General features: G+C 33.9%; 8 protein-coding genes across 8 annotated transcripts; all 8 read right to left on the bottom strand.

Moving 5' to 3' along the window:
* Nucleotides 1–18,349: 18,349 nt before the first annotated feature.
* Nucleotides 18,350–19,527, bottom strand: LOC145017765 (carboxylesterase 1-like). The gene has a single exon (XM_078975725.1). It carries the CDS (start codon nt 19,448–19,450, stop codon nt 18,488–18,490), a length of 963 nt encoding a protein of 320 aa, XP_078831851.1. The 5' UTR covers nt 19,451–19,527; the 3' UTR covers nt 18,350–18,487.
* Nucleotides 19,528–36,991: 17,464 nt separating this feature from the next.
* On the bottom strand, nt 36,992–41,045 carry LOC145014323 (Protein kinase superfamily protein). The gene is made up of 4 exons (XM_078972704.1): nt 39,652–41,045; nt 39,119–39,553; nt 38,993–39,034; nt 36,992–38,818 (listed from the first exon to the last, which is right to left on the bottom strand). Exons 1-4 carry the CDS (start codon nt 40,730–40,732, stop codon nt 37,359–37,361), a joined length of 3,018 nt encoding a protein of 1,005 aa, XP_078828830.1. The 5' UTR covers nt 40,733–41,045; the 3' UTR covers nt 36,992–37,358.
* A 3,660-nt stretch (nt 41,046–44,705) lies between these two features.
* Nucleotides 44,706–45,386, bottom strand: LOC145016353 (uncharacterized). The gene has a single exon (XM_078974698.1). The coding sequence runs from the start codon at nt 45,384–45,386 to the stop codon at nt 44,706–44,708; it is 681 nt and encodes a 226-aa protein (XP_078830824.1).
* Nucleotides 45,387–45,461: 75 nt separating this feature from the next.
* On the bottom strand, nt 45,462–46,067 carry LOC145016352 (uncharacterized). The gene has a single exon (XM_078974697.1). The coding sequence runs from the start codon at nt 46,065–46,067 to the stop codon at nt 45,462–45,464; it is 606 nt and encodes a 201-aa protein (XP_078830823.1).
* A 75-nt stretch (nt 46,068–46,142) lies between these two features.
* LOC145016351 (uncharacterized) lies at nt 46,143–48,023 on the bottom strand. Its single transcript, XM_078974696.1, has 6 exons — nt 47,630–48,023; nt 46,938–47,513; nt 46,581–46,894; nt 46,433–46,529; nt 46,294–46,386; nt 46,143–46,165 (listed from the first exon to the last, which is right to left on the bottom strand). The coding sequence occupies exons 1-6, from the start codon at nt 48,021–48,023 to the stop codon at nt 46,143–46,145; spliced, it is 1,497 nt and encodes a 498-aa protein (XP_078830822.1).
* A 54-nt stretch (nt 48,024–48,077) lies between these two features.
* LOC145016349 (uncharacterized) lies at nt 48,078–48,825 on the bottom strand. The gene is made up of 2 exons (XM_078974695.1): nt 48,644–48,825; nt 48,078–48,555 (listed from the first exon to the last, which is right to left on the bottom strand). The coding sequence occupies exons 1-2, from the start codon at nt 48,823–48,825 to the stop codon at nt 48,078–48,080; spliced, it is 660 nt and encodes a 219-aa protein (XP_078830821.1).
* Nucleotides 48,826–52,615: 3,790 nt separating this feature from the next.
* Nucleotides 52,616–53,539, bottom strand: LOC145016348 (uncharacterized). Its single transcript, XM_078974694.1, has one exon. It carries the CDS (start codon nt 53,537–53,539, stop codon nt 52,616–52,618), a length of 924 nt encoding a protein of 307 aa, XP_078830820.1.
* A 2,195-nt stretch (nt 53,540–55,734) lies between these two features.
* LOC145016347 (uncharacterized) lies at nt 55,735–58,181 on the bottom strand. Its single transcript, XM_078974693.1, has 10 exons — nt 58,161–58,181; nt 57,808–58,064; nt 57,398–57,525; nt 57,233–57,325; nt 57,036–57,151; nt 56,665–56,873; nt 56,463–56,583; nt 56,190–56,372; nt 56,033–56,101; nt 55,735–55,944 (listed from the first exon to the last, which is right to left on the bottom strand). Exons 1-10 carry the CDS (start codon nt 58,179–58,181, stop codon nt 55,735–55,737), a joined length of 1,407 nt encoding a protein of 468 aa, XP_078830819.1.
* Nucleotides 58,182–72,089: the final 13,908 nt, after the last annotated feature.

The raw sequence follows: 72,089 nt of genomic DNA, 5'->3' as shown, positions 1-72,089 counted from the left end.
TGGAGGAACATTCGTGTGAATCCAGTCTCAAATCAAGGAGAGTTTTCAAAAGAGAATTTAAAATGGTTTTCAAAATGAGTAAAAGAGGACGCGGAGGTACGATCAACCGGAGCCAGTAAGTAGCCCCAAAATACCATGCAAGTTATTTATTTATGTGTTATGATAGAACAGCATGCTAGTACTAGGCTAGGGATCTTCAGGAATTGCATGATAGTGTTGCCTGATTTGTGATGCCTGCTAGCCTAGGGTTTCTTTCTGTATGAGATTTCCAGTGTTCCTCTAGGAGTGAGGGTTGAGTGCTTGGTATGCATGTTCTTCTCTAGGGTGTTGTGGTGATACTTGGTATAAATGGGTAGGTGTGGAAGGTAGTATGGGCCCGTACTACTGAAAGCACAGGACCCATATGCATATCAAGGAAGTCACGGCCCCTAGGGCGGTGTTGAGAGTCGGTTCCCGGGGTAGTGGTATGTATCTGATGTCTGCGGTATTTTCTTTCAGTATGGTGGTTACAAGGCATGCTGGGAGCAGATCCTGATCAGGATCGGGAGCAAGAGAGGGCGGTCAGGGTAGGTCAGCACCACCCGAGGTTATCGGACAGATGAGCACAGACAAGTTGGATGCTAGGATTCGTGAGATCCTGCATGATGAGGTTGCTACAATGTTGCGGGCTGAGTTGCCGGAACTGTTTGGGTAGATCAAGAACGTTATGGTTGAGTATTTTGATGAGCGTTATGCAGCTCTTACAGAGACGGTTGCCGCGGCAACTACAACGGCTGTAGCAGCGGCAGGGGAAGGATCCGTTAGAGGTTTTCAGTATCGGGACTTTGATAATACAAAGCCCCCTACCTTCGATGGATTTTAGGACCCGATTGTCGCTATGAGATGGTTGTCAGACGTGGAAGGGTGTTTCTTCACGTGTTTATACCTTGCTGATCAGAGAGTGAGGTGTGCTCTGAACCTGTTGAGGCTCGAGGTGAAGGATTGGTGGAGATTGACCACGAGGTGATATTAGGATGCGCATCGAGCTGCGGTTTCGTGGGATCAGTTCCGGGAAATGTTCAGTACCCGTTATGTTCCACGGGTTGAGAGGGAGAGGTTGGCTCAAGAGTTCGTGGAGCTGAAGCAGGATACAGAATCAGTGACAGAGATCACCAGGATGTTTACTAAGAGGGTGATGTTTTGCCCTAAGTTTGCTTCTGAGCAGGCCTAGATGTCCCGATATCTGAGTATGCTGAAGAGGGATATTAGGCAGTTTGTGTCTACGCAGAGGTGCGAGATATTGATGGAGTTGCAGGAAGCTGCTAGGCGGCGGGAGTTTGAGATCGAGTTACAGTTGAGAGAGCAGAGGCAGGCTCCGGCACAGTCGCACTCGGTGCCGAAACGGTCTAAGACCGTTGATTTCAGTTTAAGCAATCAGAGCAGTCGCACTTGTGAGAAGTGCGAGAAGGGTCATGCCAGAGCTTGTAGATCCAGTGGTGTGTGCCGCAAGTGCGGGTACGCAAGGGATTGTCGTCAGTCAGTTCCAGTCCGGGATATGAGGATTTGCTATCAGTGTCATCAGGTTGGTCACATGAGGGCCAACTATCCATAACTGGTTGGGAGGTCGGTGCAGGCTCCAGCACCGGCCACATTGAGGATTATGGGTGGAGGTCAGGGTGGATCAGAGCCCCTGAGGGCTCAGGGTCGTGCTTTTCAGCTTACATCAGAGGAGGTTAGGGCAGGGCCGGATGCATCTGCGAGTATGTTTCCCTTTTGATATTTTGTTATCTTGTGATTATTATGGAGTATTGTATATCTGCTAGTCTCGCTGTGTGATTTTTGGTATTTTATTTGTTGTTCCTTGAGGGTTATGGCATGGTTAAGGTTTTTGGTATTGGGAGTTTCATTGGTTATTATCATGGGGATTATTAGCTGGAAATCAGGCTTTTGGTCTGAATGTTGGGTAGCATCTACAGTCTGAAGAGTGGTTAGCTGAAGGTCGGACTTCTTTCAAGTCCGAGATGATCAGTATTGATATGGGATTTTGTGAAGGTTGTTCATTATAGTGGGAATCGGTTCGCGTGTAAGGGAATGTGCTGTGTAGGGATGTCAAGGGAGGTCGGTTATGGCAACTGGTGGTTGATAGTCAGAGCTTTAAGTGGGGAGAATTGGAAAATTCTCCGGAAGATCGACAAGCATGAGAGGTTGATTAGCTGTCTGGGATTCAGCAGCAGTTCTGTCAGCCAAGAGCGTAGGCTGGTTTGAGCAAGTGACAGGCAAGCAGGGCGGGATATAGACCAAGGGTTTTGTAAAGGGTGACTGATTGTGGAAGGACTAGGATCAGGCCGGGATTGAGTATGTAGGATGGAGATAGAGTTTGGAATCCCTATAGGGCTAGAACAGTATGCATGGGAGTGTTTTCCAAAGGGATGATTTGGGATGATAAATGGATGATAAATGCTAGTCGAGCGGTCCGGACAAACTGAAGGCCGGTGGGCGTACCAGTCAGGCTGAAGGCTCGGGGACGATCCAGACAGGCTGAAGACCCTGGAGGACGGTCCAGACAGGCTGAAGACCCTGAGAATGGTCCAGATTGGCTGAAGGCCTGGTAAGGCGGTCCAGTCATGCTGAAGACTCTGCATGTGTTGATAGATCTGTATGAGGAGATGGAATAAGTATGTTGCGATGTGATAGCATCAGAAGGTTTGGCCCCGGGTATTGATCATGATTAGTGGAACGTAGTGCATGGACTCGAGAGTCCTTGCGAGCAGATTTAAAGCATGTGTGGTGCATAGAATAGCGGTTTTGCAAAAAAGGAATGGTGTAGCGTTGGCCGAGCACCGTAGCACTTGTTGTAGTGACAAAGCGGCCAAGTAGATTTCCTTGAATAAGGACAGGGAAAGGTATGTAGCTCCGAGAGGGAGTGTAAGTTCACGGAAGCGAAAGCAGTAGCACGGAGGTATGATTGAGGTGTTCCAAGCATGGTTATTGAACAGTGTGTTTGCGCCGGTGGTATGGAATCACATCCGGGTTGGATGTCTGCGGAGGACACAGAAGTAATTCCGAGGGTGTAGAGCCAAAGAGGCTCGGAAAGGATGCAAGGATGGAGCCTTGGATTCCCAGTTTGGTGTGAACAAGAAATTATGCATGTAGCGGTAATTCATCCTGGGGGATGTTTGGAGGTGTCGTCAGTACGTCGGGTTTTCCCAACCCCAGAATACTAGAGCTAGTTCAGCATGTGTATGTGATGGTGGAGAAGAACTCATGGGACTTGCTCTAAAGCTGAAGGATGTGTTATCCTATCAGCTCGGGAAGGAACGAATTGGATTCGAAAAGGGAAGTGGGATGACTCCCAGCAACTGGTACCGGGTTGGATTTTGGTGGTTCAGTGTTATATATAACTCGTAAGAGTCAATTGATTGTTGTGATCTGGAACGAGTGAAGTATCATGGGGTGGTACTTGGTTGATAAGTGTGGTTATAAGGTGATGAAGCTGGTGGTCGGCTTGAGGCGGTGGTCACGACACAGCAGGGGAAGAGTTGGGTTTCGGGTTTCGATGGGAGTGTTTGGGGAACCTGGTTTGGATTAATGCCTAGTGGTGCATTGCGAAAGTAGTTTCTGGAGTTTGTATTACCGCAGGCTTCGAGGGTGAAGCCTAATTTAAGTGGGGGAGAATTGTAACATCCCGGAAATTCAAAAATAAAGTTGAAGGGCTAAAAGTGTAAATAAGAGGGTCAACTCGGCGATTCGATGGATAGACTCGGCGAGTTGAGTCTCATTTCAGGTCGCGTGTTAAGTGATCAACTCGGTGAGTCGCATGGGTGGACTCGGTGAGTTGGTGTTGTAAGGAGAAAACCCTAATCCCGGGGGTTGAGTCCTATATAAAGAACATAATACCCTTTCCCCAGCCTCTTTACCTTCCCTTTGAGTTCCAGAAGCCCTAGATTCGTGTGAGCTTTCCTTTGTGAGTAATTAGAGCCTTGGAGGAGGAAATCTTGGAGGGGAATTGAAGAGCAAGAAGATTTGGAGCAAGGGGCTTGCAGAGATTTGGTTCATTCTCCAGTAGGAGCTTGCATTGGAGGTAAGAGATATGTTCTTGAGCTTTTGTGCATCTAGATTTATCAATTGTGGGGGGTTTTGGAGCATAAATGAGGCCCATCTCGAGTTTGGTGTAAGATCTGAGGTTGCTACCTCAGATCTGGGATTGTAATGGTCTAGGAAGCCATAAAGTTCATGCCCAAGAGTTGTTAGTGAAGCCTTCTTGTCCTAAACCCTAGCCCAAGAGTGTTTTATGCTTGGATCTCTTTGGATTCACGTAAAGTTTGCAACTTTACGTGAGGAATAGCTTGTGGAAGGGTAGATCTATGGATTGGATCCCCTACATGGCTTGGAAAGCCACTGTATGGATTAAGAACTAGAGGTACTCGGCGAGTCACATGGGTGTACTCGGCGAGTCACATGGGTGTACTCGGCAAGTTGGATGAAGATAGACAGGGAATCGACGAGTTAAAAGAAAAACTCGGCGAGTCTGTTGAAGGTGGCCTTAGACTTGACGAGTCTGTTCTTGGACTCAGCGAGTCTGGTCGCGAAGTCCTAACCGTTTTGGTTGAGCTGTGAATCAGTGAGTCGAAGGACGACTTGGTGAGCTGAGCTGGAGGTGACTCAGAGTTCGTGGGACTCGGCGAGTCTTGGGGCGACTCGGCGAGTTGGGTCGCGATATGGGAGTTTTCAGAGCATGAGGACTCGACGAGTCAGCGGGATGACTCGGCGAGTAGAGTTAGTCACGAAGTTTGACCTTGACTGAGGACTTTGACTTTGACCAAGAGTTGACCAGTTGAATTCCAAGGGTATTTTGGTGATTATTGGTATTTATTGAGTTCAGTCTTTTGGTATTATCAGTGGTGGAGTTCATGTCGGAGGTTGGAGCAGCGTGATCTTTTCTTTTCAGTCAGCAGTTGCAAGGTGAGTTATCCTCACTATATCAATAGGGTCTAAGGCACCAAGGCCGGCCCTTTATCGGATTGTAATCCGGGTATCGTTGTTATGTTGTTGCTTTGATATGTTTGCGTCCTGGTAGTTAGGATGGTATATGTTAGAGACCTTGTTAAGGTCAGTATCCTGGTATATAGGATGATGTTATGCTAGTGATCGGTTAGGTCGGTATCCTGTTTAGAGTATGTTATGTTATGTGATCTGCTAGATCGGTTTGATTGGATGTGAATTGTTATATGATTGTATAGTTATGTGCACATGGTTGTTTGACTAGGGTTGGGTTGAGGCGGGTCCTGCTTTGTGCTGTAGGCCAACATACCCAGGGCGGACCGGTTATCCCGAAGGCCCTTTAAGCGGTCCGGATAGGCTGTAGGCTCCACAAGGGCGGACCAGGCGTGCCGAGGCTCGTAGAGTGCACCAGGCCAACTGAAGGCCCGATGCGGGCGGACCAATCATACTTTAGACTCTGAGAGTGGACCAGGTGGGTTGAAGGCCCAGTGCGGGCGGACCAACCACACTGCAGATTCGAAGGATATGTCTAGACTCGGAGGGTGGACCAGGTGGACTGAAGGCCCGGTGCGGCAGACCAGTCACACAGTAGACCCGAAGTGTATGGTTGTTCTATTCGGTTATGGTATGTTATGCGTGGTATATGTGGTTGGTAATTTGGGGGTATCTCACTAAGCTTTCGGGCTTACAGTTGTGGTTTAATGTTTTTCAGGTACTTCAGGAGACCGTGGCAAGGAGAAGGCGTGATCGTACCACTCCTCATGTTTATGTTATATGATACGGTTCTGGGAAGACTCTGATAATAATTGTATTGAAAACATTTTTGTAATAATTTAACGAAACTGGGTTGTTTTTGAAAAGTTTCAATTGGTTTGAATTTTTAGAGTGTTACACCGGAGGTGTTGTAGCCTTGTGCATATTCTTCACCCATGATCTCCGGTTCAATATTTTGTGGTAGTGGGCCTTCTAGTGATGTTTTAGGCGGAGTATAGAATGACAATTTGTGTGCGAGATTTATTTGTTGTGCTACGGGAGGTGAGTCTTCTCACTATACTTACATGTGTGGTGATTTATGTGTAACCGGAGGGTCTTATACCTATTATTGATCGGATATTCTTATTAGTATTCTTGACTGTAGGGTCTTCTTTTCTTATACTTAGATATTTGTTATTATGCATTCTATCTTTGTGACTTATGATGTGATATTATTTTGTGTATATATTGAGTTATGACCGGAGGGTCCATACCGAGACGTGAGACAAGAGGGTCTTCCCTGAGACACATGACCGGAGGGTCCTTATTGTGATACAACCATAAGAGGCTAATTATTTGTGTATGTGGTATTTTGGAGAACTCACTTATCGTCGTGGTTACAGTGTTGAAGTAAATGTGTTTCAGGTACATCTCAAGATCACAGGAAGGCGCCGACATGATTGTAGACACTCATCTACTAACGGGGATATTTGTTGTGATAACCCGAAATTTTTTTCCTTGTAAATCCCATCCAGTCAACTGAACTGAGTTTCTGACTCGTTTCTACTATCATTTAGCTTTGTTTAGATCCCTTCAAAGGTTCAAAGCTCAGTACATCCAGGCATTGAGTATAGGATTGAGTCGCTTACACTTCTAACACCAAAATCGAGCACTACACTCCATTTGAGGGAGTGTACGGCCGTACACCCATGTTGGGTTGTACACCTCCCTCCATAAGAGTGTTATCCTTCATTTTTCCTTCATTCTTGCACTTTCACCTCAAGAACACTTGATTTCTCTCCAAACTACCATCCATTTTTTCATCTTGATCTTCAAAAGTTTTAAGTGTTCTTCCCTTAATTGTTGTTAATCCTTTTAAACTAGTAACACCCTCTGATTTCATCCATTGGAAATCATATTTTGGCTAGATCTGTATATATTGAATAGGTAAGGGTGTCTAACTTAAAGGGAATCGAAGTGTAGCAAATAAAACAAAATAAAATAACTAAGTTGTCATGCAAAGTGCAACGAAGTTCTGATAAAAATTCGTTGATTCTTAGATTGATTAGATCATGGTCAAGTCGTTAATCCAAAGATTCTAATTTGTCTACCAAAAAAGATACGACCGACCTATAGTCCTACTTCCTACCTCGTTAAAGGATTTTTGGGCCACTAATGTTAGAAAAAACATCATGGTACAAGATACATAATCTGAACCTAATCTTAGATCATGCCGTCAACTATATAAACATAACAAAATCAACATTAATATGCATGGGTCTTTATTTGAGCATAAAAATAATCAATTAAACTTCAATCAAAATCCTTTAAACGAATTAAACCATAATCATAATAGTCATCTATATCTAAACAAAATTACGTGGGTCTTTTCCCATAAATGAAATAAAATTTATATTAACTAAAGTAAAACAAACTAATGCTTGAAGGAATTCTTTAACTAGTCTTCAATCTTTAAAGGAGTAGAAACTAGGGGTTTAGGCATCCATCTTCTTCCTTTTGTTTAAAACTTCTACAAATCTGAATAATTTTCCTTCTCTTCTACCACATCTCTCTCTCTCTCTCTCTCTGATGGAAGTAATTTGAGTTTAATTTATAAGGTTTTGTAACCGATCTACATATTTCATAAAATATCTTCAAAATGCTTTACTTCATTAGAATTATCTTCGAGTAAATTAACAGCAGCCTTTCTTAATCTTCAAGCTATAAAAATATGTTCAAGATATATCATTTTTGCCTTAATTTCACCGCTTGGTCCTTTTTATCTGCAAAATACAAATTTATAACAACTAAGTATCATTTTAACAAAATTATGTAGATAAGTATTAAATATATCCTTTAGAATATGTATCATTTCATACATATCAAAATTCCCCACACTTACCTTTTGCTTGTCCTCGAGCAAATAACGTTTAATTAATAAGAAAATATTTATGATAACCTTTAATTTAAAATTTTCCAGTTATACATAGCTTGTATGCGTATATATGTGTCTAAACTCAAGGTTGTAGAAGTCATTATTTGGTACATGTTCAACCAACATGGGAGTATATATGTCAAAAAATATATTTTAAAGTCATCATTTTTTATTGAAATTATAACAAAATTAGGTGAACTGCCAACAAATGTCACATTTTCAAATGTTAAATTGTTTCTAACGTTGTTTAATTATTAGTTTAAAGTTATAATAAGTAAATATAAGACTTGTGTATTCTAATATTGTTTAAGTGTTAGTTTAAGATTCTTAAATATACAGTTGAATAGTGATAAAAACATTAATATTTCTTATACGTTCTAAAGGTGAAAAGGCAGTTATTTTTTATATAGAGATTTTACAACATGTGCTTTATGGGGACACATAAGAAGTATTAATTATAGGGAATATTACAATAATTAAATATGAAATATATCTTATTGAAAAATTTAAAATGCATTAATTGCAAAGAATATTATTTATAATTTGTGCATTTCACTTTTTGTTATGGTAATGTTTCTCATATTTATTGCTTTTTATATGTGCCCTTAGGTCACATATTTGAAAATTCATTTTATATATACAAAATATAATTATCTAAATAGATTATTTTATCCAACATTTTAAAGTTTTTTCTCAAGATATAGACTTTAAATTAAGGAATAAAACATATGCATATGTGTTTTTAGTTATTTCGTATCAACAAGGGTTTGTGGCATTTCTTTAGTAGGAATACGCTTCGACATCGATGCATGCAAGAAGAAAAGTAGAGTGTTTGCCTTATAAATAGTTGATCTCACTTTCCTTAACACCTCATTTCGGTTCAAGCTAATTTGTTGAAACCATTTCATGTATGGTTTAACCTGGTTTAGATGGTTTTCCATACCACAACTCTTTTATTGGTTTAGTTAAATTTTAGCTTTGGTTTAACCTATATCATGCAAGTTTACAGGTTGATCTAGATTAAGTTGGACCAGTTTTGACTAGTATCCAAGCTTTTTTGTTGAGTTGGTGGAACTCACCTTGGAAGAAGGTTGAGTTTAAATAACTCACTGAGTAGTTGACCAGGTTTACAACATTGTCTACACTTAATAACTTTCCTAACTTTATATACTCATAATCTTCATAGATCACCACTTAATATGAGCAATACACACTTTTGCATCCCTTCGAATATACTCTAAAGAACTCCCGGACCTCATGATGATTTTATCAAGTTCCCATAGTTTAGATAGTATCCCAGAATAATGTTTCTATTTGAGATACCACTTACCACATTTCCTTGGTACATATATTTCTCCTTGGTAAAACTGTATTACATATGGTACATAAATTTGTCCATCAATTTCAATATATTTCATGTAACAAAAATTCTAACCAATGATCCATTACGAAATGGATCATGGAAAACATTTATTAATTTTATTTAAGGGTTTACTATCTCAAACTGTAAAGACCACATACTGACTTCTAATCTTGAGCACATGCATAAATTTCTTTAGTTTTTCCATATTTCATATTTAGAAATTTCTTTCCTTTCTTTCAATCCTAAATGGAAACTTGACATCAACATTTATTACTTAGAATATATATTTAGGTAGGAGTACATTTCATCAAACAATGCCAAATATATAACATCCTACATACCAAACAAGTTTATATTTTTGTTTCATGATGTCAGTAAAGCTAGAAAGCCACAAATATACTATAACATATTTACTAAGTATAACCTACGAAATTATTTCACATTATCCTTCAAAATTCACATGCTTAATTAAGATTTTTTTTGTTTAAGAAATTTTATTATTTAAGAAGTTTGATAAATACTATAATCTATTGTCAATGGCAATCAGTTTGGTCCCCAACAATTAAACTATGGAACGCCTTCAATGTATATCGAAAATTTAACAAGTAAAAATTTTAATAAAATCCCCTAGAAAGAGTGCCGAGATTAGTTTCTCAATTGTCTCCATCTTTACTTCTGCATGAGAGAGTCAATAAAATGTTCTTGAAAATTCAAATTTTTTAATCACAGAAAATAATCTCGACGAGATCTGGAACTCGTGGCACACAAATTGCTCATAAACATAATAGATGTGCATCGATAGTTTTTGTTCTCGATGTGATTATCGTAGAGACTTTTTTGTTCATTAAACTCTCAACTTCTTAGTCTTCTAAGCATACTTTTCTTCTTTTTGTAATGGTTTGACCCTTCATTTGGATTCTGAGCTTCTTTTAATATGTTTGACCAATGATGAGTAAAATATAGACATATAAACTTATGAATCCTATTTATTAAAGAAAAACATGAATATACAAAAAGAAGATTGGTTTGCATTAATTATTCGAAAACATAAATAAACTGAAACATATTTAAAAATAAAATTCAAAACTTAATAACTAAAGCCCATTTCTAGTTTTTGCTCTTAGTCTTCATTATGGGTGAATTTGTAATGATGACTAAATCCCATTTCAAATGTTCTCTATCCGATAATTCTTCATTGAATTTGTAATTACTCTAGTCTGTTATATGTTACTTGAGCATTTGGAAAATTCGCATGGAGCATTTGATTTCAATGGAGCACATGAAACCAAATGAAGCACTTGGGGTTAATGGATCATGTAACAAACAAACTAATCATCTGATAAGGAAGCGGATCATCAGAAAAAGGAATGGATCAAGTGACAAAGCAACAAATCTTCTAAAAGAGGGCATGGAACACCTGTTAGTGGAATAGAGGACCTTTGGTGCATGGATGTATCATCCTAACTATACCAATATAGGCATAGATGTTCCACTTAGTATGCATGGTGAACCATTAGGAAATATGGTGCTCCATTTGGAAGCATGGTACACCACATGAGAAGGATATGATCCTCTTTGGAAGGAAAATGCATCATTTAAATATTACGCGCCATATCGGAACTCTAATGTGACAATTATGAGGATCTTGTTCCATCCTTGTAAGAGGATGCACCATTCCTTTCACAAGATGCACCATCATCATGCTTGATGCATCATCTTGGTTCAAGGTGGACCATTTGGTTCCTTGATGAACCACTCATGCAATACACCATGATGGTCCAACATGTTGGTGGATACGCAACTAGTATTTATGATGTGCCACTTATGCATCAGGATACTCCACTATGGCTCATGGTGCTCCATCATGTGGGTTGCTAATGCTCATGAAATGGTTTGGAATATATATATATATATATATATATATATATATATATATATATATATATATTTCAAACAATTTTAATGCTATGGTCCCTTATAGTCTTACAATCACTTTCATTGCTACATTCCCAATGTAGTCTTTCCTATTATGGTCCTACAATAATCATTCATACTATTGTTATGCCCCCCCTATAATATTTCATGCAAAAGTCACAATGACAATCTAACATACCATCATACCCAGTGTGTGACCTAGTATAGTGAGAAAAGTCACATGATCTAATAAATAGAAGCTCAACAGCAATCTCAGCAACAAAATAGCTAACCCAAGTTACCTAATGCCAAACTGAGACTTACCGCATCCAAACACTCAATTCCAACATAGTTTAACCAAAAGTCAAACTGGTCAAAAAGTCAATGGTCAACCAGCATACGACCAACATGCCGCTTCCAAACCCCTTAATCGCGTCGTGGTCAAAACGGTCAAAAGAAATGTGGTACTCGCACTCCATCGTGACATGGCCAATACCTCACCGTGTTGTCGTAAATTTCCACAACAACTTATTCCATTAATCTTTTAACCCTAAAGTCCAGAGCTCTTAAGCGTAGATTTGGATCGATTAGTGCTATACATGCATAAAGTTTCCAACCTTCTCCATTCCATAACCCCAAAACAATTAGATATGAAACCTTAACTTCTTAAGGGACCAAATGGCCAATACTACATGTACAAATTGAAATGATTGCAAATATTCAACTTTATTGGACCAAATGGTCCAAAAATAGTCCAAAACATAAGCAGTAATTCTAGAGTTTCTTAAACTCCAAGAACTCTCCTCAAAAGACCCACAAATGACTCCATAACAAACATAAACCAACATTAAGGCGAAATGGCATGAACTTTATGCCCAATAAAGATCTAGGAGGAGCTTGGACGCAAAAAAATCCGTTAGAGAAAAACCTACAAACTCCAAAACCACCTTGTTCTTCTTCTTCAAGATCGAACGTGTGATAGAGCATTTTCGAAAAATGAGTAATCGTAGAGGACAACTTTAAAAAATGTAATTTATATAAGACTTTGCGCTATTTTGTTATTTCTAATGAAACTGTAATTAAAAAAAATTATCTTATTATCTTTTATCGATATTTTTTTTGTGCTAGCAAAAGTTTCTGGTTCTGCCACTGAAAATGATCCTTGGGTCCCGAGACAAGACCAATAATCATTTTCTTACACTCTGGCTCCCGAAACATGATTTAAAGCAAGATGAGAGGTTAACTTAACCAAAGGGTGTAAGGGAAACTAACCTCAATTACAGAAAGGGAAATTCGGATGGTTACATTAGGACATGGTGGTTACCATAGGGAATAGTGGAAATATCAAACAATGGAAGGATTATATTCAAGTCATCTCTTGGGGAGTTTTGTTTGCATAATGCTTTGAAAGGACTTAATTGGAGATGGTTTGGAATCTGAATGAATTAAATTTTATCATATGCTTGGTTGGCTAGAAACAAGATAGAATTCGTGAGCAAGAAAAGTGAAAGCAAAGGGACAGGGCTAGATCTTGATTAGATCCATGTGTGCCACAGAAAATCAAATGCATTAATCATCTTAACAGACTTAGCAATGCCTGAGGCAGGGGTCAAGTCAAATGATGGGGGAGAGTCGCCTTCTCTTCCCTTATCACAAACACATGAGAGACATCTGCCAAGCCATATTGTTGAGGGGTCCTCCTATTCGCACGATTAAATTCGTGTATAAGTCATTATTAGAGTATTGATTATAAACAGTCCCATCACTTTTTTATTTCAATTGTTTTTATGTCTTTTCTAATTTAATCCCTTTCACTTAGATATAAATTACAAAACACACCCTTTTTGTTCTTTCGAATTCCAATAATTTCATTATTATCCATTTCAAATATATAGATGAAAACTTAATCTTAATAATTATAAGGTTTGCAATTTCATTATTATTATATAGGGTAGTATTGGTTTATTTTCTTAAAAGTATATATAGGTCTGAAAAAACTATACGATTAGTCTTATAAATATTTTCAAAATAATATCAATTAAAATGTTAAGGCTCTATATTTGATTTTTAGTATTACTATGTATTTTAACCATTTTTAGTAAATTTATTTTTCATCAAAACGTTAATAATATATTTTATTATTTTCAAAATTCGTATTATTAATAACCAACCAATTTGGGAAGAATGGATGGGTGACACATATTATGAGGTATTTGTACTTAATATTTCTTATTTTTTATTGTATTTTTGTTAAATGTATGTTTTTCTCTGTGTTATGTTTAGAGAGACGATATTTATCCAATGGAGACAAATGAAGTACATGAAATAATAGCTTGAAAGTATGTAACTATTTTTTCGAAGACAGATCGTCATTCGAAATGGATATCCATCCAATGTACACAAATGAAGCAGAAGAACTGATTTATGAACTATTATTATCGTCAAATGTTGATAAGGGTTCTATTATAATGTATTAGTAATTTGTCAATTATTTTTAAGCCATACAACTGTTATACCCCCGGTCGAAGCGGCGGAATATAAGTTTTGATTTGAAAATCAAATATAAATGTAAGGATATTTAATGAAAATAATATATTTTATTATTTTCAAAATTTATATTGATCGACCAATTTATAACTTTATTAAAATAATATGTGTGCCGATAAAATGTATTAATATGTGTGCCCATAAAATAATCATTTTATCCAAGGTTGTCAAGATCGGGATCCTACCTAGGATCGTTTTTGGGTTTACAAGATCGGGATCGAGATCCTAAGATCCCACAAAATAGAATATAATTTTAATTTATAATATTTAATCATGAAAAATATTTCAAACATTTAATTTTTCGTTCAAAAGTTATAAAAACTTAAAAATATTAATTATAAGTCACAATAAAAAATGATAAATGGTAGATTGGTAAAGGGTAAAAGACATAAAATGGAAAAAAAAAATTCATTTGCAAAAAAAAATAAAAAATCAATGGATGGTAGGATCGGATCGGATCTCGATCCTACGATCCTACCTACGATCTTACGATTTTACCTGCGATCCTACCCCAAATTCGATCATTTTACGATCCGGATCATTTTTCATACCTAGGATCGTAAGATCGTACGATCCTACGATCAGGATCGCGATTTTGACAACCATGATTTTATCGATAAAATATAATATTACAATTTTATTCCTTCCGTTTACATTGTAGTTTTAGAAAAGACCCTAGATTTTATCAATTTAAATCTTAAACCCTTAAAACTTTATTAATTTTGAAAACTAACAAATACAAACATAATACTTATTCATAAAAGTTGTTTAATTAAAATGATCTCATGAATACATTTACAAGAAGAATAATAATGAATATTATTAAATATTATTAGAAAAAAATTAATTTGTTAAATAAGAAATACAAACTAAGAAACATTAACAAAAATAGAAGGGATAAAAATGAAAATTTGGTTACAATTTCTTTCTATATATAAAGGATTGGTATTTCTTATATGGTAAACTGAAAGCGATTTGCTGAAAGTAACTTTCCTTAAAAGCAAACATATGATATTTGTTATAAATATAGATTTTATTAAATGACAAGTTGGGAAGAATGGATAGGTGATACATATTATGGATAGGTGTACTTAACCTTTCTTATTATTATTATTATTATTATTATTATTATATATATTAAAATTATTGCTCCTTAGCTACAATACCTGACCCAAGTACTCTTCATCATGTTACTTTGACTCACCATGGTTGTTTGGAATTTAGTACTAATTTTACCTTACATCCAACAAGTTTTTTTTTTTATTGAAAAGGAAGCCAAGAAGAAACTCAAGGTATGTAATGGAATCATTGATTCTATTAGAATGAAGTTAATGGTAGTGTGTCGGTTAAGTGGAGGACATTTAATATATCTCAACATTATTACATTCAATAGGCATGAGAATGGTATTTTGGTGTTTTAGTCAAAAAAAAATAATAAGCTATTTGGGATTGGATATTCCTCAAACTAAAGAAACATGTATTATGCTTTTATTGTAGTACCCAAAACATTTGACAATCAAGGTAATCATGTCTTTTACTTTTTTTTTTTACTTTTTTTTTTTAAATTTATCATTATGGTTTAAACCAAAAAAAGTACAATCTATGATTATATTTTTTTCAAAAATCAAGGAAATATTATCTATTGTATTATGAGACTTGTGATTGAGCTGCAAATTTTTTTACATGTTACAATCTGCAAAAGTAATACCAATTTGTTTAACCTATTAATGCAAGAAGGTTTTGCTGCAGTGTTTGGATATGGATTATTAATTTTTTTATGATAAAAGGCCAAAGGTAGGGGAGCAAATATGTAAATTCCAATATGCATGAGACGTAAGGGCAATGCTTTCAATTTCTTTACATACAATACATGTTAGATTGGTTAATTACTTTTAATTTTTCATTATTTAATCTTTTTTTTTTCATTTGCAGATGTATTACCTCCTATTTATGACTCCATACTACATAACTTCTACGACTACGCAACCAATGATCCAAAATTTCACGTTCTTATTCCAGAATTTGTGCATGTTTCTTTAATTTATATATTATTTTCTATGACTAGACGGGCATTTTCGCCGTTTGCACAAACAAGAAATCAAAAGCAAATCACTCTCTTACCTTTTTTAAGTAAGGATGAGATATTTCATATTTCCAGCTATGTTTTTTATTCATCCATATGAAAAAAGATGTTTTTGACTTTTATACCCCTCATTTTAATTGAAGAGACACACAAAAAAGATTTGATACTTTTTTTTTTCAAGAATGTGCTTCCAAGGTTAGGAATTTTTGAAGCTCATCTTGTGTAAGCCTTTCTAGAATGTTTTTGGTTCTTTGTAATTCTCTTTTGTTCGATATATTTTTGATTCTATTTATTACCAAGATTAATTGGGTATTTTTCTTAATATGGGAAGATATTCTTAATATGGGAAATTCTTTTAATTTTTTTAAAAGTGATTGTGGTTTTAGTTGATGTAAAGTTTGATATGCTACTTTTATCTGCAAACAAATCTGTTTTTGACATTGCTAAAAAGTAGGTTGTTATCTATAGCCTAATGTGTATCCTTGAGAAAATGAAACATTTCTTAATGTGATTCTTTTTTCTAGATTGATTTTCATTTGGTGGGGTTTTTTTCTCTTTATCTTTCAAGAATAGGATGATATTTTCTTATAAGGGCATTATTCTTAATTGAAAAGCCGAAATACAGTAAATAACGATGTACTTTTACTCTTTTTAACAATACGGGCAACATACTTTATTTTCCCTCAAATCTGAGGTTCAATTTGCTGACAATTTACATTGCCCAACTTTCCCTGACCCGTAGCGAAGTGACGGCACACCTCTAGTTATTATTATTATTATTATTATTATTATTATTATTATTATTATTATTATATGATTATTATTATTAAATGATATCACGCCGTCAACAACTTCAGTTTCTGAACCTGCTACTCATAAAAATACTCGTGGGCGCCCCTCCTTAAAGAAGAAACTTTTCAAGAAAACCCATATCGATTTAAACTAGGACCCACCAACTCAAGATCCACCACCTCAAGATCAACCGAATCAAGCGTCACCAACTCAATATCCGTCTCGACGTAGTATTTCTACTTATACGCCTAATTATATGCGGTCTAATTTTTTTTATCTAAACTAGGAACCGGATAGGCACAGTACGTACTCGTTCCGAGAACCTCCAATGTTCAACTCAACTTTTAATCAGGAACAATCGATGCATAGCTCGTACTTCAACCAAGAACAAGTAATGTATAATTCAGATCCACTTATGAATGAAATTCCGTATGAATTTCATCCATATGTCACAAACATACAAAACGTCAGGGGAGATGGAAATTGTGGATTTCGTGCAATAGCTGCGTGTCTCGGTTATGGTGAAGATAATTGGCGTCAAATCCGCTTAGATTTACAGAATGAGTTATTAGTACACCCAGCTGAGTACGCACAGATTTTTTATTACGATTTAAACACCATACATCACTCATTGAATTTCAATGGATCACATTTCGCACCAAAAGATCGTTGGTTGATTATGCCGGTCATTAGCTTTCTCATTGCTAACAAGTATAATGTAATAGTTATTTTTCTAAGCAAAGATAGTCCATCAACATGTTTTCCACTATGGCTTGGTCCCCACAACATCTCAACTCATAGAGTTGTTGTTATTGCTCTTGTTAGAGGTGATCATTATGTGAAGGTTGATTTACATGGAGTATATCTAATGCCTACTATTTTACTACTTTGGCATCACAACAGATCATCACGGTCTGCTGGATGAGAAATTGTTTATGCTGCTGGCCTGAATTCCTACATTTCTCCATTTGCAACACACAATAATTGTAACAATTCTACAGTTATAATATCTGATAATTAATAAAATCAAATTTATGTTTTGTTGTTTATAATTATTAAGATCTCTATAAATTAAAAAAAAAAATTGTTTTTTTTTTTTAAATTTAGCAAACTTATATATGTGCGATTCTGATGTTTCTAAAAAAAAGATTAAATATTTTGAAGTACAATGTAGAAACTAATCACAGTCTATAATATATATATATATATATATATATATATATATATATATATATATATATATATATATATATATATATATATATATATATATATATATATATATATATATAAGTTTTAAAAAGTGTAAGGTTTGATTTTAAAATAAATACAAGTATAAGGTATTAACTTGAAAACTTACATCTTCTTTAATTTCAACCGTCCATACAAATTCAATTTAATATTATTAAAAATAGTCAAATTTGTTAAGTGATGTATATCAAATCAAACGTGTCTTCGTGCATTTGGAATTCAATTCGTGGATTTAGAATTACCCATTGTTGAGCCCGATGCAACATCAACTGCACAAAAAAGAAAATCGGGATGAAATGCGGAAATGCGGAGTTCCTAAGTCTTGTAGAAATCATAATTTATGGCTATATAATGGTTCAAATAATTAAAGAAACAAGTAATCCATGATTAGTGCTAAAGTCCACAAGAATTTAAAATCAAACATAAACTTAAATTTGATGTGAGAACAGTGAGATGCACTCTAAATTGTCAAAAAGGGCATATCCCAAGGCTAAATTGATTTTATTTTTAAAAGATGTGTCTTACGCTTGAATCAATAAGTACATCGTAATATAACATATTTACCAATTACACTTAATTTTAGGAACCGAAACAACTTGCATAGATTTATTTCTAATCACCTCATTTTTCATCTTCTAGCAAGAACTCACTAGGTCTCATTAGTTGACATGAAACTTGAAATCCACTTAAACAAATCTTTGGCTTTCGATTTGTCAAAGCATTCAATCCCATGGTCACCACCTTCTTCAAACAAACACTTATTCTCCACACCCTTCAACTCTAAAGTCTTCGCAAACTCCCTTTGTCGATCAATTAACAAATCACCAGAACAACCTATCACCATCACCCTCCAACCCACCTCCTTGATCCGACTTATATCATCCATACCACCACCCGCCATCGGGTTGCAATACTCATGCTCACGGCTTGCATCAACCGGCAGCGACAAACCCCACATGAAATCACAAGTTGCTAGAGTCAACTGCCCGGCTTCCGCCAGCTGTATCTCCGACAGCGTCCGCTCCTCCCCTCCGAAGTACACATGGTGCAAGATCAATCCTTTGATTTTCAATGATTCAAGCTCGTGAAGTCGGTGTGATACACGTACACCTGCATGGTATGCTATGTTTGCGCCAGCACTGGTGCCCATCATGTAACAATTCGACACGTCAGCGTAATTGGTCAACCATGGATCTTGGGCTGATTTGATCCAAAGCAAAACCTCCAAAGCATCGTCGTAGGCTGCTGGGAGGCGGTTTTCTGGAGCTAGGCGGTAGTCAACCGACACCACCACAGCAGGGAGGTCGGCCGCCAGACGGTCACAGAAATCATGTACGATGGTTGAAGCTGCACTCATGAGAACAAAGCCTCCACCGTGAAAGTAAACGATGAGAGGGAGCTTTTTTAAAGGAGTTTCCATGGAGATTACAGTTTCTTTCGGGATGTGAATTCGAACACTGGTTTTGTTAATGTAGTTGATGATTACATCTTTGCTGAGCACTGGAGTGTCGGAATCTTTATCTGGTGTGGGATGGGATGATGGGAAGGATATATTGCGAGTGTAAGAACCGTCGGAATTGAGTGCTATCATTGGTGGGTTTTCTCCGGCCATGATTGAGCTAGAAGGTGTGAATATAGCATACGTGATGAATTTGAATATATACGGGAAAAGAAAAATTATTGGACTTTTTTCTCAGGATTACTTTTTTAATTGTGTGCAATGCACTCCACTTTTTTGTATCATTTCTTTAGATTAGATACCTACTTAGACCAAGTTGTGTCAAATTAGAATCTTTTCCTGCAGATAAAATAATAAGGATTAAAACCTATGTATTTTGTTCCCGTTGACCGGTTTATTATGCCGAAACACTAATCTGATATCTGATATACATAATAAAAAATTCCGATAACTGAAATTTTTAAATATGGTATGTCAGGGTTGAGTTACCCATGTAGAGATTCGTTTTTTAAATAAAAGACTTGCGTAGATTGAAATCTATATGAGAGACATATTAGGGATTTGATTTCCTTATTCCCAAGAATTGGTTTATCAATTCTATTGTATTTTTTTTTCTTTGGATTAATATATGAAAATAAGCTCTAAAGATGGTCTCACACCAGGTTTACACTCTAAAAACTATAAATCCAGTAAAATCTTATACATTTCAAGCCACCACCCTGCCCATTTCCTACTGCCTCTCCAAATATGCAACGATGACCGATGAAAAATCTTGATCTACAACATCAACATGGAAAAACATACTTGTTCTCATGCATTCAGAAAGTGCGTTAAAGCAAGAACCATTCTCATCGAATCAAACTGTGATGGAGATGCACCTAACAAATGAGAGAAGATTTCTTATACATGAGGAAGAACACATCCTACCAAAATAACTGCGGAAGGATATGAAAAATGGTACGCCGACAACCATAAGTTGAAAAAGTAGCTACTCATGTCAATGACTACATATATCATGAAAAGGGGCTTACGTATACCATCTGAATATATGAAATATGGAGTATAATGTCAAAAGTCTTCTATGAATGAAGCGACCATTGCAAGTTTTTACGTCGAGCCAGAAAGCATTTAATTACATCCAAACAAAACGGTAAACTACTTTTTGGATATTATGGAAAACTGAGCGCAAGTTTTCTTGAGTTAGACCATGGTGATAAGCCGGTCATGATAGACCTTGATGATGTTACAACTTATCATAGGGCAATTGACTGGTTAAGACTCCATATTTTTGTCACTGGTTTAGATAATAATTCGAAAAACTTACATATGAAATAGTTAGCAAGGATTCGATTCCAAAATTCGAGGAATGTTATGCACTCGTTCCTAGGGAAGTTAAACATCATGCCACCCTCCTAGCAAACTCAAATAACCTGGATGTATTTGTGATTATAGCTCGACTGTTGAGTTCGAAAGTATTGTGAGGTGTTGAAATGTGCCTTAGTCTGTTTTAGTGTCGAAGCTTGTTCGTACATTGTTTAGTATAAGGGCATTATGTTTCGAAACGTAAGTGTCTTAGTTCGTTATATTTTTTGTATGTTTTCGTAATCCCTATATATATGGGAGGAGTACTAGAGTTAGAGAGTAGCTTCATCATTCACATTGTATTCTTTGAATATTCTCTGTACTCCAGAATGTTTAATCGAGCCAAACATACTTTATTTAGATCTTGTGTTCATAATTCTTACATAACTCTGATCTCGTATTTCATACTCTATTAAATCACAACTACATTTGGTATCAGAGTATGAATGCTATAGTTTTTGATATGATTTTCTTTAGATTTCAAAAGTTTTTGAGTCTCGTTCCAGATTCAAAATTTTCCGCTCTTTTGAATCTGAATATCTTTATAGATCATCTGTTTTGATTCGATTCTGTCTTTTATTGTTCAAATCGAGTATTCATTGTCAATTTATGATAGTTTTTATTTTTAGATCTCAATTTTTGAAGCTTTCCTCAAAAACCTTCTGTACAACAATGGCGAATTTTAACATGAACACCATAACATCTTACTCTCATCTTCTTGGTTCTTCAACTAAGTTTTCAATGCTAATTCCTGAGTTTTATGATCAATGGTTTGATCGTATAGAGGACTATTTGAATGGAATTGATGAGGAGCTCTGGAAATGCATAATCGGTGATGTTCGTCCTCCTGTTGTTGTAAAAAGTATTGGAACTTCTTCTAATAATCTAAATGCTATAGAATAGGCTGAGAAGTTGTTGGAAAATGAAAAGAAATGTATGCGAGAACTTCATGGTGCCCTTCCACCAATCGTATACAATTATGTGCAGAGTTGTAAAACTTCAAAGGAGATTGGGGATACACTGAAGAAGAAATATCAAGGAAGCGAGGAAACAAAGATATGTTCAGTCAAATAATGTCTGTTGGAGTTAGGAGAGTTTAAGTAGAAGGAAGAAGAATCAATTGAGTCTTTTCATGATCGTCTGAATGAGCTCATATTCAAGTGTAACAGATATGGTGTAATAAGGTCAATAATGGGGTTCGATCTCACTTTTATCATCAGTATTCGAAAAGAATGGAGAAATGCCAGCCTTATGATAAAGACACGGTAAATTTTTGATTATTTCTCATTAAATGTGTAACATCGCGATTTTCAGACGTATGATTTAAGGGTTTAAAGTGTAATTTCGAAGAAGGGACTCAACAAGTAGGTACGCTTACTCGCCAAGTCGGAGCGGGTTTGGGTCACGAATTAAGTGACCAACTCGCCGAGTCGGAAGTCGGACTCAAAGAGTTGGTGCTGGAATGAGAAAACACTAATCTTGGGGTTTGCACCCTATTTAAAGGACTTTATGTCATTCTCCCAGCCTCCTATTCCCCCAGAGAGTTCCAGAAAACCCTAATTTCGTGTGAGACTTCACTGTTGAGGAGATTGGAGCTTGGAAGAGGAATTTGGTGGAAGGAGCTTGAGAAATTAGAAGCTAGCATCAAGAGGCTTGTATAGATCTGGGATCTACATCAGTTTGGGCACATCCCAGAGGTAAGGAGCCATTATCATAAGTTATTTCCTTTTTGGTTCATCCTTGGTGGTTGTTTTGGGAGTTCCTTAGCTTGTTTGAGATCTATTTCGGGTTTGGAGTTTAGATCTGAGGTTGCTACTCTAGATCTAGGCTTGTGATGGTCCATAATGTCATAAAGTTTCTGTTTAAGAGTTGTTGGTGAAGCCCCTTAGTCCTTAAACCTAGCCATAGTGTGTTTTGGGCCTATATCTCCTTGGTTTCACGTAAAGTTTGCAACTTTATGTGAGGGTTAGATAGTAGAATAGTGGATCTATGGTTTGGAGCCCCTGCATGGCTCGAAAAGCCTTTGATTGGATTGAGAGCTAGAGAGACTCGGCGAGTCACATGGGTGTACTCGATGAGTTGTATGAACATAAACATGGAATCGGCAAGTTGGAAGAACAACTCGGCGAGTCAGTTGAAGATTGCCTTGGACTCGGCGAGTCTGGTCACAGAACCCAACCTCTTTTGGTTAAAGCTTTGGATTAGTGAGTCGGTTGGCGACTCAGTGAGTTGGACAAGATGGAATTCCGAGATCGTTGGACTCGACGAGTCTTTGGGCGACTCGGTGAGTTGAGTCGTGTTATGGGAGTTTCTGAGTATAGGAACTCGACGAGCCTACGGGTTGACTCAGCGAGTAGAATCAACCAGGGAGGTTGACTTTGACTGAGGACTTTGACTTTGACCAAGAGTTGACCAGTTTGACTTCCAAGGGTATTTTAGTAATTTTGGTATTTATGGAATTGTTTCTTTGGTAGTGTTCTGTGGTGAAGTTGATGTCGGTGGTCGGAGCAGTGTGGTCTTATCCTCACTATATCGACAGGGTCTACGGCACCAAGGCCGGCCCTTTATCGGATGGAAATCTAGGTATTGTTTGTTATGTTATTGCTTTGCTAGATCTGCATCCTGGTATTTAGGATAATGTTATGTTAGTGACCTGGTTAAGGTCAGTACCTGGTATATAGGATAATGTCATGCTAGTGACCGGTTAGGTCAGAATCCTCGTTAGGATGTTGATATGCTATATGATCTGTTAGACTGTTTGTCTGGTTAAGTATTTGTTATGTGATTAATTGTTTTATGTGCACATGGTTGTTTAACGGGGGTTGGGTTGAGGCGGGCCCTACTTTGTGTTGTAGGACAACATACCCAGGGTGGACCGGATATTCCGAAGGCCCAGCGAGCGGTCCGGATTAGGCTGAAGGCCCCAAGAGGGCGGACCAGATGTGTCGAGGCTCGGAGAGTGGACCAGGCCGACTAAAGGCCCGGTGCGGGCGGACCAATTATACTGTAGACTCAGAGAGTGGACCAGGTGGATTGAAGGCCCATTGCAGGCGGACCAATCACACTATAGACTCGATGTACATGGATAGACTCGGAGGGTGGACTAGGTGGACTGAAGGCCTGGGGCGGGCGGACCAGTCACACAGTAGACCCGATGTGCATGGCTGTTAAATTTGTGATATGCTATGAGTATGTTTATGTGTGGTTGGTATTTTGGTGGTAACTCACTAAGCTTTCGGGCTTACAGTTCAGTGTTTTGTTTCAGGTACTTCAGGAGATCGTGGTGAGGCGAAGGCATAATTGTACCGCTCCTCGTGTTTTATGACTTATATGATATGGTTCTGGGGGATACTCTGATGTTTAAACTACTTTGAAAACAAGATGTATGAACTTAATGGTTTTTGAATGAATTAAAATTTTTTAATTTGGCTTAAATTTTATGGGTGTTACAAAATGATCTTTACGATGTGTTAAAAGTACGTGAATCTGAAGTGACTGAAATTGCTGAGGAATCAAAGATCAGTCTTGGTGGTCCACTTGCTCTTGTTTCGAAAGTTGTTGGATGAGAAGTTGAAAAAGAAATAGTTGAGAATGAGAACTTGGAAGATGAAGGCCTGATCGTCAACTCTGACGACGAAGCTGTAACTTTACACTCAAACAATCGGGTAAAGAAGTTTTTCAAAAAGCCTTTTAATGCAATGTCTCGAGCAAGTGATGCGCAAGGATGTTTTGCTAGAAAAATAGTAAGTAAAGAGAAGAAAGCATAGAAGAAGGAGATCAAATATGAAGACACAAAATGGAGAAAAAGGTTAAAGGTGACTTTGGATTCAACTATCATTACTGTAATGGAGTGAATCATATGGCCAATGATTGCATGTTGCGGAAAAGGGATGAAAAGAAGAACAGGGTCAATGACGAAGCATACTATATAGAAAGATTGGAGGACGTAAGAGCAAAAGCAAAAGGGATGTCACTTGTGGCCAGGGGTATGGATGACGAAGAAGGAACCTACCAAATTTGGTCATCAGGTTCTGATGATGAAGAAATGTGAAACCCTACACATGAGGCTGTGTTCGCAAAGTATGAGGAAGAAGAGGAAGAGAAAGTCACTGGGAAGTGCTTTGTTTCAACATGTACTCACAAGTCACCCATGACTTCGTAGGTATGTTCTCTTTTACAATCCTTTAACATTCCTTCTAATGCTTACACTTCAGTTTTATCTGAGTTTGATGATGCAATTACTTATGTTAATGATTTGCTTAATTTGCTAGTAATGCTGCTAAAAAGACCAGTATACAACTGCTAGAGACACTGAGGATTTTAGAGACTAAGAAATCTTTTATAGATCAGTTAGACTTACAATTGACACATGTAATGTGTGATAGATATAATCTAATATCTGATAATAAAGATTTGCATAAACAACGAAACATTTGTTATAATACTGCTAAGAGTTTGTATGCAAAATTAACTGTTTACAGCATTCGTCGGATATTAGTAAAGAACATCATAGGAACGCTTTACCCTTTTTAGCTTTTGAAAGGGAGAAAATAGATTCGATTCCTATGAATGTGAAAAGAATATATCAGAATATGACAAAGTCCCAAATGATTCTTATAATTATGGTATAATGAAAATTGATGAATGCTTGGATGCAAATGAATTAGTTGAAATTGTAAATGACACCTTGACAAAAAATGAACAAATCAGAAGTTTTGAAAAGATTTGAGAATTCGACATTTGACTCTCTAAATAATTTTGATGATATCAAGGACTTGGCCCAACCAAGGCCTAATAACGAAAATCCACTGTCTGAGCGGACGTTGGGCTTTAGTTTTGGTTAATGGTTCCCTGACAGAAGAATTCCAAATGCACTGGGGTTTGAGACAAGGTGATCCACTTTCCCCCTCTCTCTTTATTCTCGCTATGGAAGGTTTACACGTTGCTTTGATGAGGGCTAGGATGGGGAATATGTTCAAGGGTATTTCTATTTCAGGAATTGAGATTTCTCATCTTCTTTATGCGGACGATGTTATGTTGGTCTCTTCTTGGAATCCTGAAACTATGGAACGACTTATTCGTATTCTTAGGTGTTTCTACTTGGCATCAAGTCTGAAAATCAATTTGGAAAAAATCAAATTGATAGGTGTGGGAGTTCCATATTCCCAAGTTCTTGCATTGGCAACTAATATAGGTTGTGCAGCTTTAAACCTCCCATTTTTGCATCTTGGTATTCCTTTGGGTCATACTATAACTCGGATTTCTACTTGGGCTTCCATCATTGATCGATTTCCGTCAAAGTTGTCAAATTGGAAGACTAAGAGTCTTTCTATTGGAGGTCGTCTTATGCTAGTGAAGTGTGAGTTGGGTTCTTTGGGGAGCTACATGATGTCCATTTTCCTTACTCCCCCCCCCCCTCTCTTAGTCTTGAAGGAGTTAGAGAGATTGAGGGTGAGATTTTTTTGGGTGCAGATGGGGATGAACGTCGGATGCATTGGATTAGGTGGGACAGAGTTCTATCTTCAAAGGATGAATAAGGATTAGGAATCAAAAGTCTTTTCTATTTGAATAGGTGTATGATATTTCGTTGGTGGTGGAGGTTTTATTAGAGCCTTGATCTTTTGTGGGTTAGAGTGCTAAAAGTTATTTATGGGTCGGATGGTGCTTGTAGGAATTTGAACTCTCCTACTAGTGGGACAGCACCTTGGGTTGGGATTATTCGTATGTTCTCCCACTTGATACAAAAAGATATTGACCTTCATTCTTTTTTCCCTATTAGAGTTGGAGATTGGAAAATTACGTCTTTTTGGCATGATGTGTGGAGGGGTGATATGCTTTGTCTTCCATCTTTCCTAGAGTATATCTTCTAGACTTGCACAAACATGTTTCTATTAGTGAAAGGTTACCTATGGGTTTAGGGTTTAATACTTTCAGACGTAATCCTAAAGGAGGTGTGGAGCAGGAACAATGGGACAACTTTACTTTACTTTTGTAGGACTTTCATCTCCAGTCAGTTCCAGATTGACTGTACTAGGTTCTTGATATTTCGGATACTTATTCAGTTTCTTCAGCAAGGAGATATTTGGATGATATTATGCTCTTCACTGGTGGTCCTTTTAATTATTGGAATAATTGGATTCCAATTAAGATTAATATTCTTATTTGGAGGATTAGTCCCTTTAGTATCCCTACTAGAGAGTGTTTATCTCATAAGGGTATTTTGGTAGATTCCATTCTTTGTCCCATTTGCTCTTCTAGGGTGGAGACTGTTGTTCATATTTTTGTAGAGTGCTCTAATTCGATTAGCTTATGGTCTCGTATTGCTGTTTGGTGGGTGTTGATCTTCCTTCTTAGATCATTGTCGATTCTCTTATCAATTGGAGGGTGTCTTGTCCTTGGAGAATTGGTCAATGGAAAGCTTTTGATGCAATGATTTTAATTTCGTTTTGGTGCATTTGGAATTTCAGACATGCAACAATTTTTGGAGCGGCTATTCCTAGGAAATCTTTTATTTTGATGATGTTGTTGTTAAGTCTTTTTATTGGATTTCGAATAGGAGTAGAAAAGACAAGCTTAGTTGGTCTTCTTGGCTTCATAATCTATAACATCCATAAAAATCATGTCAAATTTAAACTATTTCAAAACCATTAATCATTACAAAACTTGTTTTAAAAATAGTATAATGTCAAAGTATCCCATAATCAAATCATGAGAACACAAAATACGAGGAGCTGTATGATCATGCATTCGCCTTCCCGTGATAATCAGAGGTACCTAAAACATAACCAAAAACTGTAAGCCCAAAGCTTAGTGAGTTTCCCAAAATACCAATGAGATAAAAATATAACCATATCACATAACGTATAAGCAAATGGCATGCATACTGAGCCATCAGTCTGATTGGACCGCCACCCCAGGCCCTTAGTCTATTTGGACCACTCTCCGAGCCTTCATCACGTCTAGACTTCCCTGTCGGGGTCTTCAACATGTCCGGACTGCTCGCTGGGCCTTCAACCTAACTAGATTTTCTCGGCCCGAGCCTGCAGTCTACCCGGTCCGCCCATGGTGTCTTGGCCTACTGCACACAACAGGACCTTCCTCACCCATTTCCCCCAAACCACCAAACATGTGCACATACATATAAACAAGTAAGCATGCAGGTCTAACAAATCACTAATCATGGCAACCATCCTATACCCAGGATACCGATCTAACCGATCACTAACATAGCAACCATCATATAACCAGGATACTGATCTAACCGATCTCTAACATAGCAATCATCCTATAACCAGGATACATATCATAAAGCATAACGTACAATAACTCGGATACAGATCCGAAAAGGGTCGATATTGGTGCCTTCGACCCTGTTAGTATAGTTAGGACAACTCACCTCGCAAATGTCAAATCGAAGTGATAAACTCAAACTCTCAAACCACGGCCACGAACTCCGCCACCTATATTTACCATAAGTCCATTTCTATAAATTTCCAATTTACCAAAATACCCCAAAAAGTCAACTAGTCAACCATTGGTCAAAGTCCAAGTCAATGGTCAAGGTTAACAATCCATGTTGACCTGACTCGTCGAGTGCAGTTCACCGACTCGTCTAGTCCTTCCTAAACTCGAGAAGTCGTGAAATCCCCAGGTTACTCATCAAGTTTCCCTGCAACTCACCCAGTTTATGCATATCAAAATGTCGGGAAAATACTATCTGACTCGCCGAGTCACCCTACTGACTCGCCGACTCCAATGCAGAAATCCTTGCACGACAATCTTCATCGGACTCGCCGAGTTGGTCATGCAACTCATAGAGTCCCTTCAGTCCTTTTCCTATTCAGATACTTTTTAAGCCACTCCAAAGCTCTATATTGCAGATCAAGCTTCCCAAGACATGTTTATCACATAAAGTTGCAGACTTTGAAGGTGGGAAGCACCGGATCCTACATCAGATTGGAAGGAGAACGAAGCATTTCCTTATAGGGCGTGTGGAAACCTTCCTTGTCACAATGCATTTTAAAGCCATGAGAGTAGCAGATCCCATAAGATCTCTGCAGTTAAGCGTGCTCGGGTGAGAGCAATTTAGGGATGGGTGACCCCCTGGGAAATTTTCGCGCCGGGAGCCCAAAGCGGACAATATTATGATACGTGCCAGAGGAGGTTTTTACAAATGGTATCAGAGCTAGGGCAAGGGTCGATGTGTTCGACGGGGACATCGAACTCTATAATGGGGGTGAAGTTAGGTAGCACCGGATCCTACATCGACTTGGAAGGAGAACAAAGCATTTCCTTATAAGGGTTGGAGACCTTCCTTGTTATAACGCGTTTTAAAGTTGTGAGGGCAGCTTATCCCATAAGAACTTTGCAGTTAAGCATGCCCGGGTGAGAGCAATCTGGCGATGGGTGACCCCCTGGAAAGTTTTTGCATCGGGAGCCCAAAACGGACAATATTGTGATACATGCCAGAGGGGGTTGTTATATAATCCTATTTCGGCAACTATTTTGATCTAATTTTTTTTTTCTATCTCCTTTCTAGTTTTTAATAAAATTATGCCGTTCCAAAAAATAATAATAATAAATAAAAACTAGTAAAATAAGTTAAATTATAACTTTAAAAAAAGTACCATGAATTCTTAGAAACTAATTATAATAAAAGAAAATACGTTTTGTTATTTTAGAAAGTAATGAAAAATAATTTAGGACAATATTCCGAATTTATTTTTCAGAAATATAATCATTATCAAATATTATAAGAATAAAATTATATAACATGTCATTGCATTAAGAAAGAAAACAAATATTATAAGAATACAATTATGGTATTTTTTTAACATATGTCCTAAGAACACACATAAAAATTAATAATTATGAAAAACATTATCATAATAAATAAAAAATACATTAATTATGAAGAATATTTTTTATATTTAACGAATTTTACATATATGTGTTCTTAGGACACATGTTTGAAAATCTCTAAAATTATATAACATGCCATTGTACTAACAAAGAAAACCAGTTTAATAGTCGACCCGATCAGTTGAACCGGTTTGTGACCCGACAAATTGACTGCGTTAACTAAAAGCAGATCTTTGTCTATTTATGATTTTGAATGACAGAGATCGGTTTTATCAAAAAAACAATTGAACCAACAACAATTGACCTACCAAAATTGGTTTAATATTAGAATCTAAGTTATATTTTTCTTCTTCACATAAATAACGTTAGAAACTTAATATGACATGCATGCAAAAATTGGTTTAATATAAGAATCTAAGATATATTTTCTTCTTTCCATAAATAACGTTAGCAACTTAATATGACATTAGTGATGATCATTTTGACCGTGGAACCGGCCGGAACCAGATAGAACCGATCGAGTCGGGATCAGGATGATATTCTTATGGATTTTTTGAATCGGGAACCAGTAGAACCGCCAAAAACGAATAGAACCAGATAAAATCGGAACTGTATTTTGTTATTTCTCAATGACCAGTTCCAACATTGAAGACGTGACAAGAATCGGTAGTAAGCGGAACCAGTAGAACCGACCATCAGGTTCCTATTTTTATCAAGTTCGGTTCCCAGATCGGTTCCAATGCTCATCCCTATATGACATACATGCATCATTCATAAAACAATACGACTGGGTTTATCATATTAAATACAATTATTTATTTATTTATGTTTTGAAATAGAACTTTTTAACATGGGTTTTCGGAATAAGTTTTGTGTATTGATTAATCATACGCTCCAAACATTAAATATTTACCGTAGGAAATTATAAAGGGGAATATGACTTATCAAGGTAATTAACTTTTCGGTATGTTTACATCTGGGTAACTATCTTTTTTTTGTACATATGTAGGTAACAAACTTTTTGGAAGTGTTCACATATGACCATTATGACCTGCTATAGCAGGTTAAATCGTAGATGTGAACGCTTTCAACAAGTTTGTTACCTAGATGTGTACAAAAAAAAAATAGTTACCCAAATATGAACAAAACGAAAAGTAAAAATTAAATTACATGAATGGTCCCTGTGGTTTGGGGAATTTGTGGTTTTGGTCGCTAACTTATTTTTTTTAACTTAAATTGTCCCTACTGTTTATTTTTGTTGCGCGTTTGGTCACCGTCTTACCTAAAAATACTATTGTGCCCTCATTAATTTATTTTTTTAATTAATATTCTTATCTATGTATTTATTTTTTACATATTCAAAAAAATTAATAGATCACACATATTTGTATCTCCTCCCCATCTTCTATTTCTTTTCCATCTTTAGTAACATCGATGTCTTCACCATCATTTTTTTTTGTACTTCAACTCTAGTGAACCAACACCATAACCTACTGTCTCTTCATCTTTAGTGGGTTGTGGTGCTGATTCGACGGAGTTGAAGGACCGAAAAAAGAAGTGATGATGAAGACGTCGATATCACTAAAGATGAAAAATAAATAAAAGTTGAGAAGGATGAAAGATGGGATGGTGATGAGATACAGATATGTGAGGTCTACTAATTTTTCTTAAACATATAAAGCATAAGTACATAAATAAGAAAATTAATTAAAAAAATACCAAGGCAACAATAGTCTTTTTAGGTAAGACAGAGACCAAGTTCGTAACAAAATTAAATAGTAGGGACCATCCGAGTTAAAAAATTAAATTAATTAAAAAATAAATAGTAGGGATCATCCGAGGAGATACAAATATGTGTGGTTTATTTTTTTTTTAAATATGTAAAAAATAAATACATAGATAAGAAAATTAATTAAAAAAATAAATTAATAAGGGCACAAAAGTATTTTTAGGTAAGACGGTGATCAAACACGCAACAAAAATAAACAGTAGGGACCATTTAAGTTAAAAAAAATAAGTTAGCGACCAAAACCACAAATTCCCCCAAACCACAGGGACCATTCATGTAATTTAATTTTTACTTTTCGTTTGTTCATATTTGGGTAACTATTTTTTTTTGTACACATCTAGGTAACAAACTTGTTGAAAGCGTTCACATCTAGGATTTAACCTGCTATAGCAGGTCATAATAGTCATATGTGAACACTTCCAAAAAGTTTGTTACCTAGATATGTACAAAAAAAAGATAGTTACCCAGATGTGAACATACCGAAAAGTTAATTACCTTGATAAGTCATATTCCCATTATAAAGATACCAAACATCATATTTTACCTTATACTCAAAATTATCAAATAATATCACATCAACCTATCATAGTCCATAGTGTTCTCTTTATAAAACCCATCATGAAGTATGAGTAAATATTTTCAATCATTTCAAAATATCAATTATATTATTCATTATTTGTAATTAATAACATCGTTATCGATTTTATGGGAAAAAAAACAAAGAAAACACAAATTTAATAAAAAGAATGTTAATATTTTAATCACTATTATGTATCTAGTATGTATCTATGTTAGATAATTTGATTAATGATAGGACAAAAGTAATCTAAACTACAACAATTATAATATATTAATATATAATTGATAGATAATATAAAGTTTCCTTTGGATTGTTTTCTTAGGTGTAGTGAATATCTATATTTGACCAAAAGATTGTTGAATTCGTGATTATGTGTTTTTAATTAGGATATATATATATATATATATATATATATATATATATATATATATATATATATATACACACACACACACTAACCGTTTATCCATGCAAAACGACCGGTGTGACAATGGTGATTGAATGCTGAAAGATTAATTAAACCCTAGAAATAGAAATGTCAGCGATATATATCAAAGATTTGTGAACACAAATTGCGAGATTTGGGGAAATACGGAGATAAGGAATGAACCGGATCAAAATAACCTAAGAATAGGGGATAAGAAATTTGACTTTTTCAACTGTTGACCATATGTACTCTACTCTTTTTGTAATGCATAAATTGATTGTACAAATGCATTGTATGTTTGTACGATTTAAAATTCAGCATTTGACCAAAAATGTTTTATAAAGTAATTAAGATATATATGTATATATATATATATATATATATATATATATATATATATATATATATATATATATATATAGAGAGAGAGAGAGAGAGAGGAGGGTTCAATTGATAAAAAAAAGGTTGAGAATGGGGGAATCATTCTCAGCCACTCATTTATTTTTGCCGCAAAAGCCTTCGTCGTACCAGCAGAAATGGGAAAGGAATAGACATGTGTTTTCGAACAAAACATGTTTCCTTAAACTATGCTAATCATTACCTTAATCTCTACAAAAACATAGTTTTTTCGATTTTTTTTATTTTTAAGAAGCTATTTTTATCGAAAAATGATTTTAAATATACAAAATTTATGATTTTTTATTCTCTATAAATAGACATCCATATTGATATAGTTTTAAGATAAAATAAAAAATTTATTTTTTTTATATTTCAGTTATCGTTATTCATAAGTGAATAAAAATGAATTAGATTTTTACTACAGTACATTCGTTATTCAGTTATGAATAAAAACTATGATTAATTTTTTTTTTACAGTTTAAGTATTATTCATATATGAATATAACATATAATAAACATAGTATATTCATATTTAAATATTAGACGATGCATTCACTTATGAATATTACATAGTATATTCACTTATGAATATTAGATAATATTTTCATATCTGAATATTACATACTATTACACGGTATATCACATGTGAATATTATATAGTATATTCATTTGTGAATATTAGATGATATATCCACTTATGAATATTACACAGTATATTCACATATGAATATGTTTTCTCAGTATATGATTATTAAAACAAAAAACCAAATATGCAAGTCTGTATGTTATTCATATGTGAATAACATATAAAAATTATATATATTTGTGAAAATACCTTGTAATATTCATATGTGAATATACTGTTTTATCAAACAGTTGGAGTGAATACAATTTAACTTTTTTTTAAAAATGTTAGAAACATGATATTTTGACTATTTAAATCTACAAAAGAGTAGATTGATAGAGAATTATATGAAATTAAAAAAAAAAAAAAAAAAAAAACGATTTGATATTTTTCTAACCTCACTTTTCAAGTTTTATTTGATAATCGATGTTGAATGATTGATATGAAGTGGATTTTTGTTGATTATCGATGATGTTGATCTAATAACGCTGGGAGTATAATTAATCATAGATGTTGAAGATCTGATCGTATTCAAGCACAATTGAAGGTTGAATTAAAAGAACCAAAAACGAATTTTTGTTGTTAACTGTTGAATCGTGTTGATTATTGACGAAGATCGATGATTGATTAGCACTCGATGATGTTGATTATGGTTTAATTGAAGAAATCTGGATGATTGTTGAAAGTTGGAGAAGAAATTTGGAAGATGAACGATGAATGGGTTTGAACTACAGATACGTATTTGAGATTGAAGGTTGTTCTCATATTTACAAGTTTGCCACCATGTCTTTTTATGCTTGAATAAAATGAGTGGCTGAGAATGATTCCCCCATTCTCAACCTTTTTTATTTTCTCAATTGAACTCACCTCTCTCTCTCTCTCTCTCTCTCTCTCTCTCTCTTTCTATATATATATATATATATATATATATATATATATATATATATATATATATATATATATATATATATATATAGAGAGAGAGAGAGAGAGAGAGAGACAAACAGACAGACAGACAGACAGAGACAGAGAGAAATCTTATATATTATCTTTATATATATATATATATATATATATATATATATATATATATATATATATATATAGAGAGAGAGAGAGACAGACAGACAGACAGACAGAGAGAAATCTTATATATTATCTTTATATTTAATAAAATCCTTATATTAATATTTACTACTCAAATATAACTAAACTATTTAGGACGTGTTTAGCAAAAGTAGCTGTTAGCTGGAAGCGAGTAGCGGTTAACTCGTAGCAGCTAACTAGTAGCGTATAACTGGTAGCTAGTAGCGGGAAACTGTAGCTTTTATTTGTTATATGAATGTTTGACAAAAGTAGCTGGAAGCTTTTGAAATATATAAAATTAAATAAAAGGACAATCGATTAAAAATAAATAAATATATAAATATATTTTGAAGAGTAATTATGGAAATTGATTTCAAAAGCTCAGAAGCGTTTTGTTAAACACTACATGAATTAGTTTTTAGAATCAGAGCATTTTGTTAAAACTAAAAGTTAAACGCTTATACTGCCAAACAAAACTTTTTATTTAAACTAAAGTGTTTTATCAAAAGTCAAAAGTTAGAAGTACCTAAACACTTCCAAAAGCTCCGTACCAAACACATTCTAGTTTTGAAGAGATTATTTGCTAAAAATCTGACATTGCATAAACAATTTGTTTCTAATATGAATATGATATGAATTGACATAAAATGATTCATACAAAGAATACAATTGAACAAAATATATATATATATATATATATATATATATATATATATATATATATATATATATATATATATATATATATATATATATATTCTTGATTGCGGAGCATATTGGACCTTACATATATATCTATATATATATATATATATTAAAGGTATGAAAATTTTTAGCAGGTATAGTATTTTGTTGTGATTGGTTGGAATTTCTTTTTTCAATTAATGTTAGAATATTTACCCTTCAATTTTATTCTTTTGTTCATAAACAACTCTTTAACTTTCGTTTGAATTTTTCATAACCCTCGCTTTTTATTACATATTATTAGTATTTAGTCATATTAATATTTTTTTTGGCAGGAATGGTCCCTCAACTATATTTTGGTCATTTTAAAGTTGCTTCATTTTTGTCATTTTTGATCCCTCTACTTCCTTTGGTTATTTGTTGCATTATAGGTTCCTATGTTTTCGTTTAATTGTCACTTTATTAGTTTTGCTTACACATTCATTGATGATTTTTTTATTTCTTATTTATTTATTTGTTTATATATCAGTTAAAGATGGAACGAATGAACAACTCAAACTATAAACATTTTTTTTAACAAACAACGAAAAAAATTATCGCATCCGACCCCCGCAATGTGGGGGTTCCCCATCTAGTTAGGGATTAAATATATTAAACATTAAAGTATAAAATAAACTTCCATGGAAGATTATCTGAATTTGCATCGAAGATTCTCTAATTTTCCTTTCTAGGTCGATTACTACATACCAAAACTACTAGGTCTCGATTAATCTCTATATGCTACTCGACCAACTAGAAGGCGTAATTATTATTCTCTGCCTACAAAATAAACAAAGTAGTAGCAAACGATGAAATTTTAACACTTTAAATAATTCTTATCTCAATAAAATTTATTTGAGGAGTGATTAATGTTTTATTAATCATACTAACCAATTTTGTTATTATATTAATGATATTTACGAACTTCGTTATGATTTGTCATATTTAAATTTTGAACATTCAACAAATTACTATTCAATACATATTGTTTAATTAATATAGAAAAACAAATAAGTTATTAACTCATATAATAATAAATTATAAATAAACTAAAACAAATAATAATAAATATAAAATAATTTCCATTGAACATTCTCTAAATTTCATTTTTAAGTCAATTACTACATACCAAAACTACTTGATATCGGTGTTGTAAAAATCTCGATTAGATCTCCGATTAATCTGTAGGCACTACCTGATTGACTCAAATGTGTAATGATTAATCTCTACATACAAAATAAATAAAGCAAATAACGATGAAATGTTATATATAAGCTTTGTCTCAATAAAAACTATCTAATAAGTTATGAACGTTATATTAATCATTCTAACATATTTTATTATGATATTAGTAATATTTACAATCTTTGTTATAATATTAATAATAATATTGATAATCTTTGTTATGATATTAGTTATATGTAACTTTGCTAAAATTCAATGAATTAAAAATTTATTGTTCACGCTTAATTCATCTAAATTAATCTCCACCGATTATTCAATAACTTTGGACCATCAACTAGCAAACATCAAACGTTTTAAGTTTGTATATTATAAAACAATTGTTTAGAAAAACATATTTATCAAAGTTTGTGTACTATTTCATTTATTCATATATTGTATTTATTTCATTTTATTCATATATTGTATAATATAAAATAGGTTTTCATTTTATTCATATATTGTATTTATTTTATTTTATTTTTTTCACAAGTTTTGTATAATATAAAATAATGTTGATTAAAAAAACATCTTATTTTATCAACTGCATAAATTGAAAACCTATTTTAAGAGTAATTTCGACAAAAAAATATATTTATCATTGAACCAAAACCCACAATCTTTCTATTTAAAAAAAATTAAATTATACAAATCCAAAGCAATCGCTAGTACAAGTTGAAATGAGGTTGAATAAAGTCGATACAAACAAGTGAAATACCCAAATTACCCCAACAAAAACCTAAAAGAGATACCCTGTGGCCTATTTACTGCACTCCTACGAAACCCATGCAGGCCATTTTGTTGTCTTGTTTTTGGCCCCCATAATGAGGGGAGCTGGTGCTACTACTACTACGACTACGATCTGTGTCCATCACCCCGATTAATTCAATTCCAATTTCATAACTGAATATGTTGCTGTGTATGTATTCTGTCAAAAGGGTATATAATAATTAAAATACCTACCATTTCCATTTTTCTTTTTTATTTTCAGTAATCACCGGCGGCGGCTGACATTGATGACTGCAACTGAAGCAGGTGGTGATAGCAGTCCGCCGCCGTGGGCCGCTGCTCTGGGTTCTGATCCAAACACCTGTTCTGCAACTCCCTCAGCGCCTTTGGTAACCCCACCAACCCGCATGTCTTCAGCATCTGACCTACACCCCACACGTCCACCTTCACTCCATGCATTCCTCTACCTTTCATCTCCGGCGCGTGTCTCCCCCCTCCTCCTCCTACCACCGTCGTTGTCTTCGACGGCGCCGCCACACCTTCCTGCTGCGGTGGGTATATTTGTGGCGCACTTGCCGCTTCGTCGAAACCGATCACGAACCACTCGTTTTCTCTGTCGCTTCGCCGCATCACTTTGTCCCAACCTAAGTCCCTGTGCATGAAGGATAGATCATGTAACGCCACCAACGCTTTTGTTACGTGTTTCAGAGCTTCTACTAATTGCTCCATGTTTGCAAGCTTTAACTTGCATCCTCTTGGTTTAAAACTTAAACTCAAATCTCTCTCCGATGATTGACAGATGTATTCCGAATGTGGAATCCGATGATCGAGAAAATCGTAGATCTCTTTCACTGTAACCCACTTTCTCTTGCTGGAGAAAACTCGCGTCATGTAATTCGGTGTTAATTCGATTACGTTGCCATTACCCAGATCGATTCTTTCAAAGTCGCTGTATGGAAAAGCTTTGTTGATCTGTTGAACGTTAGCACAACGATCAGCCAATAACGATAGTAACCCAGCGATCCTCCAACAAGGGACTAAAGCTTTGATTCGATCTCCAGGTGTTGATAAGTCAATGGTGTGAAGATCAGTTCTGATAAGCCTATCATGTGTTCGACTTAATGCGCAAAAGGTGACGATATACCCAACAGCGTAATAACCTAAAATATAAGGAAGATCCGAGTAACTCCATAACAGTTTCTGCACCATTAACGAAGAAGGATCAAGATTATTATCTTCTCTCAATCTATCAGTTTCTTCTCCTCTCCATAAACAAAAATTCCTCACGAATCCAGTTACATTAGGCCATTGATCTTGTGAGACATCATTAGACGACATCAATTGAGTAGGTTTTCGAATGAAACCCATTTCAAGATTAATGAATTTTAATATAACCCTATTAATGCAATCGTCCCAAACCCCAATGAAAGATTCTCTTGTTGATATTGTGAGACTAGGGTTCGATCGAACAATTGGGCTTAAAATCTCCAACGTAATCGATCGACAATCCAAGGGTTCTGAAGATGTCGTAAAGAAAACTTCTTTTCCTTGTGGAAGATCTCGATACAAATCCTTTCTTATCGGGAATCGGAGCTCCTCCGGCGGTGGTTCTTGTAAATACCATGGAAGATCGATCAAACCTGGTAACGATGGCGGAGGAACACGAAGACAACCCAAATAATACTCCGTCGGATCTTGAAACTCCCATGATGTTAAAGCTGCACGAATAACAATGTATTAGTTGACATTTATAACTGCATGTTACAATGTTTAAACATTCCAAACATTGTTGTTCTTCCATCTACCATTATTGCCTTTATTATGTCTAGGTTTTAAAGAACATTAACTGAAGACTTATTAAAAGAGGTATTGTGAAAAAATTATTATCTTACATCTAATTGAGGGCTCTGAAGGAGGTTGAGTTCTTTCAATACCTAAACATGAAAACAAAAAAAAAAAATTGACTAAAATTATAAATTCTTGTAACAATGTGAACGATAATTTAAAGTTTTTATTACCAGAATTATTATGATGTGAAGGAGCTGAATAAGTTGACTTTCGTCTGCCGAACACTTTGACTTGTTGCCCAGGAAGAAAACGATCAACAGAAAATCCTTTGAGAGGGGAATTGGCGTCTTCAAAAGCTTCTAAGGTACAAGCAACCATTGCATCATCTAAGAATGTGAGTTCATCTGCGTTTAAAAAGCTTGTACCTTGAACCTTCACTCTACCTCTATGATGTTCGCCATCTTCAGCCCATAAGCTCACAAGTTCTTCCCACACCATTCGTACTTTACCAATTCTTCGGAGCTCCTTTGATGTTGATGTCGATGAAGTTTCGTATTGTCCTCCGCCGACTACGTCGACCGGAGAAGTTTCTAACCCTAATAAACTCCCTCGAACGCCATGGATATATCCTTGATCACTTATCAAATGTCGACTTACACCTCTCCCTAAAACACAAACGTACAATTTCGTAAGAATTTTTGTTGATTGATTAATTACCACTTATAAGTTTTGATCGAGACACATAAAATAATAACGAGCATACCGGAGGAGAAGTGGAGATCGTCGTCGCGGAAAGGCGGAGGGAAAGGTGAAGATTTGGTGTCGACGACGGCTAACCGGGTTTCTTGATCGCCGGAGGTTAAAAGAAACGGGGAGTTACCTCGACAAATGCTATTCGATGGAGTTCTCATTCGAGACCCCATGAACTGAGCCAACTCTTCGAATACTTCTTCATCAAAAGAAGCAGGAAGACGATGTAATTTTCTTTCGTAAGGTGAGAGTCGAAAATAACTCTTCCCGATTTGTTCTCTCTCTCCACCTCTTTCCCATTCGTAAACCTTTCTAAATTCTCCCAACATGTTATCCCATTTCGTCCCAGCAGTTTTCGCATCTCTATTTACGCCATTTCTTTGCAAAAACTCTGCAACTTCTCGATCTTTTTCAGCTCGAGTTTTCCCTCTTCCTTGAAGCTGAGAAGGTGGAGTTGGCGTTATCACGTTACCTTCGATCGTAATCGGGTTTAAATTCTCCGATGCATGATCCGACCCGGGAGTTCCTCCGCCACCTTGGTATTGAACCCTCCAAGCTCTCGCTAACCACAGCATTTCATTCGGCTTCCAAACTGGACTCACGTATTTGCCTTTTCGTAACTGGTGTTGCGTGTATTGCTGTTCGTTCTCCGATTTGCTCGTCTCTTGGCCGGAGACGGAAGGGCGGGGGGAGTGTGAAGGGGATGAGGTAGTGTCCGACGACGAAGCTGCCGCTACAACAGGATGAGCCGGCGGTGGTTGGTTGGTTGACGGAGACGGAGACGGTGTTTTCTCGGTGGCGACAACAACATTGATCGGGATCGGTTTTTGCGATGGTGAAGGTAAGAGCTTCCATTGGCCGGTGGCGCTAGTGTATCTAGGTCTTTTGGGATTGACGACTGATTCTGTCGTGATGTAAAGCTGTGAAGAAGGCGGTGGCGGCGGTGGTGGCTGGGGTAGTGGTGGAGAGAGAAACGTAGGGCCAACGACGGCGACCGACGGATCTTCTAGGGATTCTTGAACTGGATTCTCTTTAGGAGAAGGCGTAGAATGTTTCTGTTTCTTGGACTTGTCTCCTCCTTTGTTGTCACTCATCTTATTAAATGGATAAAACCCACCAAAGACGCATCGTAGGATACAAAAAGATAATCGTTTAAAAAGAAAACCAACAAGAACAACTAACTCATCAATCTCAACATTACTGTTGAGCCAAATTAGTTCGAATCTGTAATTCTTTCAAACGGGTGTGAGTTTCTTTATGTTTTAAACCTAATAATAAGAGCTTCTGGGAACGTGATATGGTTTTTATGTTTAGGGTATCTTGAAAAGGTGAAGTTTTAAGAAAGAGAGGAAAAATAAAGAAGAAAAGTAGGATGTTGGTCTCTGTGTGGGTGTGAGAGTGTGTGAGTGTGTGTTTTAACATTGAAAGCAAAAGCCAGCCAGCCCTCTAGAGAGAGAGAGAGAGAGAGAGATTGTGGAACCTGCTGTGATTAAGACATCTCAATTTAACACTTCACACGATATTAACAACTTTATTAGCAGAAAAGAGAAAGGGAAAAGAGGCGAAGGTAATGATTGTTGCATTGGCTCCAACAATCTTATAGATTTATTCGAATCAAAACTTAATATTTACTCAACTTCAACTCTTCAAGAGACTTCATGAGGCTATATAGTTTCTTTGATTTCTATGGATTTTGACTAATGATATATAGTTTCTTTGTGTCAAAAACGTGTTGTAAGTAATGATTAAATGTGATAATAAATAAGAATAGTAAATAAGTTTTTTATGATATATCTCATGTGATTCACTTAAGCTTTTTGGATGGAAGACATGTTAGTTGAGCTAGGTTTCTGAAGAAAGTTGATATAGGGTATAGGAAGTATGCTAGTGGAATTGTGTTTTTATGTTAAAATACAGGTGAATAAATACAAATTGTGATTAGTGAGTGGCAACTGGTGTGTGTATGTGTGTGTTTGGAGAGCAGAGTGGGGATGATGGGGACTGGTCGAATCAATGGGTTCTGCATTGTGACTCATAACTCTCTCGCGGTTCTCTCTTTTTTCCTTTTCCTATTTTTTTAGTAATTTTTTTTATGTATAAACATTCACTTCTATCTTAAGGCATGCACAAAGGGTTAATTCGATTTAAGTCTGGCTTTTTTTTTGAAGTTGCATACGAACTTTTCATGGTGTCAACTTCTTCATTTTTTCCATGCGTGCTTGACTTTCGACTTTCAAGCATTTCCATTCCCCTTTTTTTTTTGTTCTTTCTTGTTGATTTATATGATTGTAATGTTTTCTATGGCTAATTAATGTGTCATAAGACATAAGCCACTCGACTTATGTTTTATGCAAATAATGGCTGTGGGTCATTGGTGTAGGTCGTTGATGTGTTGATTTGAGTTTTGATGTAGTGGTCATAGGAAGGACAAGCAACCAAACATAAAAAGACATTATTGTATGTTTAAAAGGAGGGTAATGAACTAGGAAGATAATGAGCTTTGATCTTTGTTTATATTTAGATAATCTTATTTTTCGGTATAGGTTTGATAATTCTACTTGTTTTACCTATTAAAAATAAGATAATATAATTATAATTACCGTTGATATTATCTTATTATGAACATGTCAAACAAATTTACTTGTTAAATATGTACGGAAAAAAAAAATGATTGTCTAAATGTGGATAAAATCCAAAGTTTCTTACCAATTTTGGTAATAGTGAGAGCACAACCATTACACCGTTTCAGAGATTATGTAACTAAGGAGAAGACTCTGACGATCAAGTTAGATCGATGTGTATGAGGAGATGGTCATGTCTTGGGCCAACCAAGTTTAGACCCAACTCGTGAAGGGCTAGGATGTATAAGCTTAAGCGGCTAGGTTGGGTGCACTTTAGATGCCAAACAGCACAGCCTAGCCCATGATTACTGTTAGATTAATGTGTCTAAGTCAGTAACTAAATTGATATATTTTTGTAATTAGAATCAAACTTCTTTTTAGGTTGTCGACATAATCATAAATAGCTTGAAATGATATTAAGAGAAAGAATTATAATTTATTACATTATTATATGATAATAAAGTAATCGGAAATTGTGAAAAAACGATTTGTTAATATATTATATGATTAATATATTAAATGGAAGCAGACAATTTCTTCGTTAATTTATTATATGATTAATAAATTAATATGAGATCAATTATTAAATAATTGATTTGTTTATATGAATAATAAATTAATGTGAAATCAATTAGAATTGATTAATTATTAATCAGAATTAATCTGGAATTAATTGGAATTAATTAAAGATGTAAATGATGAATTGTAATTGTTCAATAGTTGAACAAAAGAAGCAATTCTAGAACCCTCCATGGTATGGATGGTTTTGGAAGGTTTCTGGAAGCCTCTTCGTTGCATAAAAGGAAATGAAAATCATGACTCTTAGATTCCTACATATATATACTAGACCCCATGGCTAAAATCTGTGAGATGATGTGTTCTTGGAGAAGCATAGCCGATTTGTGTGCCTAGAAACCTCTCTCAATTCATCCAATTGTTTAGGGGTGTTTTTTGAACTATTTGAGGCATCACACTTGGCGTGCTAAGTTCTTAAAGGCCAAATACAGTAAGTTCTACAAGCTACATAAATAGGTAAACTCCTAACTAGTATTTTATGTTGTTTATGTCAATTGTATGATAGTTGTAGGCTTAATGCTTTGGAAACAATATTGCATGTATAGTTAGAGAAAACATAGATCCAAAACATTTTGAGTTGTATGTGCATTATAGGATGTTGTAGTATAGTAAAACCCAACAGTGGTAGTAGAGCCATGGGTTGCTTTATGTTATATTGATGCAAATGTTTGATTTTCAAAGTTGAAAAAAAACATGAAGTTTGTGAAATTTTAAGATAATTACTCTATTTATGAAAAACTATTTATTTGTATAATTTGAGTCATTTTACTACAAGAGTTGAATTAGATCAATTTATTAAACGATAGAATGATATACTTATTTATTTGTTTTAGAAGTTTGATCTAAATGTTTTTAAGGAGTTACAAATTTTGTCATAAAATTTTGGAACTCAAAGTCTTTTTTAAAAGTTATGATCTTAAGAGTTTTGAAACTTCCATAAGTTATGGATGTGAAAAGTCTCATTTATTAACTCTTTAGGTTATGAATTCCAAGAATCTTCAAAGGTTACAAAATTTGTTATAAATGGCTTTGAAGAGTTTCATAACTTACACTTGTGTTATGGAACTCGAAAAGTATCTTTTATGGAATTCTAAAAGTGTTCAAGAGTTACAAAAACTTGTCTTCAAATTTTGGAATTTGAAAAGATTTTTTATGAGACATTGAATTCTAAAACTAAAGTTATTTGAAAAGTTTTCAAAAGTATAACTCATGGGTTCATAACTTAATAATAAATTAAATAGTTTTAATTTTGTTTTAGCATTTTGATGTTTTGAATAATTCATATTACATTTTTATGGACTTTATTAATAGTTAATTAAAGTGTTTAATTAAAAGAGAATTAATAATTCCATGATGACATTGTTTAAGTTTAATTAAATTAAGAGTATAGTTTAATTAATAGATTAAACCACTTAGTATTTTAAAAGTTTAAAATACACCATTATTCTATTATAATACTAGGTTTAAACCCGTAGAAATCCACGGGTGATAAATTGAAATTGAAATAGAATTATACTTTTGATTGTGTAATAAAAAAAAGATTTCAAAGTTTAGTAGAAATTAAGAATACTGATATTGTAATTAACATGAATAAATCAAATACAATGTTTAGTAGAAATGAAGTGTGATACACAAAAACAAAATAAATGATGGTAGAAACATAATGTTTATAAATTCCCAAAAGCTTCCTTATAAACAACATTGGAAGTTTTATTTGTGAGAGTACCATCCTTATCTAAAATTAATAATTTTAATCCGTCTCTGCTTTGAACTCTAAATAAGGCAACATACAATTGGCCATGTGAAAACACGGGAATTTTGAGAAACAAACCAACCTTGGATAATGATTATCCGTGGCTCTTATTAATGGTCATTGCAAAACATACAGCCAATGGAAATTATCTTCTTCGAAATTTGAAGGAATTTTCTTTTCTGATGGAGTTAAAGACATTCTTGAAATAAAAGTGCGGTTGCCAATATTAGTCCCAGATATGATACGTGCCTCAATAACACGTTTGCCCAATGATATCACCTGGGGTCTTGTCCCATTACACAAGCCATTTTTCTGATCAATATTTCTCAGCAACATAACCGGAACACCGATTTTTAAAACTAACTTATGGTTTGGTAAACTGGATACTTTCAGACCATTTAAAAAATCATGTGAATATAAATTTGCATCAAACTGATCATGGACAAATTCAGATTGGCATATACTATCTGAACTTAAATATTCAACCTCATATCCTGGAAACTTTGATAGCAAATGGTCATTTATTTCCTGAACCACTTCATTCTTTGGAGCAAGTATTGCTCTTTCTTGAAAATAACTTGTATTTTTGTAATTTTCCAAAATTGAAGGATATACGAACTCGATTAATGAACCTATAGGATCATGTGGATCATTAATGAGAATATCATATGGAATGTCAATAACCGTCTCTCCATCGTTGATACCATCAAGTTTTCCTTCTCCTATATCCAACAACCATTGTGAAAAATCTCTAATTTTTTCTATATCATATTGATCTCTTCCAATAGTTAGCCTCATGTTTTTTGTTAATTTATGTATCTTGCATTGTGGCCATAAATATGAAGAACTTAAAGAAGCATTAACAATGTTTTGTCAACTTCCACCCGGTATAACAAGTAGAATCTGTCTGAAATGTCCTCCAAAAACAATAACTTTACCTCTAAACGGAATATCTGAGTTGATAGAATTTTCAGACCTAAATACATCTTTCAAACTTCGATGTAAAGCTTCAAATGCATGTTTATGGACCATAGGAGCTTCATCCCAAATTATCAATGAGGTTTTCCTCAATAAGCCAGCGAGGTCACTATCACGATTTATTTTACAAAAAGAATCTTCTGTTAGTTCAAAAGGAATTATAAATCGAGAGTGTGCTGTTCTACCTCCGGGTAATAATAATGAAGCAATCCCAATTGAAGTAACATTCAAAACAATATTACCAGCGCATCTAATAGCTGCAAATATTGTTTTCCATAAAAAAGTCTTACCAGTTCCACCATAACCATAAAGAAAGAAGACACCTCCTTTATTTTCTTTAACGGCACTCATGATATCAAGGAAAATTTGACATTGCTCATCTGTCAATGCAAGAAACATACTATCAAACTCAGTCTTCATAACGTGAATGTCATAATCTAGCTCCTCGGTGATAAGTCGATTGTTTGAAGAAGAAACAGAATCAACATCCGGGATAGGCATGTTTTTATAATTTTTGAGACTGGAGTTGTTTTGAAGTAAAACTTGTTCTATCTCGAACACAGTTAAGTTTTTAAGCTAATCTTCATTGAGTAATAAGTCTGCACGACAAAAATCAAGTTAATTAGAAATATAATTAAAAAAAATTATTTATAATTAAAATATTATTTAATGTATGTTTAAAAAATAAATGACTTTTTAAATAAATAATCATAAAAAAAATTAATACCTGGAGACTTGAATCTCTGTCGTTGGTTATAAAGAATTTCCGTCTGCCAAATATTCCCATGTGTTTTACCAAACAACCTCCGGTTTAGACATACTGTTACACATCAACAATGTAGCAAATAAGAATCGTAGGTAAAAACCTGATCCAGAATGACTTGCTTCTTTGATTGCATCGATGTATTCTTTGTCATCATCCAATAGACCAAGTGCATAACAAGCATCTCTAAAAGAAGAATGCTATTCACCATTTACTGTGCGAATTTTTTCAAATGATTTCGGACCTTTAACCTTGCTTAACAAAATCCTTAAGAAATAAGCTTCCCCTAAATTAGGTGAAACCGAATGAATTCTACCAATGCACTTTCCTACTTCCCGTGGCTTCCAAATCCTATCACCACGTTTCCAAACAAACTTTGTAGGAAATTTAACATACTTGAGTTTCCGTGCATCACGATTAACTACATTACACTCCATCCAAGCTGTGAACATTGAAAAAGCAACAGAAGGTTTGTCGAGAACATCGTCAATTTTCTTCATCTTCCCCATATACAATTTGTTGTTGACCAGGAAGATGAAAAGGAAGTCTAACCACAGAAGGATATCTGTAATGAACATCATATTTAAAAATTCTCCATGATGCTTCACTTGCAGATAAATATCTACAGTCGTAATACTCATTTATTTCATCGACTGCATCATTAGTATCAGAGTCATTATTGCTTCGTACAACGACAACTGTAGCTCTATCAGGTCCTTTGTTTATGTATTTGAATAAATACTTTATAGATGAACCCTGATTGCACCATTCAACATTAATATGTGCCTGATATCTTTTCAATAGATATTTGTTGTAGGGAACAACATTTCTATTATCCAACTTGACACCTGATTTTTCAACAAAATGACCATCGTTTCTTCTCCTATATAATGGAAAACCATTCTGATCAACAGACGTATGATTACAGAATTTCTTTGGAAAGTTTTTTGAGCACTTTTTGTCGATCATGCATGGATAATTGATATTTTCAGCTCCACATGGACCATGAAACATGAACTCATTCACAAGTGAAAACAATTCTGGATCTTCGTCTATGTTTGGTATCTCAGCGGAAATTATCGGATCGATAAGTTCAACAGTGGGTAGCTTGTAGTCAGAATGCATAAATAAACATATATGACTATGCAGCAAACATCTTTTTTGAAATTCAATTGTATAAACAACTTCATAATATTTTGCAAAATAATAAAATATGATTATACCGTAAGAAAAAATATAATAAATATATAATAAAAAGCATAAAACTTTACCAATTATGAAGAAACATAATTTGAAATACCTGCTTGAACTATGCCGAAAATGTGATTCTCCCTTAGGTCTTTAATAAATGCATCAAGTTTGATCTTGAACAACCTAGATAGTATATCAGGTATTTCTTCTGGTTGAAGTGAAGTATCCTTAAGAAACCTTCTAACCTCAGGCCATTTGGGATTATACGTAAAGGTTATGAAGAAATCAAGATATCCAAACCATTTACATAGGGACATGTCATCCAAATAGTTTTGCAGCATATAGCGCGCACCACCAGTAGATGAAGGTAATATCACACGTTGGCCGATGTTGGAGATATTTGTAGTTCCTTGAGCTTTTTGGTTACGTAAATTCTCATAAGACTCGCATCTAAGAACATGTTGTTGGCTACATATGTAATACAATCTTTCACTTTCAATCATCGTATACGCATTTACCAAAAATTGTTGAAAAAGCCTTTTTGAATTAAGAATCAATTAGAACGAATGATCCCTGTCTTGAATCCTAAAAGCAAAAAATTCTTTCATTGTACATTTCGCGCGCTTGCTATTTGTTGTAGATGTAACACCTCTATGAAGAATATCAACGCTGTAACCATCATCACCATATAGAAATAGTAGCGGATATTGAAGAGGAAGGTAAGAATGATGCAATTCACTGATACGTTGTAGAAATCCCGATTTTGTTTGAACAACGATATCTCTATTTTCAATTGAATCAGAAATGTCACCTACAATTAAAGAGGCAACCTTAGAAGTAGTTGGTAAGTTGTATGTCCTTCCATCTCGATCCCTTTTCCCTATAATTCTTAACTTCAAATCAACTTGAGGATTTTTTGTAAAAGTATCTCTTACCATCCTATAAGAGCTAACCAAGACATTATTTGAATTTAACATCACCTTCAAATCTTCAATAATATTATTATCGATTGATGTAGATTGATGCTTTTCCCCACTATAAAAATTGAATATAAACATAATATTAGTAAAAAAGGTAAAAAAAAGATTAAAATTAAGTATGAATAAGAATTTTGGAAATATACCCAAAGCATCTTTGTCTATTTGAATTTTCATTCTCGGTATCATAAATATATAACTGAGAGAATTTTGGTTGCGATCCATTTGGTGGCAAAATGCTTCCAATACTATGATAATTTTGACCACCAAGTCTGAAAATGTATGGAGCATTCCCTTTATTGATTGAATAATCAATTTTACCACCCATCGACGTAAAAGAAAACATTCAATTGTAACGTTGAATGTTTTTCATGAAGTTTTTGCTTTTAGAATCCGTTGCTCGAAACATTCTTTCATAAGTTGGTGGTGCGTTCTTTAAATTTGGTAGTTGAACTTTGCCATAACCACAACATAATGAATAATTTGTGTTCCCTTTTTGTTTTCCTCTAATGGATTCATTTTTCCATAATTTTGCATGACATGTTTAACATACAACAATTTAATCACCATGATCCAAATATTTTGTAATAAAATATAGCGGTATAAGTAAAATATTTAATTTTATAAGTATATATAATACGGTAATTGAGTTGTAAGAAAAAAAGAAAATGGGTATTATATTCATTACCTTTGGAGATATCAAGTATTAGGTTTTCAGTAATGACTTCATGTATATTTTCTACATCTGCTGTCAAATCAATCAATGGAATAGGAGATAAATCTTTTAATTTCCTTCTTAATTTATGACATCCTGGATTTAACTTGATTGATGATGAAGAACCAGTTATTGTAGATGCATTTGTAGACGTCATACCATTAGAAGGTACAGAGTAATGTATTTTGTTTGGTAATGTTGAAGTTGCGTAGTCATTGAAACTAACATTAGTTGAAAAAAAAGTAGTAAGGATATATAAATTTATTAGGAAGTGGTTGAAAGTATATTTTGAAAACAAAAATTGTTACCATTTGAAATGTTAGATAATGGAGTCCTAACATTTATATATGTAGAAGAAAATGGTAGCGGTGTATTTTGGTTTCCACGTGATTTATAGGAATTGACATTTTCATTTTGATGAACAACGCCCTTTGATTGATGAGTAAAAACAACTTGTTATAAACATTGAAGACATATATTATAAAATAAAATTAGAATAAAACATTTTATATTAGTACATGGGAATAATATAAAATGATGAGAATGTATATCCTTTTCATATAGGTAAATGAATTGAAAAAATGAAAATTACATTTATATGTCTTTTTTAAAACATGTGAAGTAGATGGATTGAAAACACTGGATTTTTTGTTCATTTTTTTCGATCTCTTCTTATCCAAATATAATTTTCTCCGTCTTCTTCATTCTTTTGATAACAAGTAGGACATATTATTGTTTGTTTCTGCATCAGGAATTAAAGTATATGATACAAAATGTATAAGAGTGTAATAATTTTTCATAATATTGCATATGAATAATAATAATAATAATAATAATAATAATAATAATAATAATAAGAAATGTACATTTGTAACCGTTGTTAACAAATATTGCAGATGATGAATCTTCAACAATCGATGAAGTAAACAATTTATTTCCTTTTTCTTCTTATGTAAATATATGGTCATATTTTTTTGTTATTAAAAGATTAATTTACAGGTTAAAAACTTTGTAAAAAAAACTTTTAAAAAATGTTAAAGAAAAAACATAACGTTGTAAGGTGAAGTAATAACATTTGTAGCGGTTGACGTTTGTTGGATTGATGTAATAGACAAATTAATGTTATTTATATTATCTAAATAAAACCTATTTAATTTTCTACTTTTTTTAAAATCAAACGACTTCATGATATGTCTAGAATATGAACAAATAAGAACATTAGTTTATAAAATATGATGATAGGCAATAACGAATATTTTTAAATTAAAAAATATAACTAACCAAAAGAGTTTGACTCCAGGATATTCTTCGAAATGATCGCATTGAAGTTAACAAAATCGAAGACTTGTGTTGATCGAAAAAAAGTTTTCACAATGTTATGCAGTTGTATCAAGGCGATTTTAGTTTTGTTTTAACAACAATTAATTTATAAGATAAGATGATACACAATAAAGAATATGATTAAATCGAAGAAAATAAAATATAAACTAACGTTTTGCCAATATTTGACATATAATTACAATTTGTTTTATATAAATATATAAGTCGGTTAATTATTGTAATATGATTACATTTAAATATTTTGTATTTTATTATATACCCTAATATAAAAAGTATGTATCCTATAATTATATACCATTGATAAAATAAAATATGAACAAATAATATTTATATTAAGCACAATATAATAAATAAAAATTAACATAGAAACAAACATGACGTTACTGTTTGACATATATTTGAAATATGTTGCACAAAAGTTTTTAAGTATGAGCATCCTCGAAATTTGGGTGCATAATAATATTTTCATATTATAACTAAATAAATATAAAACATAATTTTACCATTTTTTTTTCAAAATGTTTTCATAAAACAATACAATACAAATATTTTAAAAATATTATATTTGATTATGAGACATTATAAATTTTATTTTTGTTTATAAATTTCAATTATAGAAATGTAGCTTTAGTATTGTTGGTATAAATAATAAACAAATTATTGATATTGTACGTTTTATACATATTGGGAAAAGTAATCGGCACCCACCGAATCAAACCCCTCTCTTAACCTAACTTTACCCATCTAAAATTCAAGGTATGAGAAATAGGAAGAAGGGTATTTTTCAAATAACCTATTATTGCCCTAACCAAATCGGTTGTAACACCCCAATTTTCATATATAGATTATATAACAAATAATCGTTCCAACATCTCTCAAGATCAATTAAGCACTTACTTATAGACTAACCTACAGCGAAAACAAAATAAAATAAAACAAAGTCTTCAACTAAACAACATCGGGTGTTACGTCTTTGCGGAATTCCTCTGTCAACTTCTAGATCAATCCTTCTCCTTGAACTTTTTTCCTGCCACTTGCTAAATAGTTTCCTGGTTGCGCACATTTAAAGTATCTAAATGGGTAAGCCTAGGGCCTAGTGAGTTAGTGTTGCACATACATGTTCATCACTTAAAAAAACAAACAATTTTATCATATATGTTCAATAAATCATACAACAAATATATCACCCGATGCCATAATTTAGGGGAATGATTAATTATCCAGAGAAAGAACCAAAGATTCATTTCCCTTCCCACTTCGCACAACACATCCATTATGCTCAAGCATTTAAATATCCAAAGAAATGAGTAACATCTCAAATCTTATCCCCGTCGGTCACAACACACCCGTTATGTTCCCAACTCTCAAACACCCATGTCCCCACTAAATCTATCATCATACACCAGCTAAACAAATCTAAAAACTTTCCACTTATCCTCTACTATGGATTCTTTCCAACTCTTCTTCAATTCACCCAGTAGTCTGATGCTTACATAAATTCTCATCATTTTGAATCTTACGTGATTCCTTCCTTATCTTATGACTTAGTGTATAAGTGACAACGTTAACCTTCCGTAATCAGTAAAGATCTTACACCTTCTTTGACTTTTGGTAATCCATGCACATCTACAACGTTCCATCCTTTTCAAGTAGGTTATGCAACTATTAAATAAATCCTTTCATCCTTCTAGGACTTTCGAGAACTCCCTTACCAATGGTATATTTGTCACATAATCTTCTCCTATGTAGTACCCACGCCTGAACAATTTTCCTACTACAATTTATGTTAGCATGGTTTTCGACAACTAAGCCATTCTTATCACGATATCAAAACCTCATAGTTCTACAAGTATAAGTTTTAGAGGTACAAACAATTGTCTATTTCAATCAAACAATAATCAAAATCCTTTCTTATTATTATCCAATGGTCATCATCATTCTCTATTTCTAGAGAAACTTTTACATTCCAGTCTAGGCACTTACAAAAAGCAAAGAAAGAAAAATGTTTGCATCCACATCCAATAGCACCCATAATATATATTTACTAAGAAAGCACATGCCACTATATCGGGGTATCATGAGCTTCCTGAGCTATCATTTGGAAAACACTTCCTTTTGTCCTTGTCATATCTGCCTTTTCATCTCCCGACCAATTCCCTTTCTCTGTCATCATGCGTTGATTATTGTTACCCTTACTTTGAGGACAGTTTGACCTGATGTGATCTGGAGCCCCGCACCCATAACATACCTTCCCCATTTTACAATCTGAAGCGATATGTCCTATCTTTCCACATTTGTAGCAAGTTCTTTGGTTCATATTACACTCCCCTTTATGGAACCGTTTGCATATAGTACATTGTTCTATCCCAGACTGTTGCTCATAGTTACGATCTGAACTAGAAGTCTTGCCTTTCTTTGAGTCTGTATTTAAATTTTCCAACTTCCTTTTTCCTAAATCCTTATTCTCACCCTGACGATTCTTTTCCCGCTCTCGGCCTTCTGCGGCGTCTACAGCAGACTGGAAAGTACTTGGTTTCTGAATTTGCACAAATTCACGGATAACTGTTCTCAATCCCCAAATATAGCGTTCCACCCTTCTTTCTTCTGTAGATACGTAAAATTCGGCAAACCTAGCTTTCTCCGTGAACTTAGTGGTGTACTCCCTCACAGTCATATTCCCTTGTTCCAGTTTCAAGAATTCTTCCTCTAACTGTTTTACCGCTGTTCGAGGGTAAAACTTTTCTTTAAAGATTCTTAAAAACTCATCCCATGACATGTTCTTGGCCGCCTCACGCCCCCTAACTTCCTTCACCATGCCCCACCAATGTATTGCCTCCCCCTTTAACATTGTCGCAGCATAAATCACCTTGTCCTCATCTGCACACTTGCTAGTATCAAATGTGCCCTCAATCTCCATAATCCATGTTGATGACAAAACGGGATCGATTTCTCCATTAAATACGGGTGGCTTACAATTCATGAACATCTTGTAACTACAAACCCACCGATCGTGGTTGTTAGATGCCTTGAGGGTTGTGTAATACTTGGTTCACGATTTATATTTTGTGTACTCTACTCGTAGTCTTCTTCACCTCCACCCAAGTTACCTTCATACTCACCCATTATTGCTTCTCATGCCTGAGCAACTACATCTGGCAAGGTAGCGTGTATCGCCCGAGCAATCTCATCAACCAACTCTTCTCTAGTGATCATGTTTGTCGTACGGCCCTTTCCGCGACCTAGACCTCGGCCTCGACCGCGGTGGGAGCCGAAGCTACCTTGGCCAGACGGTGTAGCTATCGGTGTTGTTCAGCTCCTCGCCCTCTTCCTCTACCCTTGCCTCCTTCTCTTCCTTGGCGACATCCTCGACTCGCATTAGGTATCAATGGAGTTTCCGGTACATCTCTAGGTGCTCTAACCTAAGCTCCAACTGGAATTTGTTCTTCCACCGGGGTGACCCTAGCAAACCTTCCAGATATCCTTGAAGACATGATACCTACACACGAGATGTGATCTAGTTTAGTCGTTTGATTACCTCTCGTTCCTTCCGTTTAAGCTTAAGTGTTTATGAAAACACCTAATATGCTTAAATAACGCTTTGATACCAACTTGTAACACCCCAATTTTCATATATAGATTATATAACAAATAATCGTTCCAACATCTCCCAAGATCAATTAAGCACTTACTTATAGACTAACCTACAGCGGAAACAAAATAAAATAAAACAAAGTCTTCAACTAAACAACGTTGGGTGTTACGTCTTTGCGGAATTCCTCTGTCGACTTCTGGATCAATCCTTCTCCTTGAACTTTTTTCCTGCCACTTGCTAAATAGTTTCCTGGTTGCGCACATTTAAAGTATCTAAATGGGTAAGCCTAGGGCCTAGTGAGTTCGTGTTGCACATACATGTTCATCACTTAAAAGAACAAACAGTTTTATCTTATATGTTCAATAAATCATACAACAAATATATCACCCGATGCCATAATTTAGGGGAACGATTAATTATCCAGAGAAAGAACCAAAGATTCATTTCCCTTCTCCTTGAGACAACTTATCATCCATTGTACTCAAGTATTTTAAATATCCAAAGAAATGAGTATAAATCTCAATTCCCATCCCCGCCGATCACACACATCCGTCATGCTCATGGCGATTAAACACCCCACCCGTTCCCACTAAACAAGTCCCAAAAAACACACACACACACAGTAGACAACAAATCAAAAATAATAATCGTACGCAACCATACATATCATAAAACATACTATCAATAAATAAACAGAAACCACATAATAAACCGTATGATAAACATTTATGTGTGAGCAACCACAAAACACGAAAAAAACTCACCTTGATGGCGTTAGTCTTAACCGGATGTCGTCACGCTACCGGCAGACATTCACCCTACGTTTAACCAACATTTATTTTCTAAGGCTTAATCCTATAAACATCTTATGTGTTTGTTTTGGTTCCATCACACATATGTCTCCTTCGGCCAACCAATAATTATTTCATCATATTAATTAGAATATGCGTAACAACTTTAATAAAAATATTATTATCTTTTTCTTCATTTTCTTTTCATGTCGTCATTCCCATTTATTGAGGTTTTACCCGTAAAAGATTTAATAGTCAAATGTCAAAATAACTAAACCTTAAAACAAAGACTTTGTTTGAATAATAACAATAAGTAATATTAACATCAATATAAAGTAGCAAATTTAAACTAACAACCATTTGGTTCAATCCTATGTCTCTTTTCGGCCAAGGAATACTTGAATTTGGTGAAAAACAAATGTTACGTTTTGGTAAAAGAAACCGTGAATTTAAACTTGCTTTATAATAAGTTATTCAAAATTTATATGTAAAAGTAAACATATAAGTAACAGCATAATAATAAATAAGAATGTAATTTTTCAATAAGTTGTGAGAATAAAGCAATGTATTCTAAAAAAAAAGTTGTTCAAATACCAAAAACAAAATAAAACAACAAAGGACATTATATGACCTATAAAAAAACCCAATGTACTTCAAAGAAACAAATATGAAAACCATCAAATGACAAGTAAAAAACATTCAAAAACAACAAAGTCAAAAATGCAAACGGCTTAGGAGTCTATGATGCGGAAACCAAAATGATAACGAACAAAGATTGTTTGTAGAAGTAAGATCAATTTACTTTTCTTTATTGGGTACCAAAAGAGGCATTGATTGTTCATCTGGTGGTGACAATCGAGTACTTTTAGAAGTAGACAAATTATCCATTTCATCAAGATCTATGGATGTAGCAAGGTTTCTTTTCAACTCATTTGGTGTGGAAATCAGCTTTATAGGACTTGTTGCAGTTGACTTGTCTATAGCAGACGGTGTTAAATTTTCACCTGTCTGCAAAAAAGAATCCTATTGTATTTTTTAGTTAGTTGTCACACATTAAAACGAAATATTTGAGACATTATAATTTTAAAAGTACAACCTTAAGAACTTTGGTCTCTTGGGAGACAATATCCAAAGAACCAATCATGAATGAATCAGAATTGGCAGGCTGCATCATAATATCAAAACAAAATGCTATAGATTAAGATATAGTTGGGTGAATGTGGTAAGAAATAAATATAAGTGTTGAAAAAAACCTGTGGAATAAGATTCTTTTTTTCCAGTTCATCAATTATTTCTGCATTCTCAGTTAATCTTGTTATCCCATAAATGTTACTTTTATTATCCACATTGTAACTTGTAATATCAATTATAATTGCCAATTTTTTGTCCACCACAACCTTCAACTCCATTGGATACAAATCCAAATTGTTGCCAAGCTAAAATATAAATAAATCATCTTAGAAAATATGTATGTAAACTATATAATGTATAAAATTAATAAGTAATTAACAACTATGAAATAATACATTCTTGTTTTTATCATACAACTCTTTAGCTGTGTATTTGAATAACTTCTTTGCTTCTTGATCAAATAAGGTTAAAGTCAAGGTTCCTGTGTTGTCTTGAACCCGAAGTAGGATTTTAAATCTAAATAAAATATAAAATTATATTACATTACACAAATATGATAAACATAAATCGTTATTATGTGGAATAAATATGTAATACCTTGGAATAACCGAAATTTTGATATTTTTGCATATTTGATTAGTACATTCATAAGTAACGATTTCGGCCACTTCATGAGAACCGTCAACCTTATCGGTAGAAGTCGATTTTTCTCTTGCTGACTTTTTGCAGTTGCTACAAGCAAGGTAATACCAACGTATGTTTTGACGTATTCCCTTAACAGTACCAACAATAATCACCGTTTTTTCCTTGAAATTTAAATACTGTTCAATGTTAATAAATGCTATATTGCGAAAGTGTATGTTAGTTCGTTATAACAATATACTATTTTTTTTGTTACAATTTTGAAAACTAAAAATAAAAGTGTATTAACGTAAGAACTATAAAAATAATGTGAAAGGTTCAATGACATCATCAATGTTTGAAAACAAATGATTTTTCATAAAGTCATCGTGTTCCCCGTCTTGTTTTGATGCAATCATCTTGATTCCACTTGATGAAAGTTGTTGATTGTTCAGAAACCAATCTGTTCATTTATAACAAATAAAAGAATTTTATTTATTATAGTATGAAAAAAAAATTAGAAAATACAAAGTGAAGCTTAAACAAAAATACTTCTTTTTGTTGCTTTTAATTTCATTGATATCATTGTTTATGAACAACCTACTAACATCAAAGTAGGTGGATGAAAAAGGACGACCTGCAAAATTAAAATTTATTATTTAATTATATATTGAATTTTAGTAAATGGTTGACGAAAATAATTACAAACCATTAATAAACTTCACTCTGGCAAACTGAACAATAACAACAACTGGAGCAAGGCTATTACTGTTAGCAAGAAAATCAGATATGTAGTATGCATTCTGACTCCACAAAATTACTTTAAGCTTAGTATCCCTGAAACAATAAAGAATATTGTAGAAAATATGAAATAATTTGTATTATTTGTTTGCAATAAAGTTGAATACTCTATATCTTGAAGATGCAACAACATTTTGTGTTGTGATTTATCTTATTCAGAGGTATCCATACGACCATATTCAAAAATGTGTCCAATAATATCTACAAGAGCAACAAAGTATAGGATTAAGTTAATAAAAATGATAAATTTATAGTCCAAAGAAAGAAAGTAGGATGTTATATAATAAAATTTAATATTAAATGAACTGACCAAAAGACTTTGCCTCCATGTTGTTTGAAATGATAGTATTGAAGTCAACAAAATCAAAGCCGTGTGCAGATGCAGAAAAGTTGTCACAATCTTTTACAGTTGTATCGTGGTTAAAGGTAAGTTTACTTTCCGGATGAGCAAACTTAAATTTTGAAGTATTTGGTGCTACGTTAGGTTTCTTAACATATATTGGACTATCTTCTTTAAGATAGCTTTGGAATTTTGAAAACCATTTCTTCACACAAGATGCATGAATTTTGCTTCCCTAAAAAATAAACAAATAAAAAACATCTAAATATAATGGCTTATGAATATTAATAATATTTTACAAAAATAATAATTGAATATATGCATCTTATACCTCCTCATCCATCAGAATCATTTCTATGGAGTATGTGTCGTTTGCATTAAATTTTGACTTTTTTTTGGAAAGGGAACTTGCCTAACGAGGGTTTCCGGGCCAGTTTTCGCGCACCGACTAATCCCCCACTGCAAACATAAAGCTTTGCCTCATTCCCTGGAGTCACTGCAGGCGAACCTCCATGGCCACAAGGGCTGAGTGGTGCCAGCATTTGAACATGGGTCAATAGGTTATCCACCATATTTTCCACATGCCTTACCATGTCACCACAACCCAAGTGGTCCAAAGATGTATAATCCGAACTTTAATTGTGAAATCGTCATTGATTGAATCAATTTCCGTTACAGGAGTTATATGTTCCATTGTACCTTGCAAATTAAAAAAAAAATTGTATAATTTAACAAAAAGTTACAAATATAAAAAAGAAAATCGTAAAGCACCAATTGATTTATCTAGTTAATTGTTTTACTTGTAAACATATGTGTCAAAAAGTTTTCAAATATACATAGCAGAGAAAAAATAAAAGATAAAAATGATGAAATAGAAAAGTGGTGAAGTATAAGCACATAAAAATATTTATAGAAAAAATAAGGAAAATAGTATTTTTAAACAATAAAATCGCTTTTAGTATAAGCACATTAACAGGTAAATAAATGGAATCAATCAGCATAAATAAAAAACTGTTATGTAAAGCACATATTGATTTATATATTTAACTAATTGTTTTACTTGTAAACATATGTGTCAAAAACTTTTCTCTTATACATAGCAGGGAAAAAATAAAAGATGAAACTGATGAAACAGAAAAGTGGTGAAGTACAAGCACATAACCATATTTATAGAAAAAAAATAAGGAAAATAGTATTTTTAAACAGTAAAATCATTTTTAGTATAAACACATTAACAGGTAAATAAATGGAATCAATCAGCACAAATAAAAAACTGTTATGTAAAGCACATATTGATTTATATATTTAATTAATTGTTTTACTTGTAAACATATGTATCAAAAACTTTTCTCTTATACATAACAGGGAAAAAACAAAAGATAAAACTGATGAAACAGAAAAGTATTGAAGTATAAGCACATAAACATATTTATAGAAAAAATAAGGAAAAAATTATTTTTAAACAGAGTAATCGTTTTTAATATAAGCACATAAACAGGTAAATAAATGGAATCATTTAGCACAAATATAAACTTGTTATGTAAAGCGCATATTGATTTATATATCTAACTAATTATTTTACTTGTAAACATATGTATCAAAAACTCTTCTGTTATACATAACAGAGAGAAGACAAAAGATAAAACTGATGAAACAGAAAAGTAGTGAAGTATAAGCACATAAACATATTTACAGAAAAAATAAGGAAAAGAGTATTTTTAAACAGATTAATCATTTTACTTATGTTAAAACTTGCAGAGAAGACTGCTGACGTCTTCTTTTCACATGATGTTAACATAATATTAAGATTCATTTTTTTTTTATAAAATATAACATGTGTTTCCTTTTTTTTACTTTACAGAATCGATGTTTTTTACTTGTGAACATGATTATGCAATTTTTATCTTTTCGGTGCAAAAATACCAATGTATAAGACTGTTATACATAAGAGGTCAAAAATAAAGTTAAAAGTGATGTTATACATAATAGATAAAAAAAATAGAGGAAAAAGTTGTGAAAGTTGGTTGATATTTATCGAAATAGTTAAACATGATAATAAATCATAAATCAAGAATGTAAAGTGGGTTGAAATCGAAATGGTTAACATGATAATAAATCACAAATCAAGAATGAAAAGTGGGTTGAAATCGAATAAGAATGTGGATGAAAAAAGAACATCTAAAAGGTAAAGAAGAGTGTAGTTTTGCTGACCTGATGATGAATATGTGAACTCTGAAATGTGACCTAACGATGAATATGTGACCTCTGAAATCGTATTGAATAAATCACGTTAACAGGAATCGTATTGACTTCTCAATTTGTATTGAAATATATCATCTATGTGTAAACTGATTGCCTGGTTTTTAGGGATTGATACTATATGGAATTTAAATTGATTAGCTGATTTTTTGGGATTCATACTATATGGAATTTTCGACAGAAATAAATCTGAAATTTCCTTATTTATTTCCTGATTTACATATTTATGTATTTACTTATTCATAATTCATGTTTGCTGTTTTACAATATTTTTTCAAATAGAAGGGCAAATTGGGAACTTCACTTATAATATATGAGCAGGAAAACGTAAGGTGGAGTGGCTAAGGGACTGCCAAGTGGCGTTTTTAGTACTGTTTTATTAGAAGAGTAGATTAAAAGTTTAATATCTTATATGTATAAGTAAAAAGTTGGTCTTACCGTTAGTAGGCCTCATTCACGAAGCCGGTCTATAAGGGGGTATAAGGTTACTACCCATAAAATTGTGGTTTAATGGGTGTCCACTCTCACCCACCGTTTGCTTTACTGGTGGAGGGTCATTAGCCAAACGGGTAGGACAGGACATTAAGTCTCATTATGAGTATAATGAAAATACCAAGTAACTAAACACTTATAAATTCCCAATCTTAGTTACTTAGGAAAGATGTGAATTTGGTGCTAACCCATGAAATTGCACTTTGCACCTTGTTAAGTCGTTAGTGGAGCACGTGTGGTTAACCGACACACTAATATGGGGCTAAAAATGTGTGGCAAAGGTTAGTTTGATGTTAATCATAGATCAATGGAGCATGTGTTGTTAACCAACACATTGATTAGGTGATCTGTAACATTAAGTGTACTAAGCTAATTTGCGTGGTTATTCACACTTTGTTTGTGATCATCGGCATCCCAGTCACAAACTTGAAAGGCATAATTGTGATTTAAACATGCTATTGAAAAGTTCAATGAATCTCAAAAGATCTAGGAATTTCAATTCATTTAAAACTTAATAATTAATTTCGTTTTTCATGGTGGAAATTGGTAAATCGTCATTTACCTACCTTCAAATATTTTGCAGTTGGATTACAACATCTCTCTTCCGAATTTTTAAAATATTGTGTTGGGTTCTAGGATTAATATTTCATTTTGGGTGTCATATTAAGGACATAAGTCAACTAAACTTGAGTTTCTCCCTGTAGATGTCTAGTTTGACAACTATGGTCTTCCCGAATCTTTTAGAAAAAGATTTCCTCGTGAAGATGATGTTCCCCGGAATCATACTTCACTTCCTCCACCTCCTTCAATAATTCTCCCTGACCCACATGTTCGAAAACTTGAAAAGTTCAAGGTCACTCAAGCCCTCTTAGCAAGCAAACATGAAGATGGAAAGTATGTATGTGCTCACGTCTTGGACATGAAGTTGCATATTGACAGGCTCAGAATGTTGGGTGTCATGTTCCCAAGGAAGTTGGCTGTTTACTTGGTTCTTCATTCATTTCCCAAGTCATATAGTGAGTTTGTTAAAGAATACTATGTGACAGATCATGACATGACCTTTATCGATCTTACCTATTTGCTAATTCTTGTTGAATCAGAAATGATTTGGGACACTGGTAAAGCAAATTTATTTCACATGCTTCGATGGACATTGACAATGTAAACATTGGAAGTCCAGAAAAGATTTCTCTTTCCCAGGGAAAGGGAAAGGGAAAGGCTAAGTCTGAAATTGTCTCATGTTCCAATGCGAAAGAAATCGTTTCTTTCTATTGGCATTTAGAGGGACATTGGAAGCGAAGCTGCCCTGGCTACCTGAGAGATCTAAGATATGGTAAAGTCAAAATGTTTGACTCTACTTCAGGTAGGCCTACCATCTAACTCTATTAAGTTCTTATTTGGAGATTCTTAATACATGATTTAATGTAATCACATTTTGATATTTTGTAGAATTGAAGAAAAGAAAGGAAGCTTAAAGGAAGAGTGACTTGATTCTGATCGCGAAGAGATGTATTTGGATTGCATGGCTCGATGATCAGAATTTTGAGCTGCTACTTAAGAGTTATGATAGATTGCTTAGGAATAGATAACAACATAGTCTTCATTTGTATTTTCATTGTAAGGACAAGTTTTCCGGACTTTTATAAATAAAGAAAAATTTTGAATTTTATATTATTTTAAATTTCCTTACAATGGAATTTGTGAAAAAAATTGTTGCTTATATGTTTCCATTGATAGCAATATTGGAAAATGGATATGATTCTTTCATTTGTGATAGTGTCAAATTTTAGCAAATAAGGAAAGATTCTCATCACCTAAGTTTCAATTGTCCAGAAACTTAGGATCGTGCAATTTGTATTGTGTGATGGATGAGAACCTTCTTGTTTGGGAAATTTAGAGTGATTCCTTGTTCACATGTATATATGAGTCAAGTAAAGGACTAGGGGATCGGGTACACTTAGTTGTGCGCTGGTCATGTCCACCACAAATAGCGACAAGACTATTCGTCATGATTTACTAAAGTTTAGTAAATATGGTTATGCTTACAAGATTAATCTAATTCTGAATCATTGGAAAAGTTTTAATGTATAGCTAGTAAATAAGAAGAATCAAATTAGGCAGAAAGATAAAAGTTTCTCCAATCTGAGAAGAAGGGAGAGCACTTGAGTATCGTGTTTTATGATTATCTTACTGATTATGAAACCATATCACAATTGATCCTCTAAGGACATCATAGTGAATTTCTATGGCTAAAAAGAGTAATCGTGAATTGTTGAAATGGTTAAATCAAAAAGATGAAACCAATCGAGTCTTAGAGTCATTCTCAAAGATCGAGCCTTGAGTGACATAATCTTAAGAAAGGTTTATAACACTTATCAAATGTAGAGTAAAATGTTACTTACTCTTGTAAATTTGAAATTGGTAAGTTGTGATGTTTCAGATAAAACAAAGATTAACTAAGACCAATTGTCAGAACTGTTTGTCTTGATAAGAAACATCACTAACTCTTGAATATTTGTTTGTAAAGGAATGTTCTTGACAAAGAGAAACTAATACATCAAGAGGTCAGTAGGAGTCTTAAAGATCTTGAAAAGTTTCAAGAACTAATCAAGAATAAACCTATTATTAATCACTAGCACATGACTTGAGGTATGTAACCTATCGTGTTGACATACTCTTGTTTCTATGCCCATTCCAGTTAAAGTTGACTATATGCATGTGAGTTCTGAGAGTTCTCAATTGTCTTCATAACAATATGGAAGCAATGGCAGGTCCTTGTGCTGCCAAGTGGCAAGAAATTAGGATTGAACAATTTTAGTCCATATGAGTTTGGATTTGTCACAAACTTTGTCTTATAATTATGGTTTGACAAATTCACATGGATAGGAACACATACACCATAAAATCTAAGTGTCGTAAGGTTTCTCTCCGCTTCATGAAAATGATTGTGAGGAAATGCTTTCACTAAGTAGATTCTAAGGAGATAGAAATTGTGGTACTTGCATTCTCAAATTCGATTATGATTACGACATCCCTCTTCATAGTTCAAATTATGAGAAATGGCAAAGGTCTAAACATTTGAGACTTATTGTTGTAAGTTCTAAAATTGTTTAGACACATATGCGAGCTATCTAAGGAAAGGTGTATGACTTTGAGAAGCCTAGATAAAGTCTTATCAAAGCATCTTGTATCAGAAATACGAACTTTGGTAATGAAAGTCAATAAGTATTGATTTCTAGAGGTCCAATTGATTTTTGGGTACATGTCAAAGCTAATAGGGGCGTAAGTGTTATGCAAATAAGAATATAATTATTATGCTAGTGGGAGCGTAATTATTATGGTAAGTGTTGCAAGTTAGCAATCTTAATTATAGAAAGCAAAAGTTTCAAATCGCAATGTTTCAGGGTTTAAAAAGTTGTTTTTCTATAATTAAGGGAGAGGAATTCATACTTCATTTCAATTCTAAAAGCTTAGATTGAGATTTTAATCAAGTATAGTAAAAAAAAATATATGAATGCTATGTTGGAATGGTACAACATAAGGAAATTATATATATGGAAATATTATAGCAAGAGACTGGTAAAGTATCACGTCTTTATGTGAGATATTATGGATCATATCCCATATGCTTCGGGTATAGGGTCGATTGCATATGCTATAATATTTATATGTTCTGAATTTTCCAAATGCCTAGGGCATTAAGAGGGAAAATGGACCAGAATTGGATATGACTAAAATGGTTAAGCAATTGTCGAGGACAATCTGAGGTTTACCAAAGATTGGTTGCTTATAGACAGCTGGAAGTATAGTGTAAATTTCGGAAGGACCATGTTGACATACTCTGAGAAGAGGTAACTCTTGTTCAGAAGTGATAGTCAAAATAGGAATATGGAAATGTTTCCATAAGTGGAAGTTTTTCTTTAAATTTATGCAAGATTAGAAACATTAATCCAAGAAGGATGTTCAAAGAAATGTACTTTGAATATGAGACTTCGTTTCCATGAAATTGATCTCCATTGGAATACTTTGTAATGTTTGTTGCGAAGTCTCTGTGACTTTTATGCATAGTTATTACAAGAGGATCATTGCATGTAAGTTTAGAATCTAACATATTATAGTAAATGGCAAGAATTGGTATTCTTACATTTACGGTAAGGATTTGGAATTGTTAAATGAGTTTCATCGAAGATGTTTTTAATTGATCTATTTTACAAAGAAATGACCATCGGAAAACATAGTGTGCATGCTTGGAGCATGGGATAACTATTGTTTTAATTCAAGTATTAAGTTGATTAGTTGAAACATTATACAATGAATAATGTGTAATCAATATGGTGACTAAATAAAAGGTGTTTTATTTATAATCAAACGTTTTGAGACCATATTGGATTCGATTATTATTGTGTTTCGCTTTGCATGTTTTGACATCCAGAATAAATAGGTTATTCAAACTATCCACAATCGATCACACTTTGGAAGTAGGTATTGAAGCTAGACTGTCATGAATGGGTATGTGGATTGTCTAAAGGCGTTTAGACATAACACAAGTTTGCTACAACATTCATGAGTGTTCATAAGTTTTGAGTATTGGATTATACCCATGCTTATCTGAATCACATCATGGATTTTATCATGAGTGATTAGTGAGAAGTTAATATCTTATATTCTTGAAACCAAGACACGTGAGTTGTAATTTACAAGTCGGTTGCACATTGACATATGTAAGCGTACTAGTAACTTGGTGTTATAAAACATATTGTTGTGTGTGAATTAATTAGTAAGTACAAACCAACATATGAGTCGAAGTTTATCCATTCATTTTAACCTTATAGGGATAAAAGCGATATATGTAGGCCCCTCGATGATTTAGTTATGACAACCCTAAGCGCTTGGCCAAGCCTGGACTGATTTAATTTGTTCAATTAGTCAGTCGTCATAGATCAGAAATTGGGAAACAACAGATGGACAGAGAGAATGATTATTATCCATGTCTCAGTCTATATGATATCTTGTAGAATTGATGAATATATGATTCCTTATCTAATAAACGTGTCATTGACTAGGTCAGAGTTCGACAACGGCTTTTAGTAGCTACGATTGCTAGTCGGGATTTTTGGAGTCGAACTTGCAATAATAGTTATTAGACTTATCCATGTGGGAGACTATTGGATTAGGTGTCTAAGCCTATAACTATAATTGGTATGTACTTGATCCGAGACTAGCATGGTCCATTCGGGTTGCACATAACCAGGACAATTTGTGGATGGATATTTGAGTGAGAGGTTATTTATGATTTATTAATATATTATAAGTTTTAATATATTAATATGAAATCATATTATTTATTTAGTATTGAACTAGAATTAATTTGGAATTAATTTAGTGATCAAATGAGACTAATTAAATTAATGGAGGCTGATTATGTAAATCAATGATATATATATATATATATATATATATATATATATATATATATATATATATATATATACCGTTTGGACTATTGATCCATGATGGGCTAAGTTTATGTTAGTTCCATAAAGAGTTAGCCCACACAAAACATGAATCATAACCCAATAGTATGGATTACGGTTTAATCCATGACTCTTGGATTCCTACATATATATATATATATACACACACACACACACACACTAGACGACCCCATGGCTAAAATCGTTGAGATGATGTGTTCTTGGAGAACCATAGCCGATTTGTGTGCCTAGAAACCTCTCTCAAGTCATCCAATTGTTCAAGGGTGTGTTGTGAACCGGTTGAGGCATCACACTTGGGGTGCTAAGTTCTTAATGGCCAAATACAACAAGTTCTACAAGCTACATAAAAAGGTAAACTCCTAATTCATATTTTATGTTGTTTATGTCAATTGTATGATGGTTGTAGGCTTAATGCTTGGAAACAATATTGCATGTATAATTAGAGAAAACATAGATCCAAAGCATTTAGGGTTGCATGTGCACCATAGGATGTTGTAATATATTAAAACCCAACAATAACCTCATTGAAAGTATGACACTATAATGTACTAGAACCCAATTTTAAAATCCCACTCTAGATATTTTAGGAAACATGTGAAGTGTATGCCAATCCATGAAAATGAACATCACTATTTATATGTCGTTAGTGGAGCGTGCATGGTTAATTGACACACTAATTTGGGACTATAAAGTTGAGTGATGGACAAATCGAAAATTATCATTGTTGATGGTGCATGTGTATTTTACCAGCACATCAATTTGAAATGATAAATGACCTTGAGGTTGTCAAGGGGGTTTGCATGGTTATTCACATCTCGTTTGTGATCCTCGACATCCCAGTCACAAAAGGTGAGAGCATAATTCGAGATTAAACATGCCATTAATAAGATTCAATGGATCTCAAAAGATCTAGGATTTTCAAAAGGTTAAAATTAGTAAAAGCCTTACCTACCTAAAATAGATTTGAAATTTATTATGGCATCCCCTTTTAAAGTTTGAATCGAAAATATGGATCCTAGCCTTAATTTTTTTTTTTAATAATTAAGAATTAAAATCAACTAACTTGAATTCTCTATTCTACCAATATTATATGTCAAATGGAGACAATGATGGTCTTCACTGTCTTATGGAAATGGTTTTCCTCAATTTTTTGAAGATGGTCTTCCATATGCAGATCAAAGTGAAAATATTTTCTCTTCTTCGAGTAACAGTGGAACTGGACATCATGCTTCTTGAACTCTTTCACTTCATCCTCCTATGACTCTCCCAACATCATGAGTCAAAAGATATGATACAACTCAAGCCCTTTTTACATGTAAACATGAAGATGAAAATTTTGTGTCTGCGCACGTTCTGAAAATAAAGTCGTACATTGACAAATTGAATATGATAGGTGTCGTATTTCCAAGGGAACAAGCCATTGATTTGGTTCTTCTTTCTCTTCCTGAGTCATATGGTCAGTTCTTTAAGTACATTCATATGAGGAATCTCGATTTGACCCTAATTGATCTGACTTATATGTTGATGGTTGCTGCAAAAATGCTTAAGAACACAACTAAAGCATAAATTCTTATAGGGTCTAATTCTAAGAATTCCATGGACATTGACAATGGTAACATTAGTGATTTGGAAAATATATTTATTCCCAACCAAAAGGGATCGTCCAAGGTTAAACTGTTTGATCATATGGTAAATACAAAGGCTCTTTCTAAGATCATTCCACATGTTGACCCTAATGAGTCCATTTGTTTCTACTGCGAATTGATGGGACGTTAGAAGCAAAGTTTCCCAAACTACTTGAACGATCTTAAAGATAGTAAAGTTAAGTCATGTGACTCTATGACCCTACTTTAGGTACATTCATTATGTAACTCCATAAGTTCATATTCTTAGAATCTTAATACATAATGTGATGATCACATTTTGACGGTATTGTAGGATCTGGAAAAAAGAAGGAAGCTTAAACGTAGTGAGCTAAATCTGATCATGGGAAGTGGACTTTCGTCACATGGTAAAATGGTTAAAATCTGGAGCTGCTGAGGAGTTAGGATAATTTAATAGATTGTTATTACTCGTCGTAGATGTTTAGAAACATAGTTTTTCATTCAATTCATTGTATGGACTAGTTCCAATTTTTTCATTTATTTTAATGAAAGCGAAATTTTGGTTTACGTAGTTGCCTTATATTATTTCCTTACAATGACATTAATGAAAGTGTTGTTTATGTTTCTAATGTAGCAATATTAATTGTGGATTTAATTCATATAGTATCACTTGTGGAATTGTCATAACTGACCAAATGAAAAGTAATCTCATCAACAATTAGACAGATACTTGGTGTTGTACAAGTCAAACTATATAATATATGAGAATCTTGTTCATTAAAAAATTATGACTTAATTCATTTTTCAGACACTTATGTGAGGTATGTAAAGGACTAATGGATCTAGTACATGTTGATATGGACTCTTTAGATCCACCACAAGGGACAATACCTCTATTCATCATGATGTACTGATGTTTTAGTAAATATGGTTTTTTATATGATTCAATAGAATTCTGATACTTTTGAAAAGTTCATGAGTAGCAGAACGAATGAAATAATCTATTAGGCAGAAAGATAAAAGATTCGCCAATCCGAAAAGAAATGAGAGTGATTTAGTATCATGTTTTATGATTATCTTAGTTGTTGTGGAATTATATCACAATCAATCCTCCAAGAACATCTTAGTGAAATTGTATAACTAAGAAGAGGAATCGAACATTGTTGGAAATGGTTTAATTATAGACAAGTCATACTTTGTTCTAATCAAAGTTTTAGAGCCATGCTCTAGTAACTGTAAATCATATCTTGAAACTCATTTCAAAACTAAGAAGGATAACATCACCTCGTAAAATGTAGATTAATAATGTTTTCTTACTCTAGCACATTTAGAATTGGAGTTGTGATGTTTTCGTTGATCGAGAAACAAAATATAACTTGAGAACCATTCTATGAAGTGTTTTCTTGTCAGAAATCAGCACGAACTTTTGAATGTTGGTTTTAGCTCTTCAAGGATTGCTTTTTTAGAGAAAACTTATATGTTAAGAAGCTAGTGTGATTCATATTGATCTTGAGAGTTTCAAGAGTCAACCGACAATGATCCTTTTAATTATCACTAGAACGTGACCTTAGGTTGATAACATGTTGTGTTTATGACACATTATAATTTTTGTACACTTTTAGGTGAGTTGGAAATGCCTATGAGTTCCATGTTCTTCATTTAACTACAAATGACTAAGCATGTTGGTCAATGAAAATACAATGATTAATATAGGTGAGTTACTAACAACATGGAAGAACTGGTGGGCCTAATAAGCTTCCATAAGGCAATAAATTTAGATTAAGCAAAGTTCACTCCATGAAGGAGAACTAAATGAGATATTGGTTTGTTCTAAACCTTGTTTTATGACTGTAGGCTGGAATTGAAAGATTCACATAGATAGGAACATATACACCTTGAAATCTAAATGGAAAAGGTTCCACTCTAATTCATGTATATGGTTAAGATGAAATACTTTCACTAATAGATTTTGAAGATCTGATCTATATGGATATTAGTTATGAAAATTGCATTCTTAAAATCACAATATGATTACGACATCCCTTTTCATATTTCGAATTGTGGGGGAACTCCAATGAATTGTTTAGACTTTTACGAGATATGTTTATCACGTCCTGTAAGAGTTTGAACACATACCCTATCCAAACAAAGAGCATAAGATTAAGAAGCCTAATTAGAGGATTGGCGAAGCAATCATGAAATAGGAATCTAAACTTCCATGAGAAAGTTAAAAGGTATTGGTTACTAGAAGTCCAATTGATTTATGAGTACTTGTCAAAGCTAGTGGGAGTATAATTGTTATACATAGTATGGCATGTTGACAATACTCTTTATAGGGAACAATGTCCCTAATTTGCAAGTTGCAAAAGTTGGGAGTTGTTTCGCTATAGTGGACTTAAGGGAGAGGGAACTCATACTTCGTTACGAATCTAAAGGTTTAGATTTTATAGTTTAACATAACTTAGTTAAAGGCATATATGAATAGCATGTTGAAATGTTTTAACATTGGAGATTCTGTATATGGAAATATTACAACAAATAATTGAACATATATTAGAACCTTGTAATATGAGTCAAGTCCCATATGCTTTGGATATAGGATTGATTACATATGCTATAATATGAGTCAAAAGCTTTTAGCATTGTATGAAAAGGATTATAATTTCATGTGACTAGAGTTATTAAACAAACCATTAAGAATATTCTGAGGCTTTTCCGAAGATTAATTGCTTATGGACAGTTAGAAGTATGCTATTATTTGGGAAGGATCATAGTGAAACGTTTTGGATTGATATGGTTCTTGTCCAAAATTGATGGTCATGTAGGAATATGGAAATGTTTCCATAATGGGAGATGTTTGCAAAATCTACATGTGAGTTGGAAACTTTAATACAAGAGAAGTGTTCAAGGAGTGTTCCTTGAATTTGAAACTTCATAACTATTGAATTATTTCTAGTAACAAGTTCCAATAGAATATTCTGAAATGTCGAAGGCTCAATCTCTCTGACTTCAGAACCTTGACATAATAGAAAGACAATGCGTGTAAATATGAAATTCCACTACATCTTAGATAGTGATAAGAATTTGGAATTGTGAATTAAGAATCATTAGACTAATGACCAGTTGATATGCTCACAATGGAAGGACCATCGAGAGCCACAATAAAAATGTTTATAGCATGGCATTACTGATGTTATTTAATTAAAGTGGTTAGTTTATTACTCGAAACATTATACAATGAATAAATTCATAATTTTTTATGGTGATTAAATAATAAAGATTTATTTATAGTCAATAGATATGATGCCATAGTTAGTTAAATTATTATTGTGTTTCAATTCACATGTTTTAGTTCCCTGAGTAATTAATATTATTCAAAATTCCACAGTCGTTCATACTTTTGGAAGTAACTAGTGAATTAAGATATTCATGAATTGATTGTAGATTGTCAATTGAGGTTAAGACATTACAATTAGAAGTGATACAATATTCATGACAACTTTGAAAATAGAGATTTTAGGTATTGGGTAAACCCACACTTAGAGATTACTACATGGATGCAATAACAAGTAATTCTAAGATGACAATGGACGTGTTCGACACAGAGCGTTTGAGAGCTTCTAGCTTCTAGTGTTTGAAAAAACGCTCCATTTTGAACAGAAATCCTTGTTTGACACTACAAGCTTGTAACATTTAGTTTAAATAAAATTATCCAAACCCAAAAGCTACTTCATGTATCGTATAGAAAAACGCTATACGCTACTCGTTACCAGCTATTTTTTCCAAACACGCCCAATATCTTCTATTCTTAAAGAAGAGATATATAGTTCATAGTTTACTGATCTGTTGTAAATTGGTTTGCTCACACACATCTCTTAACTGGATGTTATAAATGTTTATTCCATGTGTGATTTGACATGTAAATTGTATGACTATATAGTTAATGTAATTCGTTCCTTTTTTTTAATAAAGAAAAGCGATATATGTGGGCCCCTCCGTGATTTGAGTTGATCTATAAAAAACCAGGCGCCCAGTCCAGACTGAATTGATGTGTTCAATTTTGAAGTCTGAAGTTTGATTATAAATCAGGAAATCGGGAAGCAGAACAAATAAGCATGAGGTTGAGCATTTAATTTGTGACTCAGTTCATAAGATATCTTGTAGAATGAAGGAATAGCTGATCAGTTATCTTATGGCCACCATTTGATTTGAATCAGAGTTCAAAAATGGCTTTGGAAAGAACTCTTTGTTGTTTAGTTCAAGGTATATACATGCAATTATAGTTATAGACTTATCCAAGTGGGCGACTATTGGATTAATGTGTCTAAGCCAGTAAATAAATTGATATATTCTTGTAATTAGAAGCAAAATCCTTTTTGGGCTGCCCTCATGACCAGAAGTAACTTGAAA

Source organism: Lactuca saligna, chromosome 9 (genome assembly GCF_052625555.1).
Source record: "Lactuca saligna cultivar CGN05327 chromosome 9, ASM5262555v1, whole genome shotgun sequence".
Taxonomy (NCBI): Eukaryota; Viridiplantae; Streptophyta; class Magnoliopsida; order Asterales; family Asteraceae; genus Lactuca; species Lactuca saligna.
This window is presented reverse-complemented; position numbering and strand designations above follow the sequence as displayed.

Bases quoted from the DNA above. Each gene is read 5' to 3' on its own strand.
- LOC145014323 (XM_078972704.1), bottom strand. From the start codon at position 40,732: ATGAGTGACAACAAAGGAGGAGACAAGTCCAAGAAACAGAAACATTCT. The intron at 39,035-39,118 runs GTAATAAAAACT...TTTCATGTTTAG, and splicing joins TTCACATCATAATAATTCTG to GTATTGAAAGAACTCAACCT. The intron at 38,819-38,992 runs GTAAGATAATAA...TTATTCGTGCAG, and splicing joins TTCAGAGCCCTCAATTAGAT to CTTTAACATCATGGGAGTTT.
- LOC145016347 (XM_078974693.1), bottom strand. From the start codon at position 58,181: ATGATTCTGATGGATGAGGAG. The intron at 58,065-58,160 runs GTATAAGATGCA...TTTATTTTTTAG, and splicing joins TGATTCTGATGGATGAGGAG to GGAAGCAAAATTCATGCATC. The intron at 56,102-56,189 runs GTTTTTTTCAAC...ATTATGATGCAG, and splicing joins AAAAGAATCTTATTCCACAG to CCTGCCAATTCTGATTCATT.
- LOC145016349 (XM_078974695.1), bottom strand. From the start codon at position 48,825: ATGGGTGGTAAAATTGATTATTCAATCAATAAAGGGAATGCTCCATAC. The intron at 48,556-48,643 runs GTATATTTCCAA...CAATTTTTATAG, and splicing joins AATAGACAAAGATGCTTTGG to TGGGGAAAAGCATCAATCTA.
- LOC145016353 (XM_078974698.1), bottom strand. From the start codon at position 45,386: ATGAGGCTAACTATTGGAAGAGATCAATATGATATAGAAAAAATTAGA.
- LOC145016351 (XM_078974696.1), bottom strand. From the start codon at position 48,023: ATGATTGAAAGTGAAAGATTGTATTACATATGTAGCCAACAACATGTT. The intron at 46,530-46,580 runs GTTAAAGGTCCG...AATGGTGAATAG, and splicing joins TAAGGATTTTGTTAAGCAAG to CATTCTTCTTTTAGAGATGC. The intron at 46,387-46,432 runs GTTTTTACCTAC...GATGTGTAACAG, and splicing joins AGCAAGTCATTCTGGATCAG to TATGTCTAAACCGGAGGTTG.
- LOC145016348 (XM_078974694.1), bottom strand. From the start codon at position 53,539: ATGTTCATGAATTGTAAGCCACCCGTATTTAATGGAGAAATCGATCCC.
- LOC145017765 (XM_078975725.1), bottom strand. From the start codon at position 19,450: ATGGCCGGAGAAAACCCACCAATGATAGCACTCAATTCCGACGGTTCT.
- LOC145016352 (XM_078974697.1), bottom strand. From the start codon at position 46,067: ATGCCTATCCCGGATGTTGATTCTGTTTCTTCTTCAAACAATCGACTT.